This window comes from Sus scrofa, chromosome 14 (assembly GCF_000003025.6).
Source record: "Sus scrofa isolate TJ Tabasco breed Duroc chromosome 14, Sscrofa11.1, whole genome shotgun sequence".
NCBI classification, from domain to species: Eukaryota; Metazoa; Chordata; class Mammalia; order Artiodactyla; family Suidae; genus Sus; species Sus scrofa.
Genome location: NC_010456.5, coordinates 1261880 through 1333968, shown reverse-complemented (window position 1 = coordinate 1333968; position 72089 = coordinate 1261880). Strand labels below are relative to the sequence as shown.

Sequence of the window (72089 nt, the reverse complement as noted above, 5' to 3'; positions counted from 1 at the left end):
AGACATACGTTTTCAGTTATGATGTGACTCTCTGAATAATGACCATTTAGCTCATGACCTTTATCCTTAAGTATGAATGGGCTTTGTGATTTTTTTTTTTTCATCTTTTTAGGGCCACACCCGCAGCATATGGAGGTTCCCAGGCTAGGGGTCCAATCAAAGCTGTAGCCGCTGGCCTAGGCCACAGCATGGCCACAGCAGATCTGAGCTGTGTCTGCAACCTACACCACAGCTCATGGCAACACCAGATCCTTAACCCACTGAGCGAGGCCAGAGATGGAACCTGTGTCTTCATGGATACTAGTCAGATTCATTTCCACTGAGCTACAATGGGAACGCCAGGCTTCGTGGTTTTTAAAGCAAATAGTGGGCTTAAATGTCTCTGTCTTGGTCTTTCCTCTCTTACCCTGTGAAATGCGGAGTTGGCCCTGACTGCTTGCCAGGCCTTCGGCCGCTGCCTCTGCCACCTCTCCTGCTGTCTCTCACGACCGATGACAGCCTGTCCTGCAGGAAACCAGAGCAGGTCTTCCACACACCGTCCACAGGTTGATTCTAACCTTGAAAACACAACTGCAGCTTGACTGTTTGCATACAGAGCCCGGCCTGGCCAAGGGGCCCTCCTCTGCAAGTGGTCAAATCCATGGCCAGTACCTCAGTTGTCCAAAGCCACAGCTTTGCACTTTTAATTTTTCCTAGCTTTTCTGGTGGTCTGATTCACATTCATAGAGCCTGAAGAAGAAGAGGAGGAAGACTGGGGCTTGAATCTGATTCAGTTCCCTTGCAGAAGGGGCTTTTTTTTCTTTCTTTCTTTTTTTTTTTTTTTTCCTTTTTGGGGGTCACGCCCACCGCAAATGGAGCTTCCCAGGCTAGGCGTCTAATCGGAGCTACGGCTGCCAGTCTATACCACAGCCACAGCAATGCCAGATCCGAGCTGCATCTGCGACCTATGCCACAGCTCATAGCAATGCCAGATCCTTAACCCACTGAGCGGGGCCAGGGATCAAACCTGCAACCTCATGGTTCCTAGTCAGATTCCTTTCTTCTGTGCCAGAATGGGAGCTCCTTTATGTTAACAGAAATATTTAGCTCCACAAAAGTGGCTTTTGAATGCAGATGTGATTCCAGGTAAGTTCTGTGGTGCGGGCTTGGGGGGATGTGAGCACAGGGTCCATACATCCGCCCTTCCTGCCTGCAGAGATGCTGACTGGCTGGGCCACACGTCCTCTGCTATCCACGTGGCGCTAGTTTATTGATGGAGAAGCCAGTTTTCAACAGAGTAGCTTCTTACACTGAACGGCTTCTCAAGAGAGCCTGAATCAGCCAGGACTCAGGAATGGACTGTGTCCTGGAGAGGTGGCCAGCCCCTGGAAGATGCCCTAGTCTGTGGACCAGATCACAAACATAGCAATCCCTGCCCCCTTCCGCACAATAGGAACTTCTTCAGTGCCAGGCCCTGGGAAGCTTGCTTTACCTTGGAGAACCCATGTATCAGAAGGCTCTACTAGTGTTCTTATAATGCCCGTGACCAGACCAAGTGGAAAAGGTTAAGAAGAACCAGGATTTGAAGCCAGAGCTCAGGCTCCCAGCCTCTTCCCCAGATCATTTCGGGGCTGCTCTTCTGCAGACCAGCTCCGTCCCTTCTCCCCCACCCACCCCCCGGCAAACAGCTTGGACTGGGTGGGTTCTGTTTGTGAGAATTCAGACACTGAGTGAGCCCCCACCCCACCACCAAGAACCTGTATGCTCTCTTTTTGTGGGTGCTATGCAGCCGGGGGGGCCTTGGAGCAGAGGCAAGTCCCACAACAAGAGGTTTCCTCATGGGAGGGGAGGGCCAGCCAACGGGAAAGCGTCAGAGCATCAGGGGGAAGGAGCCTCTTGAGGAAGGACGCAGGCCTGGGCAGTGTGGCGGGGGATGTGATCTCTGAGAGCTAGAGGGAATGCAAGAGCAGGTTCCAGGACCTGGACTGCAGGATGCCCTGAAGATGGGAAGGAAGCCACACGTATCCTTCCTTACAGCAACTACCTTCCTTCCAAAGCAAGCGTGGCTCGGCATTGGTCCCTTGGTTCTGATGGAGTCACTCCCAGACAGCAGGATCCCAGTGGGTTGTGGGTACGGAATCTTCCTCGGGCCGTGTACCCAAGGACACCATCCATCCCCAAAGTCACTCATACCTCTGGCAACTAGCAATCACAAGCCAACAGAATGACTGGTTTCAGAAATGGGATCTTGAAATCTCATTTATCTTTGTCATCAAGCCCCAGCCTGGGCTGCATCCGTGTTCTCCTCGACCCCGCAGGTGGGGCTGCCACAAAGTGAAAGGCTTGAGGAAGTCTTTCCAGCGCCTCCCCTGCCCAACAGGACAGAGCCCTGCACAGCTACATTTTCTCACCCAATAAAAGTTGCGGCACACCTACGGCTACTCAACCCAGGCCGTCTTATACCCATGACATCAGAAGCAGAACCCAGCTGAGATTTATGAACCATCAGGTCTATCCACCCGTGTCATTTTTTTTTTTTTTTCAGGGCCACGCCTCTGGTATATGGAAGTTCCTAGGCAACAGTCAAATTGGAGCTGCAGCTGCCGGCCCATGCCACAGCCACAGCAACTCGAGATCCGAGCCATGTCTGCAACCTACACTGTAGCTCACTGCATCACCAGATCATTAACCCACTTGGCAAGGCCAGGGATTGAACCCTCATCCTCATGGATACTAGTTGGGTTCACTCAAAAGTGAAGCGTGAACACCGTATTTTTGAGATGTTTCACTTCTCAGAACTAGTCCTTGATCACTTCAAAGAGCAGAGACAGACAAACTAACTCATAGCTGAGGTTGTCACTATTAGAGCCAGATGCCCCCTTTTGCAGGGGCTAGGGGCCCGTGCACCTGTTTTCTATGTGTTGTACAATGGGCGGCTTATACACATGGCTGAAGCTTGTGCGGCCAGGTTCCTAATGCTTGAGTAGGGGCTCTGAGTGCTGCCGTTTCCTTCGTTGCTGTGTAACAAGACACCCTAAATGTAGCTGCTGGAGCTGTGGTGCGGGACCATCCCTGCTTCACGTGGGGTCAGCCAGGGCCACTCAGCTGAAGCTGGAGAACCCGGGTGGCCTCACCCACACCCTGGGCTTTGCTTCTCAACCTCAGGTGGCTTACCTCCATTCTCCTCCAGGTCGCCTCCCCGGCCACCAGGCCTGCACCCAGAAAGCAAAGATGCAGATTGTCAAGACCCCTTGAGTCTTGGCCCAGGAGCCACGTGACCTCACTTGAGCTGTGTGTGCCATCTTGCTAGGCAGAGGGACATGGGCAGGTGGCCAAGGGCCTAGAGGAGGCTACAGGTTTCTTCTGGGACAATGCACTGAGCTGCAGACTGGAGTGCTGGACCCAGAACCCACCCCTTCTCCTTAGGGCTGAGCAGGACTGGATCTCCTCCAGGTATAGAGGAAGAGACCCCTCCTCCTCCTTTTAGGACATAGATGTGCAGGTGGGATGAAGGAATTCCTGCAAAGGAGACTGAGACAGTGGCTCCAGGGAGCATGGAGGGGAGAAGTCAGGAGAGTGGAAGCAGGTAGGAGAAAGAAATGGCCTAAGGAGGCGAGAGTGACAGTGGGCAACTGGAGTGAAAGGAGTTCCCTCCCACCCCACCCCCGTAGCAATGACAAGAAAGGGATGGAGGGCGATGCCCTTGGGAGGAGATGTGGTGGAAGCAGGGAAGTGCCCACTTGTCATAACCGGCTCTGCTGGAGCTTTCTAACCTTGCACCTGGATTATGTTTTGTTCCAACGCAAGTTACCTGGGAGGCGAAATTATGAGCATTCATTTTGAGTGTCTTTTAAAGGACTCCAACAGGAGTTCCCATCATGGCTCAGCGGTTAACAAACCTGACTAGGATCCATGAGGATACAGGTTCGATCCCTGGCCTCGTTCAGTGGGTTAAGGATCCAGCATTGTCGTGAGCTATGGTGTAGATCGCAGACGCACCTCGGATCCCAAATTGCTGTGGCTATGGCATAGGCCAGCAGCTGCAGCTCCAATTTGAGCCCTAGCCTGGGAACTTCCATAAGGTGCGGCCCTAAAAAGCAAAAAAAAAAAAAAAAAAAAAAGACTCCTTAACACCAGCAGGTTCCCTTGACTCCCACGGCTCAGGTCCCTGACAGTGCCTCTGATGTGCCCCTTGTCAGTGGAAATGAGGTGTGCCAGGATCCCTGGCTTCAGAGTTTAGGCAAGGTTCTTTGCTTTTGAATGAGATTTTCTTTTCTGCTCTCTGAAACAGTTTGTGCAGTGAAGTCGCCTGTGGGTGAATTTAGGGGGAGGGAGTTTGGGCCGTTTGAACAGACAGTTCTCAAGGCTCTGATGAGCCTTTGCATTCATTTGTTTTCCAGAGTGAAGGGCACGATCCTCAGCTCGGCCTCCCCTGGAGGAGGCTGGAGGCTTCAGGGTGTCGAATCCAGGCTCCTTCCCTCAGGGACCACCCCCAGGGCGGAGCTGTCTGCGAGAGCTCCATGGAAGGGACCTGACCCCCCACCCCTCCTGTCCCCCTCAGGCCCTGCTCCCTATTCCTCCCACCCCAGCAGTGAAAGTGGGGGGCAAAGCCTGGTTCTGCACACCAGTCCTCCCCAGGCTGCAGCTACCAGCTCCCAGCTCCCACCCAGAGCCTGACAGCCACAGGCCGTGCTCCCTGTCCTCTGCCTGGGCGATGCTGGGAGCCCACCGTCTCCCCGAGGCCCCACCAAGAGAGCAATGATCTTCTCTGTCCAGGGACTCGGTGAGCCTGTCGCTTCTGCTCACCACCCCTCCACCTCAGCCAGCCCTGATGGAGACACACTTATATGTGCGCACACAAACATACACACACACAAGAGTGCATACGCTGTACACACAAGTACACACACTAGCACACAGGTACAGCGCGGGGAAATATATGCATGACACGTAGCGACACACACTTGAACCTGGCTGCCCTCCACCCCACCAGCCACAGAGAGATGGAACCTGCTCAGAACAACACCTGCTGCTGTCCTGTCACCCCCTCTGACCCCCGCCAGGGCTGGTGCTCCTGGACCAGCTGAAGGGATCCGAATTGCCCATGACCAGATTGGAGATGTCAAGTGGTTCTTGGGAAGGCTGTCCAGCCCCCCCGCTGCTCCCACCCAGCCCCTACCGGGCTCAGTTTCCCGGATGCTCTCAGAGAGGAGTCATGCCTGTTCTGTCTCTGGAAAGGATGCTGTGTCCCTGGCACCTTTCCAAATACTTGACACACCTAACTTCACTTGACCTTCACAGCAACCCTGGAGAGAGGCTGTCAACCGCACGCGATGCTGGCCTGCTCCTTGAGCAGCGCAAGTGGCCTTTGCTCCCTGGGAGCCCTGGGCATGCAAAGCCCCAGATGGAGGCCGCATGCCACGGCCAGGCTCTGGCCTTGCTGCCAGGTGGCCACCTCTGCACGTGCAGCAGGGCCGTGGACAGCTGGTCACCCCATCTTCGGCAGCTCCAGCCCTTCTACGGGGTGTGTCTTCTTGGTTCCATCCTGAGACCAAAGCAGAAAGGGACGTTACCAGCTGCTGCTGCCTACTTTCTAGGAACATTTCAGAAAACCCTTCTCATCAGCTCATGGTCCCTGCCTGAGATTTAGCCATCTTGTAGCTGCCCCCCTGTCCCAACCCTGGACTCAGTTTCAGAGGATGAAGTCTGGATCCTACCAAATTTCGACCTCCAGGAAGTCCTATTATTGGAACCTCCATGATCAAATACAGGTGTCTCTCAATTGTCCAAAGTGTCTTTTGCGCCACATTGCTTTTAAGAAAGAGGTATCTGTTTTCATGGTTCGCACCTGTTTTGCCTAACCAAAAGAAATCTGCAGAGGATTTTTGCTTTTATGGAAAAAGGCAAAATGTGAACATAGGAAATAGTGTTCAGTTTGTTTTACCGAAACCATTACAGAGGCATCACACACCCTGAAGAGCAAGAGTGGCATCGCCAACTCCTTCCCCAGGAACCACACTCAGCATCTCGGCATCAAGCCTCTGTAGCTTTGAACTGTGTCTGCGAGCATCTGTGCTTTATCTCGGTTGATTTTGTGCATGTGTTAGCAAAATGGGTCCTAAGGTAATGACTTCTTTGCTTTATGTGAGGCCATTTTAGCTTATTCACGTTCTCATGGGAACACTCTACTTTCAGGTAGCGGGGGGACCTCGCACTGAGGTACCCAGTATGCACCCTGCATTTTGAACCTGAGAACCCAGAACACTCCCAGAGCCACCGAGGCCAGCACCCACAGGTGGCTATCTCCCTGGGTGTTACCCATCCAACAGACTTCAGTGAGCAATCAATGAAAAGCTCTGCTGTCTTCATCCCCAAAGATGGAAATTTCTTAATGCATTCCTGTTGCGAAATAAAAAAATGTCAATAAGCCCTGAGTTCTTATTGCACCTGTCATTTCTGCCAAAATTTCTATTCAGTGCAAAGAATAACCATCAAAATATTCCTTGTCCCTCTAAATATTAAATCTGGATATTTTGACTAATGAACATAACCTGTAGGAGGGAAACACAGCAAGAAGAACAATACAGTCAGAAATGAAGATTCAGGAGTTCCTGTCGTGGCTCAGTGGTTAACGAATCCAACCAGGAACCATGAGGTTGCGGGTTCCATCCCTGCCCTTGCTCAGTGGGTTAAGGATCCAGCATTGCTGTGGCTGTGGTGTAAGCCAGCGGCTACAGCTCCGATTCAACCCCTAGCCTGGGAACCTCCATGTGCCACAGAAGCAGCCCTAGAAATGGCAAAAAGACAAAAAAAAAAAAAAAAAAAGACAAAAAATAGAAATGAAGGTTCACTTAAAATCCATCCTAGCTCGATTCCTCAAAAAATTAAAAATGGAATTACCCCATGACCTGACAATTCCACATATGGGTATATACACAAATGAACCAAAAAGAGGCTCACAAAGAGATATTGGGGTCCTTATTTTCAAAGCATTATTCATAACATCCAAAAGGTGGAAACCACCCAAGTGTCCATTGAGCAGGTGAAAGGATAAAGCATATGTGGTCTGTCGACAGAGTGCAATATCATTCAGCCTTAAAAAGGGAGGAAATTCTGACACCTGCCACAACATGGGTGAAGCTTGAGGACATTCTGTTAAGGGAAATAAGCCAAACACAAAACGGCAAATCCTATCTACTTTCATTTACATGAGGTACCCAGCGTAAATAAGCAAAGTCGTAGAGTCAGAAAGTAGAACGGTGGTTAGAAGAGGAAGGAGGACTGGGGAGTTAGTGTTTAATGGGGACAGTTTCAGTTTCGCAAGATGAAAAAGTCCTGGAAAATGACTGCACGGTGACCTTAAATGCCATGGAACAACTCACTTAAAAATGGCTAAGATAGTAAACTTTATGTTATGTGTATTTTACCACAATTAAATATATACATACATACATATATATATATATATATATATATATATTTTTTTTTTTTTTCCTCCAGGTAAGGAAAAAAAATTCATTATAACCAACATGTCTGCTGTAATGGCCTGACCAATGGCACTGAACTCTATGTTCTCTTTTCAAGTTTTGCCCACACGTAAAACATCTTCAGGGAGAATGGAAATCATGAGCCCAGGATCAAAAGAGAGAGGATGGGACTGAGTGCTGGTATTTCCAGTTTAGCCACCAGCACTTGGATTTTCTAACAGCCTGCAGTGAGGAAGGCAGCTAGAGATAAAGAAATGAACCATGAAGTAGAAACTGTAAATATCAACCCAACTCACCAGCATGACTCTCCAGAGCCTCAAATGGAAACAACCCAAATGTCCATCCACAGGTGAATAGGTGAGCAAATGGGGTATGGCCGTGCTATGGAATACCATTCAGCAACATAAAGCAATGATAAGAAAGAAAGAAAGAAAGAGAGAGAGAGAGAGGGAGGGAGGGAGGGAGGGAAGAAGGAGGAAGAAAACAGCGAAGCACTTACAAATGCTGAAACGTAATGAACCTTGAAAGCATTCCTAAGCGAAAGAAGTCAGATACAAAAGGCCACATATTGTATGATTCTGGTTATATGAAATATCCAGAAAAGGCAAATCTCTAGAGACAGAAAGCAGATGAATGGTTGCCTGGGGTTAGGGAAGGGGAAAAGCAGAAATTGCCTGCAAAAGGCATGAGGGGGACTTTCGGGAGTGTCAGAATGCTCTAAAACTGGACCGTGGTAATGCTTGTACAGCTCTGTAAATTTACTAAAAATCCTTGAATGGTACACTTTAAATGGGCAAACTTCATCATACGTAAATTATATCTCAATAAACCTGTTTTTCATTTTTATTTATTTATTTTTTTTAGGGTCGCAGTTGCGGTGTATGGAGGTTCCCAGGCTAGGGGTCGAATCAGAGCTGGAGCCACCGGCCTACGCCACAGCCACAGCAACGTGGGATCTGAGCTGTGTCTGAGACCTACACCACAGCTCACAGCAATGCCGGATCCTTAACCCACTGAGCAAGGCCAGGGATCAAACCCGAAAACTCATGGTTCCTAGTCGGATATGTAAACAACTGAGCCACAACGGGAACTCCAGAATCATTCATTTTTAAGATTCATTTTTTTGAGGTTAAATATTTTTATGTCTTGTGCCAAGTCCAAGCTGAAGAAATTGTTTCCTAAGTTACCTTAAGTAAACTTCGCCTAGAATTAGCATTTCCCTCTGTGAATGAAGTTCTATATTTTATTAGATAAGAGAAAAAATAGATTTACTTATTTTGATAAAAGTCAATGAATTTCTCTCCTTGCCAGGAGTTTCAAAGCTGGTTCTAACGGGGCCATTAAAGGAGGTCCAAGGAAATAGAAATTAATTCCTCTCTACTCCTCATAAGAGGATTCGTTCTGTTTTTATTGTTCTAGTGTATAGGAATTTTTAACTTTGAAAGATGCCTAATTTCTTCTGGGGTATCCCCAGTTACGACAGATATTATCCATCGCCAGGATTTTATGATGCAGACACTATCATGTCCATCAGAACACAAAAGCAGTTGTCGGAGTTCCCATTGTGGCTCAGCAGTAATGAACCCAACTAGCATCCATGAGGACGCGGCCTCGCTCAGTGGGTTAAGGATCTGGTGTTACTGTGAGCTGTGGCATGGGTCACAGACGTGGCTCGGATCCAGAGTTGCTGTGGCTGTGGCGATGGCTAGCAGCTGCAGCTCTGGTTCATATGGAACCTCCATGTGCCACAGGTACAACCCTAAAAAGCAAAAAAAAAAAAAAAAAAAAAAAAAGGGTTAGCTACGGAAACTTGGAGGAAAATAAGAGCAAGGAAAGGTGTGTCCTGAGACTTTGCTGTCCACACATCCCGACGGAGGGGAGAAGCCCTTCCTGATTACAGAAGTTTCAAACTCTTGAAAGGAATGAAAGTCATTGTACAGTAAGGTGTTCCTCTCTCTAGAAAATATAAAGGAAGTAGAGGACGAATGCACCTCTTTGCCAAGGGGAGGGTGTTTAATGGTTCTCTGCAAGATGCTAGGGTCCCCCAGGGAGGTGTCAGGTGACGGAGGGCAGGGGGCGGCTAAGTAAGAGTCCAGAAGGACTCTAGGCAGTCTGCTCAGGGCCAGCACCACCAACCACAGCAGTTCAGCAGAGCAGCCGGCTTGCATCTGCTGTGTTATGGGGCTGCAGAGTGAAATTTTGTTTGAAGAAATGGTCTGTTCATTAAAATAGAAATCCACCGTGATAAAATATTTATAATCCAACTGGGGGAAGATACAGGTCACTGAGCCCTTCCCTCTCTTCCCCTCCATCCACTGTGACTAAGCAGCCACCATTTCAGACCAGGGCAGCACTCAGGACCGTCTACTGGCTTCCTCCTGGAGAAAGCTGCCAGCATAAGTCCATTTGGTCAGATGGTGACTAAGGCAGTACCGAGGAATAGGGCCAGTCTCTGGTCAGAGAAATAGCAGTGAAAGGTATCATTTGCCAAGTGTCAAGTGAGTGTAAAGAATAAACAAGAAGAGTGTGAGAGGGGAGAAGTGGGAGCAGGTGAGAGGCTCCATGACATCTTGCCTCCAGGCAGGATATCCGAGGACATGCTATCTTTAGACTCTGCAACAGCCAACCTTGCGAGAAGAATTGTCTCCTCAGCTGTCTCTTCTGGTCCAGCATTCCTGCCTTCCCCAACATTGAGTGTGCATCCTCTGGTCCAGCATTCCTGTCTTTCCCATCATTAGTGCACATCCTCTGGTCCAGCACTCCCTCCTTCCCCAGCATTCAGTGCGCATGTCCACCTCTCCACCAAGACTACCCCTGCCCAGGGCTCCGTGTGGACGGACCCAGTCTTATGTCTCATCTTTACCCACGCTTGCCTGCTTTGACACAGGGTCAACTGTACACTGCTTCTTGAAGATTTTCTTAGACTTTAACTACACTGCCTTGATATTTTCCTCCTCCCAGTGGCCCTTCCTTCTCAACACCCACTGCAGGATGTTTGAATAACTCCTTTGAACTTCTTTAGCTCTTCACTGCTCCTAAATGATGGTGTCCCCTGGAGCCCCTTTCCTTTGCACATGGTCTCCAAGGAATTGCATTCATTCTTACCTTATAACTTGAAATACCAGCTACATACTGACCTCAAATTCATATCTTCCGACCAGACCTCGCCCCAAGCTCGGACATACAGTCAAAGGCCAACTAGACAGCTGCACTCAGGTGCCTAATTGCCAGTTCCCAAAAGTGGCCCTGAGCCATGCCCTGCCTCACTGTATCTGGGCTGAAGAAGGGAGTGGCTTTGACCAACAATGCGTATAGCAGTGAAGTTGACAGCGCCTGCCTGGGTGCTTTGGTGACCCCTGAGCTACCATGTGAGAGGTCTAATTACCTTCCTGGGGGAAACTGTGTGGACTGGCCCTGAGACTTTGTGGAAAAGGAGAGAGGCCTGGCCACCCCAGTGCCTCTGCCAAGCTGCACCTCCAGCTGTCCCCACAAGGCACCAGATGTGTGACTAAAGCCACCTTAGAGGTCCCAGCCCCAGTTGCCTGCTGACTATAGCCACATGAAAGACCTCAATAAGAATAGCCACCAAGGGAGTTCCCGTTGTAGCTCATCTGTAATGAACCCGGCTAGTATTCTTGAGGATGTGGGTTCGATCCCTGGCCTTGCTCCAGTGGGTCAGGGATCTGGCGTTTCTGCGAGCTGTGGTGTAGGTCATAGACTTGGCTCGGATCCTACGTTGCTGGGGTGTAGGCCGGTAGCTGTAACTCCGATTCGACCCCTAGCCTGGGAACTTCCATATGCTACAAGTGCGACCCTTAAAAGCAAAAACAAAACAAAACAAAACAGCAACCAAGGAAACATCCAGCTCTGCCTAGTCGATCTGCAGAACTCTTGCTATTTTAAGCCAAAATTTGGAATTGTTTTTTCTTCTCTCTTTTTTTCTTTTTAGGACCACACCTGCAGCATATGGAAGTTCCCAGGCTAGGGGTCCAATCAGAGCTGCAGCTGCAGGCCTACACCACAGCCACAGCAACACCAGACCTGAGCCACATCTGCAACCTCTGCCACAGGTAATGGCAATGCTGGATCCTTAACCTACCGAGCAAGGCCAAGGATCGAACCTGCATCCTCCTGGAGACTATGTTGTGTCCTTAACCCACTGATCCACAATGGGAACTCAGAAATATTTTTGAGGAGTTCTCGTCGTGGCGCAGTGGTTAATGAATCCAACTAGGAACCATGAGGTTGCGGGTTTGATCCCTGGCCTTGCTCAGTGGGTTAAGGATCCAGCGTTGCCGTGAGCTGTGGTGTAGGTCACAGATGCAGCTCGGATCCTGCATTGCTGTGGCTCTGGCGTAGGCCGATGGCTACGGCTCCGATTGGACCCCTAGTGTGGGAACCTCCATATGCTGAGGGAACAGCCCCAGGAATGACAAAAAAAAAAAAAAAAGAAATGTTTTTGAATGTGGCAATAAATAACCAAAATCACATCCGCAGATCTCTTGATTTTTCTTTCCCAACCTGTTCCAACTCCATCATCTCCATCTCTATAAACGAAAGTGCTGTTCTCCCAGGTGATCTCACCTTAAACCTAGACTCCTCCTCGTCTTCCTTCCTCCATCTCCCTGCCCCCCCCTCCCCAAAATATGTCTGCAAGGCCGCTGCCCAGCCCAGGTGGCTGTCCCCTCCCCTGAAACAGGGCAGGGCTTCTTAATCAGTCTCTCCCTCTTACACTTTCCTTTCCCCAGTGAATTCTCTACCTCAAAACTAGTGGTTTTCTTAAAGTGTAAATCAGATCTGTGTCTCCCCACTTGAAATCCTTCAGTGGCTTTTTCTTGGACTTCAATAAAACCCAGTCCTTGTCAGGGCCTCGACCTCCTGACACCCGGGGCTGCTCCTGGCCTTCCTTCCTCATCTTGTACCACGGGCCTCTTCCCTCACTTCTCTCCTTCAACCTCAGCTGAGCCTCCTGCTTAGGACATGCCTTCCACTCCATGTCCCCTCTGGAGAGAGGCCTCTCCTGACCCATGAAGCAAAAACAAAGTCCCCACCCCACCCCCATCATGATTCCCCCAAGCTTTGGATCAGTTCCTTCCTAATGCTTGCTAAGTTATCATTTTTGTTGGTGCTATTGTTTAATCTAACTTACCCTCTGCACAGATCTGTGAAGGGCAGCAATGTGTCTGCACAGGTGACCATAGTTGGCCCACTGTTTGCCTGGTTCCTGGGGTTCAGTAGGCGCTCAGCATTTGTTGGATGAAGGCAAAGGCCTGAGACCTTACTGGTGCTTGTGGAGAGTGGATAAAAACTCTGAAACATTGGGCTTCCTGGTGAGACACCAGAAAGGGCCTTGGCATTGACTTTGTCATACGAGGAATGCCTCATAAGTCTCTAAGAACTAGAGGGTTGTCATGTAAACTTTGGGGAGCAGCAGTAACAAGAGACATCCCCCACATCCAATTATTTCAACAGCCTCGGTCCCACATCTGGAATTCAAGGTCAGGAGCCGGGAAAGGGCCAGCGGCCAAGCCAGCAGCTGCCTGATACTAGAAATTGAACATCTCTGAGAAGCGCTGAAGAGTCGCCACAAAACAAGCACAGACTTTGGTCAAAGCACTTGACAACTTGCGCAAACACTGAAGGCTCAGTGCCTCATCTCTATAGGACAATGACAAAGTGTAAAGGGGAACTAGAATGAAAATGCATCTGTGAAGTAGGTATTCTCTTTACACAGGATCTCCTTTTCCATGAAATAGTTGCTTTCCTTACCTGACTTTTATTTAAAGAGCTATTTGTGGTCACTTCTTTTCTTTCTCTTTCTTTCTTTCCTTTTTTTTTTTTGGCCGTGCCGCCAGCATGTGGAAGTTTCCAGACCAGGGATCGAACCTGCACCACAGTCGCCATCTGAACCACAGCACAGACAACACTGGATCCTTAACCCGCTGAGCCACAAGGGAACTCATTGCAGAGTTATGAAAAACCAGAGGGAAAAACAAGTCTATAAGATGTGTCCACCTCACAAGTCCACATGTCCACAGGACATGAACCTGGTGCGGGTTGGGAGACAAACAAAGTCACCCTCCTAGAGTTATCCCCATGACGACATCAGATAACTGGGTGAGAGTCATCACCAGACGGCGTTGTGCCTGTATTTGAAATAGGGCCTCAGCTGAGACCAAACTGGGACCTGCACCCTGGTGATGAAGGACACGGCAGACAGCTCTGCATGGGCATGATGGGGTTTATTGCCAGGTAAGGAGGAATGGGGAGTTCATGACAAGTACCTGTGGGACTCACTAATGTTGTCATTTCAAGTCTCCCCAAACACTAACCTTGACTATCAAACATCACTGGTTTTCCGAACTAAACATTAACCATGTTCCTTCTAAACGCAAAGTCAAACAGTTACTACACTCGGTGTCTTACTGGTTTGTGGCATGTGTGCTTTTTAAGGCTCGAATCTATAAGAGGTTTCTCTCTGTTGAAGGGTCCAAATAGCCACCCTGTGAAATCCCACATGACAAAAGGACAAATGTGGTGGGAAAAAGTACCCCCCCCCCAATGCTGTGCCAGCCAGAATTGCTCCACATTGGGCTGCGACATACAGGGGACCCTGGACCTGAATAGTTTGCTGAGGGACACTGGGAGGCAGCAGCTGGGTCTGTAAGCTTGAGCACAAGGGACAGGAAACACGAGTGAGGGGTCCCTTCACAGCTCAGAGGTCTTCATTCACCAGGGAATTAGATAGAGAAGGCCTCATAAAATTCTGGAATTCGTGTCATGGAGACCTCTGTTGAACCAGCCTCTGAAGGGCTTGCAGATACAGGAGTTGCATAGTATTTTTATTTCGTAAGGGCAAAGAAAGTTGCTTTTGGAAAGAAAACACTCATTATTAACCTGGATCTGGGCCAATCCAAGATCAATATGTGCTAGAATATTACCCAACTCCAGATGACCTGTCAGCCTCGCAGCCTTGTTGTCACTGCCTCCGTGATAACAGAGAGCCATAAAAAGAGGTCGTCATTACCCAGTCGGTAACATATCCTTCAGCCCACAGCCCAGCACCCAGGCTCCTTTCCCCGCTCCCGGCAGGCAGCTCCCTCCACCTCTGATGCCTCTGCTCTCTCAGACCTGCCTGACCATCTCCAGCCTTGAACCCGTGTCTCCCGAACTCTTTTGGTTCTTTAGATCCTCGATGCTTGCTGTCAACATAGAATTCTCGTATGTCTATAAATTCGAGTGTGTTTAGGTGTAAACAAGATCTTGTTTCCTGAGGGACTCCATGGCAATAGAAATATTTATGGTTCCATGTCAATGATGGTTCACTTGTTGCTTTGCTACAATTTCAGTTCTATCTGTCCATCTAGCATCTGGCTCACACAGAAAGAGTCATCAAAGACACGGCTTTCAGTCTCTCCCCAAATGTCATCCTAGCATTTGGGCACAGGAAGGATAGATAATCATTGCAGTGCCACTATGAAAACACATTTCATTTGGCTTGGCTCAGAGTTGTGCTCTTTCACTACTGAGCTCTCTGATTACTTGGACGCATGGAGGGTGAGAGGAAGTCACAAAAGGGAAACACAGCCCTTGTCACCCAAACGAAGCCCCCCAGGCTGACTGCTCTAAAAGCTGGAAACCCAGGTGGGAAAGAATCAAGAATTCGACTTTTGACTAAGCACAGGCGTCAGCCTCAAATGGAAACTGACCAGGATCTTTGCAAAATCACGCATGATCTTAAGCCAGATTTCAAGGCAAATGAGTTGCAGAAAGGATCTGGAGCCAGAAAGCATCCCAGTGGGAGGTCCTCTGCACTTCTAGGTAAAGGCTAAGGGTGTCTTTTAAATGAAATCAATTCTCCAAGAAATTAGTCTAGGGCCAGAGTGTCTGGTAAATAAGTATCTCTAAGATTTCCCTGTAGCATCTTTCATTATGAAACAAAGTAGTTCAGCCTGCAATTGCTGGTGTTTTACTCACACCCACACACCCACACATGAATATTTTACTGTTACTGCTACCCCTCATTCTGATCACTTTTTTTTTGTTTAATGTCTTTTACTTGTTATGGTTGTTGTCATTTTTCTCTTTAGGGCTGCACCAGCGGCATGAACTTTTTAAAAAATTATTTGCTATGTTGTCTAAATTACTAATTTTCAGTTCATAAGACTTCCCCTAGGAGTTCCCATTGTGGCTCAGCAGGTTAAGGACCTGACATTGTCTCTGCAGGGGATGCGGGTTCCATCCCTGACCTGCTCAATCCCTGGCCTGGTTCAGTGCGTTAAGGATCCAGCATTTCTGTGGCTGTGGCATAGGCCTCCGCTGCAGCTCTGATTCCAGCCCTGGCCAGGGAACTTCCATATAACATGGGTGCAGCCATAAAAAGAAAGTAAAAAAAAAAAAAAGACTTTCCTCAGAGCTTCAATAAAGTCTGGAGGAATCTTAGAATAGTAAATACCTCAGGTGGAAAAGAGGCCGAAATTTTCCTCCATAAAAGGAAAGACAGTGGAGACAGGAGCATTTCTTGGTCTCTGCCCTCCATCTCCAGGGTTTAATCAGAGCTTGTTCTTGTCCTCAGCAGCCCTGTACAGGCAGCCTCTGCCTGCCATGCTCTCCCCCAACCCACTCCAGTCACCCCCTCACCAGCTCAGGTGCCACTCACCCATGAGGTGGCCCCACTGTCCTTCCCCATGTCTATCTCTGATTCTTGCAGGGACAGAAAACTCAAGTCTCAGCTTTGCAATGATATGCCTGATTTGATGCAATTTCATCATTTAATTAAAGATGCATTTTTATCTTGATTTTTGCAAGCTGCCCTGGGGATCATTAGCACATAAGAGCTCCATTTTAAGACTGTCTTATTGTCCCCTAAACTCAGAAACAGCTTCCTACAATCCTTCCTGTAGAATCACACACAGCCCTGGTCCACTCTGAGTATCCCAAACCAATTTGTCCACACAGTAGCTCTGCCATGAATTCCCCAGGAAGCTCTCTGGGTGCAGTGGCGGGCTGCAGGATACCACCTGAGAGGAGGTGTGTTACATATAACACCAAGTATGACTGAATTTTAGCATTTTATGGGAAATTTTATGTGGGAAAAACACTGGACCAACCCTGTGCCCTGACTTAGGAATCAAAATAAGAAATTGAGGGGTTCCCGTTGTGACTCAGTGGAAACGAATCTGACTAGCATCCATGAGGATGTAGGTTCAATCCCTGGCCTCGCTCAGTAGGTTAGGATCTGGTGTTACCATGAGCTGTGGTGTAGGTCGCAGACGTGGCTCAGATCTGGCATTGCCATGACTGTGGTGAAGGCCAGTGGCACAGCTCTGATTTGACCCCTAGCCTAGGAATCTGCATATGCCACAGGTGCAGCCCTAAAAAGACAAGAAAAAAAAAATCGGACATTGAAGGATTGTATTGAAGGCCACATCTGTGGCTGACATGCTTATCTAACCACCTCTCTCCTCCGCAGTGTGGATGACATAATGCTAGGTGTCCATCAAAACCCTTTACCGAGCACACCGCTCGACTCTAACACACAGCCTCCTTAGCAGTTAGACAGCCACGGGGCAGTTCAGCCAATGAGATGTGGGCAGAAGTTAGTGCATCACATTCAAGCCAAAACTTCCCATGGGGACCTCTACACGCCTTCGCCCTCATCTGCTTCCTGGATTAGGACATCCTTAACAAGAACAGCAAGAGCCCTCAGAGATGGCAGAGCCATACATAAGAAGGAGTGTGACTGTTGGGCACAGTATCCCTGGCTCAGCCCTCAGCCATCCCACAGGGGACATGAGCAAGAAATCCTCCATTACTGCAGAACAGGTTGAGCTTTGGGGTGAAACCGATCACACTGAGTGACACACACAGCCATCTGCCCTGAGGCTTAAAAGGCCTTAAAACACCTGCGCTGAAGGAATGAATGAATGAAGTAACGGAGAAAGTTGAGAACTGCATGCTCTCTGTCACACCTGTGGGTCCATATGAACAAATCACACAAATGAAGAGTTTCAAGTATCAGGCCCAGCTCCTTGGTCTTCAAGGAACCCAGAGGCAGTGCCCCTAGGACCAGCTTCTGTGGATGCCCATATAACGGGGACCTGGAGAAGATGCTTAGCTTTAGGCAAACTGGACTTAAGGAGCCCTGCAGGTGGTGCCCAGCTCTGGGCTCACTTCTCCAGACAGTTAAGAAGAGATGTGCAAATGAGGGCACAGACCCACCTGTTGTCCAGCCAAGGCCAGCCTCCAAGGTCCCCCAAGGTGGCTCCAAGTCCAGGCAGGGCCTCTTCAAGCTATGGACCTTAGCTTGCCCTAGTTGGCAAAACCACCAACACACGCTGTTCTCGCCTCGCCTCCAGCCCAGGGAGCCTAACCTTTAGATGGCAAACTTAGAGAGAAGTTACAGACACAGCACCCGGGCTCTGCTTGTCCAGGAGGAGGGGCAGAGGACCAGCAATCTCAGCTGATCCCTTGTAACTAACATTGGAAGAAGTGTTTTCCGGGATGGAATAGGTAGCCTCTATCACAGGGGTAAGACCAATCTTAGGCCTTGGAGGAAGCAGTTGAGCATCTATGCATGCAGGCTGTTGGGGTTTTGGGGGTTTTCGTTCAGCAGAGAAGGGACACGCACAAACAGCCCGCTGGGACGTGATGTGCCCAGGAACTCCTAGGCATGCACACCTGTATAATCAGAGCGTAGAGGAAAGAGTGCACCTAAGTCTGCCTACAGGCGATGGGGAGGCTTCCCGAGCAGGCTTGTCTTGTGCCCTTGGTGTCCTGCCCGCCTCGCCCTGGAACTCCGTGTGCTAGTACACACCGCAGGTTCCCGCCTGAGGCTCTCTGGAGCAGCCTCAGCCCATTGCCAAGACCAGCCAGAGAGCTTAGAAGTTAACTTGCCACCTGCCTGGGAAGCAGAGCTCAGCCAGGGATGGGGTCAAAGGAGAGGTCAAAGGGTAAACCCTCCACTCCCCAGCTCCCTCACCTCCTACAGGGGACACTTGCTCTGAGGTCCTCAGGGCTGAGCCCCAGACAGTCCACAGTGGTAGAGACTCCTTCCTCTCCCTGCCAGTACTTCCAAAAACAACCTCCCAAACGAAACCTGCATTCAGTCCAGGCTCCAGGAACCCAAAAGGCCCAGCAGGCAACGCCTGAAAGAGCCAGAGCATGTCAGACATGCCGTGGGACCCCTGCACAAAATATCTGCCTGTGAATAGCATCTCAGCCTTGAGAGCTGGCTCAGTCCTTTCCCACGCCTTGGCTGTGAGGTGGGAGAAGTAGGCTAAAGGATTGTCCCAAGACACAGGTGCCATGCCCTCCCAAAGACTTGTGCAAGAAGAAGCATGACAGCTTTGCACTGTTACTCATCACTGCTCCAGCTGGAAGGAGTCCAGGGGTCTGTCAGTGGGGCAACTGTGGCTTTGTCTACACCATGGAATACAAGTCAGTAATGATAGGGAACTAACTACTCTGAAGACACCCTGAAGGAAACAAGCCCGGCACAGAAGTATATACATTCCATAGATTCCATTCTATGAAGCTCTAGAAGAGGCAAGGCTAAACTATGGGGATAAAAACCAGACAGCGGTTGCCTTTGAGGTGGGAGGCAGGGATTGACTGAAAGGTGTGAGAGAACTTTCTGGGGTGACGGGAATGTTCTCTGTCTTGATAGGGTTTGGATTACAAGGGGGATCATCAAATTGTACTGCTCAGATCTGTCTGTTTTGCTAAATGTCCCCAACTCCCCCCCAAAAAACAGTGAATGGGAGTTCCCACTATGGTGTGGTGAGTTAAGAATTCCACTGCAGTGGCTGAAGTTGGTGCGGAGCTCCCAGCCCAGCATCTGAGGTTAAAGGAGCCGGCGTTGCAGCAGCTGCAGCTCAGGTCACAGCTGTGGCTCAGATTCAATCCCTAACCCAGGATTGAACAGTGAACATTTTTTAATGTGCGGCCATTAAAGAAAACAACATCAACAGTGAACAAAGATTGAACTCTCATTAAATGATGTGTGTGAAGTGTTTGCTGATATCAGAAAAGTCCTGTGCAATGCATAGAAGACGGATGAATGAGTGACTGAGGGACAGAGACGAGAGATGTGATGAAGAAAATGCAGCAAAAGCTGAATCCTGGAATCAAGATGTGGGAAGACGGGTTCTCACGGTACCATTGAATCAACTTCTCTCCATGTTTGAAAGTTGTCCCGATACAGTGTTAGGCAGGAAAGGGACCACGGTGCCCTGTTGGGTGCACAACCTGGCCCACAGTAACAGAGGCACTGAACAATCTAAGGTGGAGATGCTGATGCTGAAAAAGGTTAACAAAGAGCCAGAATGGCATTGCATAAAGTGTGTGAGAGCCTAACAAGAAGCAAACTGTTCTCGTCCAAACACACCGTGACCCGAGGAAGGTGTGTGGGGCTTTGAGACACATGGAATGCTGCAGTGCCAGGGCCTGGGGGTGAGGGAATCAGGGTGACACCTGGGTCCTGATCCCTGGTGGATATAACCCAAGCCTCTGAGTTGTATCCAGGAAAGCTCTGGGTGCCTACAGGATCAGTGGCCTGTCCCTGCATCCTCCCTGCTTTGTTAGAGGCTAACCCCTGGGAGACAAGAGGCAGGTAAGTGCAAGAACTTAAGATACCAAAGGCTGAGAGAGCCCAGCAGATGTATTTTTTCTGTACTACAGTAACAAGGAAGCACAAATCTGACTCCATGTTACATCTGTTTCTTTTATTTAACCTTTGTATTCTATTGCTTTTGCTGTAGGTTACAAAAGGGATGTTCCCTAGAAGCTTAAATTATACATAATGGCTCATCTCTGGGATCCCTGCCTCCCATGGAATGAGCGTTAAGCTAAGATACCTTTGTTTAGCTCATAGGAAACAGCCTGACCTAGGCCCACCTCTGAATGGCCGCAGGAAGGAAGAAATGAACACATCCGCTCTGGAGTCCTGCCGGAACCAGGAAATGGTGGATGTCACCCCTTCTCCTTTTAGTACAAAAGAAAACCTGAATTCTGACTGAGGGGAAGACGCTTCTTTGGGACCTCTGTCCAACCATCTTCTCTATCTGCTGCCTTTCCAAATAAAGTCGCTCTTCTTTGTCCAAACACTCCATTTATTGGCCTGTCCCTCAGCAAGTAAGAAGCGATTGGACTCAGTGATAAGATCAAGTGCAGCCTGGGAACCAGACATGGGAAGAGGGAGAGCCGTCTTAGCCTGTAGCCTAGAGCCCTTCCAGCCAGAGCCCCTCTGTAATGTCCCCGCCTCTGCCAGCAGCCCCCACATCCCCTGAGACCAGCTTCAGCTGAGCCCCCCTGCAGGGCACTTTGTCTGTCTGACTCCCTTTCTGCTGTCAGGGAGCCGGTGTGGGTGTAACGCTGTCCGTCTCAGCTGGGCCCAGGTTATTTCAGAGGCCGCAGGACACCCCACCAGCCACTCTTCACATGCACAGGAGATCCTGGCCACCTGCCCCAGGATGCACAGGCCAGCGGGTGGACAGGCTGGCATCCAAGCCCAGCTCAGTAGGAGGAAGAGGAGAGGAAAAATCAGCTTATCATGTGCAGATTAAAGTGTTCCCAGGACAACGAGGGTGGTTTCAGATGTTCTGGGCTCCTGGTGTGATGTCTCCTTTCACTGGCAAAGGGAAACAGAGCGAATTAATTCTAAAATGTGAAGAAGCATTTCCCAAAGAAGTACCTTTGGACAGAACAAAACCCACTTAGAAGACGCCAGTGTTTAAAAGCCTGCAGGTAGATTGCCCAAAGTGCTGTTTTCACTTCTTTAAAGAAAAATGCTTTTCTGGATCTGCATGCAGAGGGCATGGGCTCCTGTGACCACCGTGACATCCCAAGTGTATTGTGGTGACATGCCTCCTGGACACGGGCTGTCCCAAATGACCCATTCCTCCACGCTGGTCCTGGATAACTGAAGAGAATGTGCTAGAAGGAGCCATCAGGCCAGCACACAGAACAGTTTGAACGTGGAAACAGGGTATAGGAGGGTTTAGGAAATACTCGCCTTCAAAAGAAGAGACCAAGAGCAGTGACCCTCCCCAGGCCCCTGCAGCAGGCCCGTGGGTTCTGTCGGAACTTGGCCATAAGAGCCCACAGACATTCCCATTCTGCTCCAAAAATGCATACAGCCTAGAGCTGGGGTGCCTGGCCTCTGATGTAGGACACAGAGTCCAGAGTCAGCTGGACTCCCTTCCCAGCATTTTGTGCCTGCCTCCATTAACTCATGTGTGCGATGACAAGGCCATCACCTCCCTGGGTGGTGGTGAAGGCTCCGTGGACGTTGCACTAATAAGGTACATTGCACAGCCCTGTTCCCGGGAGCCCCCAACAAACGTGGCTTATTCCTGCTGATGGTATCACTGGGTAAGGAACATTCAGGTAATCACAAAGCCAAAAAGAATGGGCCCAAATCAAGTGTTTGGGAATATCTGAGCCCAGGACATTTCAGGGTATGTAATGGCCCAGCTAGTTCCACCACCCCCTGCTCTGCTGCCCTTAAAGGAAGTTCTGAAGCTGCTATGGTCCTTCTTGGAAGAAAAAAAAAAAGATTAATATGAATGGCTTCTATAAATAAGCAAGTGGCCACAAAACGGAGAGAACTTCGGTGCAGGTGTTGAAAGGAGTACAATTTGGGGATTTCACAAACATGACGTTGAGCTACAGAAGCCAGACCCAGGCTTTCCAAGTTCCGGGACAGACCAGCGTCAGCAAATGGTGGTGTCAGAGGTCAGGATGGTGGCTGTATGTGACTGTGGTCACTGGAGGGTGAGAGGGGGCATCTAGGGCTGGCAGTGTGGTTTCTTGAGTTAATTCCACCTGAGGGTCACCTGTGAAAGTTCGCCATGGCCATGCAAACAACTTATGCCCTTTTCTATACAGACAGTATATTTCAATAAAGAGTTCCCCAAAATGCAATGTGTTCTAACCCGGGAAAAAAAAAATCAGAGAATGAAACCAGCATGTTGCAAACAATTAAAAATAATATAATTAGGAGGCTCCATTGTGGTGCAATGGAAACAAATCAGATTAGTATCCATGAGGATACAGGTTCGATCCCTGGCCTGGCTCAGTGGGTGGGGGATCTGGCATTGCTGTGAGCTGTGGTGTAGGTCACAGACATGGCTCAGATCTGGCGTGGCTGTGGCTGTGGAGTAGGCCGGCAGCTGCAGCTCCGATTCAACTCCTAGCCTGGGAACTTCCATATGCTGTGGGTGCAGCCATAAAAAGCAAATACTACTGATACTACTACTACTAATAATAATAATATAATCAGAGTGATTACTCTGCAAGCAGGTGCTGGAACCATTCTGTGAGTTGTTAATCACCTGCATATTCTTTTCTGGTCCCCAGCCCTTCCTCTGGATACATGCTGCATTTCTCCCTCGCCACCGCTCAATCAGAGGGGTATATACCGCCACCCCCCCGACCCCTGCACAGGAAGCATCGGGCATACAGCCCCCTCAGCCCCGGTCGTCTTCCATTCCCACGTGGCTGCAGTCCCCACCTTGCTGGAGCACGCTTTGTGGGATAGATAAAACCATTAGAATCTAGGTTTTTAAAAAATAAACAAACAATACCCACTAAGCTATTAACTGTGGCCACCACCGTGGTCTGACCAGGGGAGATAAGAGAGAAATGTGGACCTCTTCAATTTAAAAAAAAAAAAAAAGATAGAAAGAAAAAGGAAGGAAAAAAAAAAAGAGGATTTGGGGGGAGAGGCGTAGGTTTTTGCTTTATTTTTCAAATTAAGGAAGAAATAAATTACTACTTTAAGTTCTACACACAGCGTGGGTACTTTTCAATACGTCTTAATATTTTAATGGTGACACAGCAGTCTAAGTGACTCAATAGCTTTGCAGACAAGGAGACTGAAACGTCTCTTTTGGATCTTGAAGATGCCACTCAAGGCCGAGAACTGGCACAGCACAATTTCATAACTAAGCTCATCTTCTATTAGTTAACGTGGCTCTTTCATTGCCTCGAAGTGCCGTGTAAATGCTTTGTCGTATTTGTTTATGGTTACGTGGTCTTCCCCTGACTTGTTGGCCAGATCTTGAGGCCACGAGATCTTGAGGTTCAGGGAGATTCCCTTTCCCAGAGGTCCTGCTCTCATATGCTCACACCCTGTGAAACCGGTTCAGAAGGACCTCCAGCAAAAGTATGCGGGATAGAGAGTCTGGACAAGGCTCTGGTCTCCATGGAAACCATCAACAGGAATATTGTGACATGGTCACAGGTTTTGCTGTTCAGGGTTGACCACTCCATGTGTGTATATGTCTGCCTATGTGTGTATCCATCCCAGATGTGCCCCGCCCACTGAGGGGGATCTTAATCCTCCACCCTTGAACTTGAGCAGTTTATGGTGCATAGTGTGGTGGAAGGGATGCTGTGTGATGATCAAGGTGAGGTCATAAGTAGCATGTGGTTTCCTCTGGCCTCTCTGAAGACTCGTTCACCCACCATGCAGTGAGGAAGCCCAACTAGCCCATGTGAGGTCCCCAGCCTGCAGCCCACATGAACTGTCAGACTTACAAGTGAGTGGCCACTCAGATTGTCCAGCCCCTAGTCTTCAAGTCCCAGGTGAAGCAGAGACAAGCTGTCCCCACTCTGCCATCTCCAAGTTCCTGATCTGCAGAACCCGTGGGTGTAACCAATGGTTTTTCCCACTAAATTTGCACGTAGTTCATCACCACCCGAATTACCAATAGTTCTTGCTCACATAAGGGAGGTGGCAGAGAGGCAGCATCATCAGACTTGAGAAGACCTCTTTGGGACATGAACTGGCCAGGCACCCCATTCCCCCCACATACACCCCCTTGGCCAGCAACACCATGAACACCATGTGGAAAGTCAGGCAAACTTCAGGCAGTTCTGAAGATGGCCAGCTCTCTGCCACAAGGTGAGGGAACTACTCTGCCCAGCTTAGTCCTCACAGCTCACTAGGAGCTGAGTACAACTCTCTCTACACAGAGGAGGATGGAGCCCAGAGGGGCCAGGCAGCCGGCCTACGGTCACCAGCCCCCAGGTGGAGGCTGGCTTCTGGCACCCACGTCAGCACAGCCTTTCTGCATGGAGCTGGCCCAGTGTCTTTCATGACCCTCTGCTGCCTTCAGCCACTCTTCCCTTTGGCTCACCAGGCTGCCAGACCAGGGACAGCTGTTTCTGGGCCATCAGCAGTAACGGTGACTCTATAAAGCACATCTGGAGCCCATCCTGCTTCCAGGCACCTCCCTCCGTACAGGTACCTACATCTGGAGCCCAGCCACCTCCACAGAGCATATAGCAGCAGGACAGGTGTTCTCTCCAAGAGCTGTGTCCCATGGGCACCTGATCCCACAGCTGGGTCAGATGACTGTGAATTGCCTGGGTCACCCTGCACACCATAGCTCTGCCCAGCCCAGACTCAGCCACACTCAGCACCCAAGGCCTGGGTGGTCATCAGGGAGCATCATGGGAAGATGGGCAGGACAGTCGGGCAGCAGGCGTTGGAAACTTACCACCTGGTCTGACTCTAGATATCCCCACTCACCTTTGACCCAGGAAATGCAACCTCACTGAGCCTCCCCTTTCTGCAAAAGGCAGGCAAATGCCCAACTGTGCCACGGAGCTGAGCCTCAGCCCCTATAAGTTTAAAGGAGACAGTTTATGTGGAGCTCAGAGCTGTGCCTGACACAGAATGGCCCCCTTTTCCCGAATGCTGGGAGATGCAGAAGTGGGTAACACAAGGCCACCCTGCCTGGGCGCAGACCCCAAGTGCAGGTGTCTCCTGGGCCCTGACCTGTGCTCCACAGACTCCTGCCCTGCACGCACTGCTCCTTCTACCCGCCCTCAGGAGGGTCCCCAGCTACCTGTTTGGGCAGAGACCTCTGATGCCTCCCGACAGGAAAGTGATTCCTGAGTCCCTCTGGACCTCCTCAGGCTATGGGAGGGGCTATGAGGTGCAGTGTCCTGGAAGCCCAGACACCTGGTCCTGACTCCAGAAGCTTTTGGAAGGCTTTGCCTCCCAGGTCATCCGTTCTGTGACTATATGTTGCCCGCATGGACTGGATAATGCCTAAGAAGCTCCCAGTGCAGAGCAGGCACCTGGACATACCTCACAGCGCACTCAGCTCTTAGGCATTCCCACCGCTGCTGGGGCTGGGGTGATAAACCTAGCATCTCTCTGCACAGGTGCAGTCGCCCCCTGGGGCCTAATGGCAAGGCTGGGCCCCGAGGCATAAGCCTGTCTCTCCAGGGACCAGGTCTCCCCATAAGGGCAGGGCCAGCCCAGGATGGGTGTCTGTGCGGGTTTTCTTAGGGGCTCGCTTTATGGGAACACACATGCGGGCCCATTGCCCTGCAGTCTGGGGTGTGTTCTGTGGCTTTCATGCATAAACGTCCAGCTGCTCACCGCTCCAGACTATAGAGGCGGCATCCAGGAGTGGGGTGGTGGCCTCGTAGAGGCCGTCAGCTCCATTCTTAGAGGACAGCGCCTCCCATCAGCAATTGAAGTCTGCACATGAGCATATGGAATGAATTTCCCTGTTTCAATTATACAGGATTTTGTAGAATTTTGATTTCCTTCCTGAAGTCTCCTTTTGCTTTTTGCAGCTTTTCTCTGTCCTCTTTCCTTTTAAAATAAGACCCTTAGGAGTTCCTGTCATGGCTCAGCAGTTAACGAATCTGACTAGCATCCATGAGGACACAGGTTTGATCCCTGGCCTTGCTCAGTGGGTTAAGGATCGGCATTGCCGTGAGCTGTGGTGTAGGTCGCAGATGCGGCTCATATTCTGGTTTTGCTGTGGCTGCGGTGTGGGCCGGCAGCTGTAGCTCCAATTCGACCCTTAGCCTGGGAACCTCCATATGCCATGGCTACGGCCCTAAAAAGCAAAAAATTAAAATAAAATAAAATAAAATAGGTCCCTTTAAACCTAGAAATCAGGGAAATGCTTCTGGTTGTCAAGACCCTTTGGCAATCGCACGCATGGGGTGCATCATGTGCCTGTGGGTGAATGTGTGCGCATCTCCCAGAACAGAGTACACAGTTTTCAGCAGGTTCTCAAAAGAGCCATGACCTTCCAGAGGCTGCCCCGCTATTCATGAGCACTGTTTACTTCGCTGATTATCACTCTCTCTGGAGCCATCCTTTCTTTTTCTTTTTCTTTTTTTTTTTTTTCTTTTCCTTTTCTATGAGAAATGGGCAGCCTGTTCCCTAAACAAAGATGCGATATCCCCCCCCCTCCTGGGCCTCCTTCCCCCACCCATGCTTTCTGGAGCCCTCCGGGGCTTCTGTCCTGGTTCAGCCCCCCTTCTGAGTGTGATGGGGTCCAGCAGGAATAAGCCAGCTGCTTTACACCCCAACATATACCCTGGAAAGCAGCTGGGTACCAACAGGTCCCTTGTATTTTCAGGACCAAGTAGTGAGTCTTGATGGAGTGACCAACTTTCTGCTACTTTCCACCTCGGGGGCCCTGACAAGGCCAGGTGCTAGCGAGGCACAGGTCCAGCCTCAGAGGGCTCTGCTCTGCGCAGAAAGCCCTCACAAGCCCTGTGGGAAAGTGGCATGACAGGTGACAGCAAATGCGCGGGGACCCAAGGACAGCCATTGCACGGGCGCTCGCTCCTGCAGTGGACTTCTGGACAACATGGCAAACCGTGTCCTCAAACTCCCCAGGGCAGTGAAGGACCAGGGTCTCCTGTTCACGTCCAATGCGCTGCTGGCCCCACTGTGAGATGCGTTGCTGGAACGATGACTGTGAGCTTTGCACGTGATCCCTACGTCATGTTGCTCTAGAAGTTTGCACTCACTCTCGAGTTCTGTATTGACCTCTTAGTGGTGCAGTAACAGTTCACAGCTCTGCACCCACCCACACACCAGGGTTTGTAGCCCCTCTGGTGCAAAACATACCCCCCACCCCAGCCCACCCTGAGAGTGAAGGAGTTGGAGGCTTTCGATCCACTCTGAGAGGCTGGATCAGTCCCAGCGCTGAGGTCCTGGGGCTGTTGACTCAGGCACTTCAGCCTGCTGGGCGCTCAAAGTGAGCAAGCTGTGGCAGTTCTATAAAAAGCCTCTGGGCATGGAGATGCCAATGCAGGCAGCTGAAGGGGCTGGATTCCACAAATAGGCAATGTCCAGGGCGTGCACAGGCCCTAGGGGGTCTGCTCCAGCAAGGAGCCCTTCCTGGGGGCTCTCCTGGGGGGCTTCAGGGAGAGGGATTACTGAGGCATTTTGGAAGAAAACCAATTCTGCAATAGGTGGAGAAGGAGGAGGGGAAATTCCAAGAGGGTTGGCATGTGCCAAGGCCAGTAGGTCCCAATGGTCAGTGACCTCCCTGTGGGATGCAGGGCCTCCGTGTGACTCTGGACCACACAAGCCCTCGTTGGCTTTTAGAGAGTGGCCAGTCAGCCCTCTGCTTCCTCCATAGCAGTCCGCTCTCTGCTGGGGGCTGGACTGCAGGTGACACTGAACATACACCCCTGACCTCCTGGGGGTTCCAGCTTGCAGAGGTGGCTGTAATTTCCCCTTCTCCTTCAAAAGGGAGGACTCTGAAAGTCCCTACCAGATGGCCAGCAGGTACTGGTCGAGGTCTAAGCCAAGGCCCAGCCTTGTCCTCTCCCTGAGTGGCCTCTTCCAGCACCTGGGGTCCCCAAGGTCCATCCCTTAACAGAACAGCTGGGAAAACGGCAAAAACACGTCGATGTTGGAAGTGGGGCCAGACATCTGATGGCACATTTTTTTTTTTTTTTCACTTTTTTTAGGGCTGCACCTGCGGCACATGGAAGTTCCCAGGCTAGGGGTCGAATCAGAGCTGCAGCTGCTGGCCTATACCACAGCCACAGCAATGTGGGATCCGAGCTACATCTGCAACCTACACCAAAGCTCTGGGCAACACCTAACCCAGTGAGTGAGGCCAGGGATCGAACACACATCCTGACGGATACTAGTTGGGTTCATTTCCGCTGAGTCGGAACGGGATCTCTTCTGATGGCACATTTAAAACCCTCTCCTGTGTGTCTTTGCAGAACCTGCACCATTCAGGCTAGACCTGGGAGGAGACGTCTGGACAGGGGTCAGTAGTAGGTAACATAGGCAGGGCCACAAACCTTCCTTACGCAGCAGGAAGACCTCACCCCACCCCAGCTCTCAGGCTTCTGAATAGGCCCTGGGATCCATTTAAGGAGACTGACATGCCTTCAAGGAACCACCCCCACCCCTGCTGGATGGCACAAAATTAGAGTTTTCCCACAAAAGGCGTCCAGGCTCTGAGGGCATGTTCCTGTCTGCCTGCCTTTCCTTTCTGGACCCAGCCAAACCTTCTCAGAGATGTGCAGAGTCTAACTGCCTCCCCCCCTTTCCTGCCTCCTCGTGTAGTGCAATTCAGATCAGGCAAATTCCAGAGCTACCCAGCCCAGCAGCTTGGCAGCAGCTAGGTTGGGACCGCATGGTTGCTAAAAATGGCTGTTTCGCCCATCCCGGCTGAAAGAGACACAGGCTGACATTCTTGTCATAGTTGGAAGTGGTCCAGGGCTGACTTTCTCCGCAGCTGCTTTCCGCGGCAGCCCCCCGGCTCCACCCAGGCCTGGGCGAATTCCTCACACCAAAATCGAGAGCAGTATCTGCGGCAGACAGGAGCAGCGGTGGGGGCCTGGGGGCTGACAGCCGTGGCAGCAGCCCCGCAGCCCACGGGGAAGGGGGTCTGGTGTGGGGTATGAATTCCACCCTCACCAAGTGACCGTCACATCACCCTGGCTGCCCAGATGGGGAGCCTGAGACCCAGAGGGTTAGTGGCCTTTGGCACCTCATTCACTCCAGTCCCTGCACGTCTGAGGCCAGGATGCAGTTTTTTCCATGTGGAAACATTTTCATCCTGAGAGAAGCACATTAGTCAATGCGATGTCTGCCCTTCCTCACTGAGGGTGGGTCCTTGTGCCTCCCTTGGAGTCTCGGCTGCTCCCTCTCCAAGCCTGTGGTGCCCTCTGAGGCTGCACACAACAGCCATGCATTGGCCACCTGGTGCACAGTTTCCTCCTCAAAAACGTTCAGGTCACCCCGGGAGAAGCTTAACTGCCCTGAGGCCACCATGCTGGGAGGAAGCTCAGAGCACTCAGAGGGGCCCCAGTCAGCAGCCCCCGGGCTGGCCCAGGCCTGGGTCTGTGAGAGAAGCACATCCGGGGGACCCAGCCCCCATCTGCCCCGTCATCCCATGGGGTGGATCTTCCCCCAGAGCCAACCTGAACTCCTGGCCTCCGAATGCATGCATGCGGTGAAATAGGGCTTGTTTTATGCCACTAATTGTCAAGTAGATGGTGATTCAGCATCAGGTCGCTGGAATTGTGAGTGTCTGGGCTCCAGCAGGCACGACACACCCTCCCACACTCTCGGCAGCTGAGCCTGAGTACGTGGTTCATAAGGAACAGCCAGGATCAAGATTCTGCACCCGCCCTGCAAAGAGGCCACAGTCAAGAAAATGGGTAAACATTAAAGTTCGAGATGCATAGCTCTTCAGAGCTACACTGTTCCCAAACCAAACTAGGGGCAGCTCGAAGTTAAGCCAATCTATTGACACCAGGTTGTGGGGAAGGAAAAAGTGAAGCATTTCTATGTCCAGGGCAGCCTGTGCTCAAAAGGCCTGAACTCCCCAATGGGTTTCAGCAAAGCATCTACCTGGAGAAAACCATAAGTCAAAAAGGTACATACACCGCAGTGTTCATTGCAGGCCTGGTACAACAGCTGAGACGTGGAAGCAACCAAGATGTCCATCATCAGAGGATTGGATAAAGAAGACGTGGTGTGTTTATACAAAGGAATACTACCCAGCCATACAAAGCTTGAAATAGTGCTACTTGCAGCAACATGGATGGACCTAGAAATTGTCATACTAAGTCAGACAGAGAAAGACAAGTATCATATGAAGTCACTAATATGTGGAACCTAATAGAAATGATACAATAGAACTTACAAAAGAGAAACAGACGGAAAGATTTTTGAAACCAAACTTATGTTTACCAAAGGGGATAAATTGGGGGGTGGGACTAATATATACACACGACTATACATGGAATAGATGGGTAATGGGTGGGGACCGGCTATACAGCGTGGGAAATTTACTCAGAACTGTGTGGCCACCTACATGGGAAAAGAATCTGAAAAGGAATGGATATATGTACATGTATAACTGATTTACTTTGCTGTATGCCACAGCATATTAACAAACTTTATAAGCCAACTATATTCCAATAAATTTTTTTTTAGAAAAGATGGGGGAGTTCCCGTTGTGGCACAGCAGAAAAGAATCCAACTAGTAACCATGAGGTTGCAGGTTCAATTCCCGGCCTCGCTCAGTGGATTAAGGATCCAGCATAGCCATGAGCTGTGGTGTAGGTGGCAGATGTGGCTCCGATCCTGCGTTTCTGTGGCTGTGGTGTAGGCCAGCAGCTGTAGCTCTGTTTTGACCCTCAGCCTGGGAACCTCCATATGCAGCAGGTGCAGCCCTAAGAAGCAAAAAAATATATATATACAAAATCAAAATCAAAAAAGATGGGGAAAAGCCCACAAATAATCTGTCACCTACCAGAACCCCTGCCTTGAGTACAATGAGAAATGCACCCTCATAACCACACTCCTGTAGCCAGCGAGGCAAGGCCTCAGGCCAGTTAGCAAGTCCACCTGCCTGAACCCCAGCCCTGCCCTGACACAGCTGAGATGGGGCCACAGATGCCATTATGCCAGAACTGGCAGCAGGCCCAGGGTAGAAGAGGGGCAGTTGGAAAATGGGGGTGCCCAGAGTACAGGCCCTCCCAGAGCTGCTATGAACATTGTGAAGCGGGAAATAATTTTCAGTTCAAACCCTGCCACCCAGGGAAAAGGACTGCAGTCAAGCTGCCTTTCCCAGGGCCATCACAATGCTGTCTGCAGGCAGCTGGGCTGTTTGCAGGCTTGGGCCTGGGCTTGGCTCCTAGGCAGATTTCAGAGGCTTATCAAGAGACCAGGCAGGGCTGTGGCCGTGCAGCCTGAGGCAGGGGCTGGGGCCCAGGGGCAGCTGGGACCCAGGGCTGCAGGCGTTCCCTCCCCCCACTGTCTCAGGCCAGGGGCGCACCTGAGCTCCACGCTTTGATGTCCTGTCTCTGCAGACAAGCCCTCCCAGCTCTCAGAGAGACTGTTAGAAGTGATTCTTATTTTGCCTTTTATCAGAGACCAGAGGAAAGAGTTGAAAGCAGGAGTCAGGGGTTTTCAAAAGAACACGCAAGACTAGGGAGGGGAGGGAAGGCAGCCTCAAGCCTTGAAAGGAAACAGACAAACAAGGACAGTCTGCCCAGCTCTAGAAGCCACGTGTTCCTGGCCCATGATGTGGGGCTTGGGGGAGTCCTCGAAAAAGCTGCTGTGTTCTCAGCTCTTGCCAGCACAGCACTGGGGGGTTTGCTTTAGGCTTGGGTTGTGGTTTCGTTTGGATCCTTTTCAAAATCTAATTATCAGAACCAAAGGGCCAGGGCCAGGTGCCCTTGGGCAAATCCCAGGGGATGGAGCCGCCCACTGTTACTCTGCGTCTTCTTTTCCTCCAGATTTCCCAGTGTGTGCAAACTTTTGGGCATCTCATGCCAGTCAGTTGCCTTCAGATGAATGAAAGCACAAAATGAGGTAGAAGGCCAGGTGTAGAACAATCCCCAGCAGAGCCTGGCCTGGTGACCAGGCAGGACTGGGGTCCCATCTCAGTGCCGTTTCTCAGGTAGAGGACACCCACCCCGCCCCCAGGCCAGGGAAACCCCATGCTCGCTGAACCAGCCACTTCTCCTGTGTTATTTGCCAAGAAGCTGCCTTTCTGCCCTGCTTTGCTAAGAAGGAGACATCTCAGCAGCCACCGGGGTCCCGGCCAGGCCCTGGGCCCACAGACACTGGCCTGCCGACGTCGACAAATGTGAGGATGACGCGGAGCTCTGGGGATGGAGCTGTGGCCTGATACCCACACGGGGGCAACAGGAAGCCAGGTTGCTGGGGAGATGGAGCAATGACCTCATCCCGCCCTGAGGGGGTCTAAAGGACACCTCTGCCAGCAGCCTAGATGCCTCATTTGACTGTGATAAAATACGCCTAACGTAACATTTACCGTCTTAACCATTTTTCGCTGGACTGTTCGGTGGCACTAGGTACATTCATTTTGTTGTGCAACCATCACCAGCATCTAGCTCCAGAACTTTTCATCTTCCCAAACCGAAACTCTGTCCCCGATAAGCACTAACCATCCCTTCTCCCCTCCCTCCAGGTCTTGGCAACCACTATTCTGCTCTCTGTGTCTATACATCTGACTGTTCTAAGGACCTCATATAGGTGGATTCACACAATATGTATCCTTTTGTGACGGGCTTATCTCACTAAACAGAATGTCCTCTAGGTTCATCCAGGTTGCAGCATGTGTCAGAACTTCCTTCCTTTTTATGGCTGAATAATATTCCATTGTGCTTTGGGGTTTGTTTTTTAGTTTTTGTTCTTTTGGTCTTTTTAGGGCTGCACCCATGGCATATGGAAGTTCCCCAGCTAGGGGTCAAATCGGAGCTGTAGCTGCTGGCCACAGACATAGCCACAGCAATGCCAGATCCGAGCTGTGTCTGTGACCTACACCACAGCTCATGGCAACGCCAGATCCTTAACCCACGAGCAGGCCCAGGGATCAAACCTGCATCCTCATGGATACTAGTCAGATTCATTTCCGCTGAGCCACGACAGGAACTCCCCATTGTACATTGCTTTAAATGTACCTGGGATATGTTCTACTCAGGTGTGGCAAGACACACAGACACGGAAATGCTTGTCATGAAGGAAGAAGTTTTTATACTCACAGATCCCTAGAAGCAGGAGGCAGAGCAGGCCATGCAGGGCCACATAGGGAAGCACCAGTGTCACTGGACACAGTGGGAAAGAATTTTTTGACTGTGATTTCTGCAAGAGGAAGCAGAAGAGGCAGAGCAAGCAGGCTTGGGACCAGCCAGGTTGAATAACTTCAGCAGACTCTGGTGCATAGGAGCTGTCTCTAGTTACCTGGTACCTGGAACCAGGGTGATTAGAGCAGGTGGATAATAACCGAGTATGTGAACCAGATAGATAGGGGGGTGAGTTGTGGGCTCCAGGTGGGTTGGTTTACCTATGACACATGGGCTCACAAGGAAGTCTTTTACTATCCTCAGGCATTGGCTAGCTCTGGGAGGGACAGTCTCTCCAGGATTAGCAAGGCCCAAGATGTCAAAGCATAAGAAATAAAACAAATAAGCATGGTTAATACCCACGTATATACCACACTTTTCTGTCCATTCATCTATTCAGAGATACTGGATTGGTTCCATCTTGGGGCTATTGTGAATAAAGCTACTGTGAACATGAGCAAACAAGTGTCTATTTGAATTCCAGGCAGCCTAGATTTTTTTTTTTTTTTTTTGTCGTCTTTTTGCCTTCTAGTGCCGCTCCTGCGGCGTATGGAGTTTCCCAGGCTAGGGGTCTAATTGGAGCTGTAGCCACTGGCCTACACCACAGCCACAGCAACACAGGATCTGAGCCGTGTCTGCAACCTACACCACAGCTCATGGCTATGCTGAAGCCTTAATCCACTGAGCGAGGCCAGGAATTGAACCCGCAACCTCATGGTTACTAGTCGGATTAGTTAACCACTGTGCCACGATGGGAGCTCCCAGCCTAGATATTTTTAAAGTGCAATCGGAACCTAATTCTTTTTTCAGAAATGAGGAGAAACGTAGCCCCAAAACCAGGAGTTGGAACACAAAACCATCCCAACTAGATGAAGAGGTTTAGAGCTAAGCCTTCACGCAGCCCATTACTTAACATCCTTGACCAAGACAAGGGTCAACATTCCTCTAACATTTATTATCTCCCAGCCGTCTTCTCTCTCCTGCAGCAGAAAATGACCTGCGTCCAGTGGCACAGCTCTGCCCAGAGCCCTTCGCCAACACATACAAGGATTCAGATTTATGGAGCGTCTGTGACCTGGATGGATGCCTGGGTCACGGTCATGACTGCAGACTGGACAGCCTCCTTCCCATCCATGCACTGGATGGGAAACATCACAGAGAGCCTTCGCTCACATCCACCGGGAGTCTTTCCTTCACACTGCAGCCCTCGCCCTTGGCAGCAAGAGGAGTAACTAAGCGGCCTGAGACCACAAAGCCCCATCCATCTCCACAGTCACATGGGAGCAGGCCCAGACACTGGAGTCCCTTTGAAGGCCAGGTTCCTGATTTGCTCTCTTCAAGACACCACTAACCATTCACTTGCCTCCAATGAAGATCGTGTCAGACACCAAGGGGGGAGCGGGAGGCAGGGGAGGAGGCCAACACCAGACTCCCAGCTCTGCCCTCCAGGGAAGCCAACTCTTTGGGAACTTCTGCAGCTCTGCACCCCTGAATATCTGGGACACTGAGAAAGGGGTTCCCTGGCCTGAAGCAGGCCCTTTGCTGTCCTTGCCTGACTCTTCCATCATTCATTTTCTCAGGACAGATGGTGACCCAAGAAGGGCCAGGGCACACACAGCATCAGTCACCTGCTGATGTGAGTCAGTTTGGGTTGGTCCTTACGAGCCATCCTATTAACCAAGTCAGCAGCATATTGTTTAACATGTCCTGAATATGTTGGGACAAAATCTATTGTGGTTCCAACTCAGGACCCTTGTCCCCAAGCATCACTCTGCTGGCTGAATAAGGTCCCATTAGAATACAGATTCCTAGCATTCCCATTGTGACTCAGCAGGTTAAGAACCCAACTAGTATCCATGAGGATGCAGGTTCAATCCCTGGCCTCGCTCAGTGGGCTAACAATCCAGTGTTGCCACAATCCTTGACACAGGTCCCAGATGTAGCTTGGATCTGGCATTGCAGTGGCTGTGGTATAGGTCAGCAGCTACAGCTCCGATTTGACCCCTAAGCTGGAAACTCCCATATGTCACTGGTATGGCCCTAAAAAGAAAAAAAAAAAAAAAAGAATACATTGTCCTTGGCATTGTAAGGTGGAGCCCAGAAAGCTGTACTGCCCAGAGTGTCCAGCAGGACTGGGAAAAGCTCCAGGTTCATTATGAAACACACGTCCTACTTGAGGGCATATAAGTTTATTAAAATGAACACCCAGAGAGTTCTCTTGTGGCACAATGGGTTAAGGATCAGGAGCTGTCACTGCAGCAGCTCAGATGGATGCTGTGGTGTGAGTTCAAGCCCTAGCTTAGGAATTTCCACATGCCACAGGTATAGCAAAAAAAAAAGAAACAGTACCCAGTAAGTGAATAGGACATTGACTGCGAGTTCATTGTATGTTAGACCTAGGGTTGGGCATGCTCCCTGCCTGTATCTTTTGAAACTGGAAGGATGCTCCAGCCCTGACAATCATGAAAGCAGATGTTTAGGCCCGTTTCTTTCCCCCAGAGACTTTCCTGTAGGATGGAGTAGGGAAGACAAGCTCCAATGACAAGTGTCATAGATTCTGCAAATCTTGTTTGAATTTAAAAATCTAAGTCACCAAAAATTTAGCCAACCAATGACAATGTAGGCAACCAGTGACCATGTTGCCATATGAAACACCTCCAGGGTTTCTGAGAGGAGTCACTGGGACAGAGGATTTCCTGAGCTGGGAGATGACAAAACATTTCACACACCAAGAAGGGGAAGAAAGCAGGAAGCTTACTAATGCCTGGTGCCTGTCAAATGGCTAGCAGTCGTGGTCATAGCAGACCTAGGGGTGTATTTCCTGCAAAAGTAGAGGAAGGGAAAGCACAAGAGGTGCTGTAAGGCCTCTGTGGCTCCACAAACTCGTTTCTTGGGCAGGAGGGAGGCCTCTGGTCGCTAGTCATGGAGAACCAGGGCTGTGGAAATCACACTGCACATGCAGAAGGCGACACCCAAAGAGCTTGCAACGAGCCCAGTACCTGAAATAAACAAATGAGAGGAGACATCACAGGAGCCTGGTCTGACCTTTTAGGCATGTCATGGAAGGGAGAATCCCCTGGGCCAGGGGCTCGACTTCAGGCAGCAAACGCTGGACAGACACAGTGCCCTGAATGGGAAGGTTGGGCATCATGGCCTTGGGCCTCTTTATGCCTCCTCATGCCAAGGAGGCCAGCTAGGGACAGCCCAGGGGACCATGGAGGGCAGCAGCAGGAAAAGGGGCCCCACTGAAGATGCCCAGGGCCTTCTGGAAGGGTGTTCCATGCCACGTCATCAGGCATCTCCCAGGCCGACCTCCTCCTAAGCATCAAGCACCCTCTGGGCCAGGCAGCACCTCCAGGTCAAAGCACATTAAGCCCAGGGCCCTCCTTCCGAGGTTGCTCTGCTGAGGGTGGAGAGGCGGGTGGCTGGTGGAACACATCCACCCGCCCATTGAGCTCTGCTCAGACCTGGCCCACTTCCCCATCAAAGGCCCTTAGAGATTCTTCTTGATGCCGAGAGCCCTGTAGCAGCCTGCTGCGAGTGAGCAGTGCCTCCGTGCTGACAGTCACGCATCCCCTGGCATCTGGCCAGAATGCAGTCCTGACGCAGGGGGCCAGAGTGCAGCCTGAGACTCTGCATTTCTAACATGCAGTGCCAGTGCTGCAGTCCAGGGACCCCGCTTGAGTAGCAGGGCCCTAGGATTGGGTGAAGGGTCAGTGGACTAGAGGCACATCTAAAAGCCCAAGTCTGTTTAGCACCCTGTGGAAGACAGCCCCCCCCCCACCCAGTACCCCTCGAACACCAGCACACAGGCTGCCTTTCTCCTAGGTCAGCATCTCCAAGGTGGACCAGCATCCCCGTGACCTTCCCGGCCCATAGAGCCATGCATGTTGCTGCATCGTCAGAGGACCAAGGACATAAACAGCCACGAGCTCTACCGAGGAAAGAAAAAGCCATCCGAGATTTTACTCTGCACTGTCTTTCAGATTGTTTGGGGGAAAGAAAAAGAGCCGACACTGACAACAGTGCACATGATGACCGTGTGCTCAGCTGAAGAGGAAAAGCCACATCTGGCTCAGAATCTGCACATCAACTGATACATGCAAATCACCGGCAGCGCAGGGCATGGGTCAGCAGGAAGTCCTTCCTCCCAGTGCCGCTTCTCAGACTGCTAACCAGGACTCGTGTGAACCTCTCCGGAGACTCAGATAAAATGAAAAAGAGAAAGGATGTGGTCGCCGCTTTAGAGATTAATGAGGAAAACAAGCGGAATGAAAGGTAAGCATTCAGTCTGTTTCCTCGAAGCCGGAAAAAGGATCTCGTGCGTGGGCGCTGGACAAGAACCCTCAACCCCACGTGGTTGGGCCACTTGCAGGGGGGAGGGCGGTCCGTGGAGCCAGATGGCTTCCTCTCCTCTCTGGCCATTTCTACATCCTCCCGGTAGCCCCTTGAAATGCCCTCTTTGCTCCTTTCTCAGGGCTTTGCCACCAAGCACAGAAAGCAGAGGAAAGAGCCCTCCTTTTCAGAGAAATGGGACTTGGCTGAGGGACGCAGGACATGCCATCATTCTCAAGCTTGTGGCCAGCTCCTTGGTGCAGACCACCTAATAGAGACACTGCAGTGTGAAACAAACTTTGTTCATCCATAAACTGGATTGCTCAGCAAATATTTATTGAGCACCTGCTGCGGGCTAAGCCCTGATCCCCGTTGTGAGGACTCATCAATAAATGAGACAGAAAAGGACTCTTCTCTCCTAAAGCTGACCTGCTTGGAAACAGGAGCACGCTGCAAGATGGATTTCCGAGAAGGATGCATACTTTGAAGAATTATAAAGAAGGGATGTGGGGGAGGGGAGCGGAGGTGGCATGTGATGTAAGTTGCAATTTTCCTGAAGGGTACCATCCACGTGGGCATCCAGGAGCTCTGAGTAGAGTTCTGAACCAGGGAGGGGCTGGGTGTAAGGAGAGCTGGCTGAGCAAAGAGAGGAGCAAGGATCCTGGAGTGGGGGCGAGGCGGGTAGACACATCGAAGGGGCCAAGTGTCCAGGGTCGAAGCAACCTACAGGACCGTGTCTGGCTGGCCAGGTCCTAAAATGAAGGCAATGGGGGAGCAGTCTGACAGGTCCACATGCATCAACCTCCCGGATACAGAGCAGAGGAATGGGCGGATCATGGCCCTGGAAAAGCCGGTACCCCAGCTCGACACAAAACAGTCTTAGGGATGAGCCCCTCCCGGAGACCAAAGGATGGAGGCTGCATCGAGGAGCACTCCCTGAGGAGCTGGCCCACTCCTGCATCCCCAGTGCCAACCCCTGCAAACACCAGGCTGCATGCTGGCCATGCCTAGAGGGACCAAGCTGGGAAGGGCAGGACTTGCTCACAGACAAGAGGAAAAATGAGCAGATTGAAGTAGGAACATGGCCACTGCATTCTCCCCCCGGCATGCAAGGTAGCTGACTCTACATCAAAGTATTTTGGAATAAGTAACAGATAGGAAGTTGTGTGCATGTCAAAAGGGGTCTATATCTTTGACTCCAAAGCCATCCTCAAAAAAAAAGAAAGAAAGCAGCCGTTTGTTTCTTTTTCTTCTCAGGCAAAGTTCAGGTTGAGAAAGATCTTTGGAATGGAACAGTTGCATAAGTGGGGGATTAGCTGTACTTACTTATAAATAAATTAATGTCCGTGAGCAGAGAAAGCCTAGTGTATATTGAACACCCACCCCTAACCCCCCCCTAAAGGCCCACCTAGAGTCCTTGGTTGTTGTTTTCTTACTTGAGGCTTCTTTGATTTTTCTCTCCTCCCACTGCAGGCAACATGGGCCCTGGGCCCAGGACCTTGGCCGACAGTGTTATCACCTGGATCCCAGTCTACCGGGGTGATGTCCGGCTTCCCCCACACAACTGAGCTTTCATCCGATCTCCATCCTCAGACTCCGAGGCCCTGAACAAGGTGCACATAAGGGCTCAAAGGAGGTTTGGTGAGCGAGTGAAAAAAAATGATAGGGCCGCGTCAGTGAGTCTGCAGGGAGGTAAAACTTACAGCCCCCCTGAATTCGGCTCCTATGATCGTTTCCACGTTTACAGAGGAGTAAGCTGTGGCCCAGGGAGCTCAGGGCTCTTTGCCAGGACACGACATCTGGTTAATGAGTGACAAAGACAGGATTTAGCCAGGTCTGCTAAATCCACAGTCCATGCCTTTGGGTCAAACAATCTCTGGTACTTTTGACCAAAACCGAAAATGAATTTCAAAAAGAACTATAAGGTCCAAAAGGAGCCTTGGGAAGCAGTTATCTGGTGTGGATGAAATCTCTGTCTTCTTTTACAGGTGACCAAGAGTCAATGATGCCAAAGTTTTTACTTGGCTGGGGAATGGTGAGACCCAAGTGTTATTCTCTGTCACTCTCAGCCCTGTGTCTTTGTCTTCATTCAGTCATTCAACAAGCACCAAGTGCCTGCGATGTAGGTCACGAACTAGGTACTGAGGTTGCACAGATGAAAAGGTGTGCCTGCCTACCTCCAAAAGCTCACTGCTTATCCAGGTGACTGGCACACAAGCCAGCAATTACAATAAAGCATGTAGGAGGCATAAGAGAATTTTGTGCAAGATCTATGCAAAGACTCAAGGGTCAAAGGGAAGAGAGGACACGTGTTCTGTGGGAAGATCAGTGGGTGGGAGACAGAAAGCTTTGCAGAGGGAAGTGTCCTTAGGCTATTTAGCAAAGCATCATGCTCATGGACTGGAAGGTTCCATGCTTGTCCAGCCCTTGAAATTTGACTCTTTTGCAGTCACGTGGGAGATGGCGCATGTTGAATCCTGGCTTTCCCAGTGGTTCCCGTGCCCACCATGCCCTAGGAAATGGAGTAGCAGCACTGCCAGCCCTGCACCCCCCAGGCCTATCTGCATGTTACCACCGCATCTGAGAGGGAGGCCAGGGTGCTGGGAGCGGACCTCCTACTCACTTTGGGTGAGTAAGGAAATGCCTGGTCCCATGGGATCTTCGCATCCCCTTCATCCGAATTCTAAATGTCTCACTTACACAAAGTAATGCAGAATGTTTGCTAAGCCACATGAGTTGGTTTGTTTTGTTTCGTTTCTGAGCACAAGCAAAAGATGTTGGCACTTCCCATTTCTCACCCAGCAAGAATCAACAGTGCTGAATGCTGGGCTCACACATGGAATCTGGGCTTGATTGTTGTTCTGAGTTGCCTGCGAAGATCACGCATGGCAGTAGCATCTCCAGTGGCAAAGAAAAGACAGGCAACTCTGAGCCTGTGTGCCTGTCTCCCCAGCACAGATGGAGTGGGTGAAACACAGTGGTCCCCACACTTGCTGGCAGCAAGGCTGCCCATCCAGAATACGTACTCTGTGGAATCCTTACCTGCTTGGTATGCCTCTTAAAAAAGTATCTGGCTCAGAAGATCACAAAAAAAAAAAAAAAAAAAAAAAAAAAAACCCGGACTAAACAGAAAATAGGAAACTAACAAAAAGTGAAATCATTGTCAATTTCTTTTCCAAAGGACTTTGCTTCCCTCAATGAAATTAACTAGTAGGTAGAACTACCTCTGCTCTTGCTGATTCCATGAAAGTTTCTGGTGTTTTGCTACTTTGCATTCTGATTATGAAAGCTAAGTATGCTCATTTGCCTAAAAAAAAAGCAAAAAAAGATTATCAATTGAATATTGATGACCGTCCCGAAAGTGACCACATCAGGAATTACTACATGCTTCACCACCACAAAAATCCAAGCTCCCCAGAAGAACTCTTAAAGCGCATTTTGGACCAGAGTTTGTCTTTCTGTCCATTGACATTATCTTTTTTTTCTTACTACTATAATTTTTTTTTAATGGCCATACCTGTGGCATAGGGAAGTTCCCAGGCTAGTGTTCGAGTGGGAGCTGCAGCTGCCGGCCTACACCAGAGCCACAGCAGTGCGGGATCCGAGCTATGTCTGCAACCCACACCATATCTCACAGCAACGCAGGATCCCCACACACTGAGGGAGGCCAGGGACGGAGCCCACATCCTCATGGATCCTAGTCGGGAACGTTAACCGCTCAGCCATGAAGGGAACTCCTCCCACGGGGTTTTGAACAATGTCTGTGCATGGATTTCTAAGGCAGGCTGACAAGACCTATAGACCCCTTCATGGAATAGTGTTTTTAAATTAATAAAATGAGGGAGTTCCCTTAATGGCACAGCAGAAACGAATCTGACTAGGAACCATGAAGTTGCGGGTTTGATTGCTGGCCTTGCTCAGTGGGTTGAGGATCTGGCATTACCGTGAGCTGAGGTGTAAGTTGCAGATGCACGTGGCTGGGATCCTGCATTGTTATCGCTGTGGTATAGGCCGGCAGCTGCAGGTCCAATTAGACCCCTAGCCTGGGAACCTCCATGTGCCAGTGAGGCCCTCAAAAGACAAAAAATTAATTAATTAATTAAATTCATAAAATGTGCAGAATTACGAAGGAAACCAATCAGAGTGAACTCGAGCTATAAAAAATAATTGTTATAATTTGAAAGGTTCTTCACAAAGATACTAAATCACGAATCAGGAGTTGCTCTATGAACTACCACATTGAGGCGTTGATAAGCATAAGGGGGAATGTTAAGGTGTCTGCAACAATTGTCCCAAAAGGAGGTGAGCTGTGATCCTGCCGATGGGTGGTCCAAGGTCCCGTCAACAGGGCAGACAGCAATGTGGAAGCGAGAGGCTAGTGAAACGGAAGCCACAGTGCATCCTCATCCACATTCGCAATCCCCACCCCGCCCCCCGAAACATTCCAGTGGCTGCCTAAAGGTCTGTGGACCCAGGATTAAGAAATCCCAATGTGACCTTTTCAACTGCCAGGCCACCGATAAGTCTTTGTGACGGCAGCGTCAGAGAGAAAATTCACAAAACTCCTGCCTCAACTTAGGCCGTAAAACAAAGACTGATATCCTGTCCCAAGTCTCTGACAGGGTTGCCAGCTCTTGACGATTAAAATCCCGGGTCCTTCTGCGAACGTACCTCCCAGCACCCCATCCTCTTTGCACGGAACCAGAGGAAGAAAACACGGACAGAGCGTGGCCCAGAGCCCGGGAATTACAGAAGTCTCTGGAAGATACTAAATCACTCTCCTTGTTCCAAAAGCCCCAAGGACAGCAGAATTATCTGGAAAACAATTTCCCACAAAAGGATTCAGGCTGCCAGGGTGGGGCGGGGGGGAGTGGGGGTTGATTTTCTTATGATGCTGCCTTCAACCTAAGCTTTCTAGACAGGTATGTACCAGCCACGTAATACACTTTCTCTGTAAATCACCACTGTTTTCAAAAGAGAAGATGGTTTTCCCTGTTGCTGCGTGCACATCTGCCAACCAGCAAGAAGAGCTGTACAGAGCAGCTGTGTGTTATTTCCTTGACCTTGCAGGCCGGGATCCTGCTCTTTTACTCGACCTCGGAGCTGCACGACACAGAGCACGGTGGCCTCCACATCTGTCTTCCAAGAACGACGGACACTGTGATTGTCCAGGACACAATGATTTTTTCAAATCAGCAGTGATGTGGGTTATGATCCGCCAAGGAAGGAAAGTCAGCCCCTCTCTCTCTCTCGCTCTCTCAAAGCAACATAGGAATGAAGAACAACAAATTACAAGCTGCTTTTGCAACGTTTCCGTAACACAGGATTCGTCAGCCTGCGTGGCTGGAGTGGCTGGTCCAGGCCCCCTGAGTCATGCCTAGGGAGGACTATTTATAGAATAGATGCTTTGTTTGTACACTCTCCTGTTTCCTGGGCCGAGGCCTTCCTCCACCTGCACGGGGAAAGTGGCTCATCCAAACAGCAGAATCAATTCTTCCTTTCCAACTTTCCCTGAAAACACAAAGAAGAGGAAAGGGCAAACACAAAAGGCGTTTTAACGAAAGGAGTCTTTCCTCTCCAACTAAAAACCCATTCAAATGTTGTTTTCTTCAGCCCCAAAAGGAAAAAAAGAAAAATTCTGGGGAGTTCCCATTGTGGCTTACCGGGTTACATACCCGACTAATATCCATAATGACAAGAGATCAATCCCTGACCTCGCTCAGTGGGTTAAGGATCTGGCATTGCCATGAGCTGTGGTGTAGGTCGCACACATAACTCAGATCCCATGTTGCTGTGGCTCTCTGGCTGTGGCTATGGCATAGGCTGACAGCTACAACTCTAATTCCACCCCTAGCCTGGAAACTTCCATATGCAGCAGGTGCAGCCCTTTAAAAAAAAAAAAAAAAATCCTGGAGCCCTTTTGTGTAATTATTAGGGGTAAAGTGCTCAAATAGCACGCCCTGTGGTCCCTAAGGCTTTGGGTTTCTCAAGCCTCCCTGGGGTGCTATGTGGGGTGTGAGAAGTAAACGGGGCCCACCACCACAGCTGGGCAGGCTCTGTCCCATCTGTTGTGCATATTGGACATTTAAAGAGATGTTTCTGCTGATACACAGGAGTTTGAAAGCCCAAGACTATAGAGTCAAGGGGGCCCTTGGGGCTCTCAGAACACACACCTCTCTCCCCTCATCCTGCATGGTGGCAGCAACAGCAAACCCCAAGGCAGTGAGCAGCCTTCAGCCGGGCCTGCCCACCAGAAGCATCAGTGTCTAGGTGAGACCTAGAGGTGGAAGGAGGCAAGGAAGAACTCCAGTCAGCCTTAAAGAGGAACAATCTCATTGGAGAGAAATAGAGACAACCCAGAGGGAGGCTGCAGGGAAGAGAGCTGTAACAGTGCTGGGCAGCGGGCAAAGTCCCCACGTTGAAGGTGGCCAAGGAGGACAAGGAGCAGACCTGCAGAGGTCAGGGCCAGGCAGGACGCCTCTCTCGTGGACCGCGGTGGACTGGATGTGCACAGGGAACAAGGCACAGGGGGCACCCAACAGCAAGAGCCATGTCGGCGAGACAACCACACACTGATGAAATGGGAGCTGGGAGCCTGAATCACTAGGTTGGGGACAATTGAGAAGCCCTTCCCATCTGAAATGAAGGCACTGGGAGAGCTGGTGGGGAGAGAAAGTAGGTTATTGCACTTTTATCCAGTTAGGCTACATGGTATATATGGTGCACTGCTAGATAGTTTAGATATAGATAGACATATGTATCATACCATATATCATAAGAAAAGAGACTATCTCATAGAAAAGACTTAAACTCGGACCCAGATGCCACAAACTCAAATATTGCACAATAAAAATTAATTTTGAAAGACCAAAGTATCTAAAGTACCAGTACCACACAGCAAAGTGAACCAGTCATACATACAGGCACATTCTTTTTCCATCATACCCAGGAGACTAGATGTTCGTTAGGAGCTCATTGCTTTTCTAAATGTAATAGTTTCATCTACTAACCCCAAACTCCCCACTCGGCGGTACAGCAAGAGCTGGCACCACGTTGTAAATCAACCATACTTTAATTTAAAAAAATAAAAAGTTAAATCAAATTTAAAAAATAAAGTACCAACATGGGAACTTTCTTAGGTAAAAGAAAGCAGCTATCAATTTGTTGTTCGGTAGATAACTAGAAATATCCTTTAAACCAAACTCGACTTGGAGTTATTGGCAAAGCCAGAGAGCAGAACCACACCAGGTGCCTGGATGCTGCCCCCGCACCAGCCCTGAGAACCGTCGCTGCACCAGGGGCTCCAGAGGCTTCCTGTAAACAGCTCCCACGGAGCCCGCAGGAGACAAATGCTCCAGTGTTGACAGAAAGGCAAGTCCTTTCTGTCTAAACAGTGTCCTGCCTGCTGACACTCACTGGGCCCCCAACCACAGAGGGCGGGTGTGACCACTGACTCCCGCTGCCTGACAAACTGCTCCCTGGACAAACAGACGGGCGCTGGGGACCGCGCCGCCCTGATCTTCTCACGAGATGCAGGAAGAGGAGCGCCCGGGTTTACTGCAATCCAACACCCCACTGAGCGTGGGATCTGGTTCTTTAACTGACTGTCCAGACTGCTTTTGTCCTCCCCACTTGTCAGGCCTGACCCAGGCTTTTGAAGCAATATGATTTCCAGAACCTCTGTACTGGGAGCACTGGTAACAAATGAAGCTCCCTGTCGCCTCCCACCATACGTAGGCACACTTACACACAACACACGTATAAACCACACACACTACACATACACCACCCACACCCACACACACCATACACATACACACCACAAACACCATACTACACACACACACTACACATACACCACACATGCACAATGCATATACACACACCACACACACACACACACGCACCACACACACAGACTACACATACACCCCCCACATACACACCACACAACATACCACACACACACAGTGCACATACACCACACATGCATACAACACATATACACACCACACACACACAGACTACACAACATACACACACGCACACGAATACACACCATAACACATACACCACGTACCACACAACATACCACACACACACAATGCATATACACACCACGCACACCACAAATACCACACCACGAACATATACACACAACATAACACATCTCGTACCACATCACACACATATGCACACAACACACCATACACATACACAATCTGTATTAAAATTGTTAGCAAGGGGTCTAGGAATGTGCATTTTAACAACCACCCCGAGATGCAAGAGTGGTCACTTCCAGATGAACCAGATTTCAAGCCTTTAAACTATTTGACTGGGGAAAAAGGCCTTCGGATCGTAAGAGAAATGCGTGTATCACCCGTCTCTGCATGGGTCAGGCCATCACTGAAGTCTCACCAAGGCCCAACCCCAGCCAGGCTGGTAACCTGGGGATCCTCCCTGCGAGCGCTCAAGCCCCCTGCAGGCGTGCAGAGCTGCAGGACCTCCTGCGGCAGATCAAGCTGCGGTTCCTAAGAGGGGGAAATGCAGCTAATCTTGGCGACTCAGGAAGCCAGGAAAACACCCTGTAGGAATGAGGTCAGGGACCTTCCCGGGGTGAGCTCACTGGGGCTGAGTGCCAGCGGAGGCTCTGCAGGCGTTATCAAGACCTTTGGGACGCACTCCCCTCTGCCCCCGACAGCCCCGCCTGGCCCCGCACTGCCCTGCCTACAGGACAAAACCCACGTCAAGGGAGAGCCTAACAGTGCGGGTGACGTAATGAAAACTCCCTGAGACAAACTCACCCTCCCCCCGACCCCTCCAATGGTCTGTTCATCACAGGAGCGTCTCAGAAGGATGGACCAAGCCTCCCCTGCAGGGAGTGAGATGACATTGCCATCCAATGCAAGGGCCGGGGCTCCTGCCTCTGCAGGCTCCCTGCCAGGGAAGTGGCTTGGCGAGAGTGGGGGCAGGGGGAAAGGGTCCGAGGAAGCAAGGAGCAGCCAGCTTTGCCCTGGTCCGTGAGCCATTGTTGGGCCGGGGGCAATGTGTCCCATTTCCCCAAAGCACTGCCAGCAGGGGCACCCTCCTGATATTCCGGAAGGAAACCCCAGCCTTCCTCTGACAGGAGCCCCACAGCTGCAAGGCACCCTCCTGCAGGCAATTTCTTCCACCTGCAAATGGGGTGCCTTGCTCACTTGGTTCAAGTCTTCTTTTAGCTCTTTCTGCAAAGGTTCTCCGTGTCCTCCATGTAGATGCGGTAGTGTGCCAGGGCTGTCGTAACAAGGTACCACAGGCTAGGTGGCTTTGCGATGGAAATGTACTCTCTGCCAGTTCTGAAGACCGGAAGTGCAAGATCAAGGGGTCAGCAGCTTGGTTCCTTCCAAGGCCACGAGGGAGCATCTGTCCCAGGCCTCTCTCCCCACCTCTGGGGGCGTGCTGGCAATGGCTGTCATTCTTTGGCTTGTAGAGCCATCACTCTGATCTCCTCCTTTGTCTTCACCTGGCCTTCTCCCCGTGTGTGTAGGTCTCCAAATTTCCTTTTTTAAAAAGCTTACCAGTCATGATGGATTAGGAGCCACCCTATCCAACACGACTTCAACTTAACCAATTGCAGCTGTAATAACTATACCTCCAAATAAGGTCACATTCTGAGGTACTGGGGGTTAGGACTTCAGCATCTGGATCTGGGGGTGGGAACCACAATTTAATTAATAACAATGGGCCTCTTTTTATGTTTATTACATGATATCATCAGTTTTAATAATAATATGAGTGGAACCTTTGCTTAAAAGATTACCATAGCCTTTTGTTGGCACTTAGAAAAATAATCATGTTTTATAAATTTATCTAGGATCCACCTACTCAATTAAATTACGTGAGTTCATATTAGTGTGATTTACTATCCTGGATTTTTATATGCAAATAATTCAAATTGTGTCTCTCCCTTTTAAATATTTATATATCTTTTTTCATTTAAATATTTCTATATTTTTTCATTTTTGCTGAGACATTATAGAAAATGTTGAATATCTATATTTTTCATAGCCATATAAGTATTTTTTCTGACAATAATGCAAATGCTTCCAAAACATCATTATTAAATATATTACTACACATCTATTTTATGTATATTTTTGTTCTGTTCAGATTTACTCTAAAGTATTTCTACCTTTGTAGAATTACATATAAAGCTTTCTCTCTTTTTTTAATCCCCTGAGAAAATATGTTAAATAATGTGGAAATGGGCCTTCCCTTTAAGCATGAGTCATTTTTTTTTTAGATTAAAAACCAGTTTATGGGAGTTCCCGTCGTGGCTCAGTGGAGATGAATCTGACTAGGAACCTCATGGCTCGGATACTGCCAGCTCGGATACTGCGTTGCTATGGCTCTGGCATAGGCCAGCAGCTACAGCTCTGATTAGACCCCTAGCCTGGGAACCTCCATATGCCATGGCTGCTGCCCTAAAAAGACCAAAAAAAAAAAAAAAAAGTTTATTTTTGTTAATTCTCAAGATAAATTTTTTGTACCTCGAATCGACACAAAAGTTCAGAAGAACAATTTTCTTTGATGTTTCTTAGGGTTGTTAGTTGACTATTTCCAGTTTGCCTTTATACCAACAGTGAAATCTTTTTTTTTTTTTTTTTGGCTTTTTGCCTTTTTGCCTTTTCTAAGGCCACTCCCTCAGCATATGGAGGTTCCCAGGCCAGGGGTCTAATCGGAGCTGTAGCTGCTGGCCTACACCAGAGACACAGCAACATGGGATCGGAGCCGCATCTGCGACCTACACCACAGCTCCCAGCAAAGCCGGATCGTTAACCCACTGAGCAAGGGCAGGGATCGAACCCGCAACCTCATGGTTCCTAGTTGGATTCATTAACCACGGAGCCACGATGGGAACTCCAACAGTGAAATCTGTATAACAGCAGATTTATAAGAAGTAACTTCCTACCTTGTGTTTTTTTTTTAATGATTTTTACTTTTTCCATTATAGTTGGTTTATAGTGTTCTGTCGATTTTCTATTGTATAGCAAAATGACCCAGTCACACACGTATATATATGTATACATTCTTTTTCTCACATTATCCTCCATCATGTTCCATCACAAGTGACTAGATACAGTTCCCAGTGCTATAGAGCAAGATCTCTTTTCTTATCCACTCCAAATGCAATGGTTTGCATTTATTAACCCTGGACTCCCAGTCCATCCCACTCCCTCTCCCAAGGGAGTCTGTTCTCCAAGTCCATGTACATGTGTCTTAAAATCTGTGTGAGTATGGTAACTTGGACTACGGTTTCCATTCATTCTATAACTTTTGGTATATTCATAATTCTGATTCAGTTCAATCGACTATGTCTTCTGAAAAAAACATCAATTCTCTCTGGATTTCCAAATGTATTGCTATTAAATTGATATATTAACCTCTCATAGTTGAGCTCATCCCACCTCTAATGCTGCATCAGCTCTCTTTCTCTTTATTTTATTTTATTTTATTTTGTTTTGTTTTATTTTTTGGCCACACTGGTGGCATGTGGAGGTTCCTGACCAGGGATCGAATCCAACCCCCGGTAGCTGCAGCCTGCACCACATTCTTACCTGATCAGATATGCAAGACATATCTATGCCTGTGTAGGTGGTGGGGACAAAGAACAGGTCTTGCATTTCACGGATCTCACCTCCTGGGTTTGTTTCTCACTTATTTAACGTTTCAAAGACAACTGCATTTGTCTTCTTTCCTTTTGTTTAGGTTTATGTTGCTGGCCTTTTTCTAGCTTCATGGGTTAGCGCTTGGTTCAGGTTCTTTCCCGCATGTGTTTGTTATTCCTTGATTATCGTTTCTGAATTTCCCTCCTGTGCCTCTCTGGCTCTATATTGTCAACTCTGCTGCAATTGTTGTACCCTTTCTGTTTACTTCTAAATATATTAAATTGGTTTTGATTTCGTCCCCTGTAGAAACCTAACTCTCTGGGGGAAAACCAAGCCTCGACTACAGCTCCTGCAGTTACTATTCTCTTGCTTAAATAAGTTTAAATCCAAACCAGGACTCACAGAGGAGGAAATCAGGACTATGACTAGACTTCAAGATGGGACCAGAGCTTGGCCATTGTCTAGGGCACCCGCGCAGCTGAGACACATCAGGCAAAGCCCAGCAACCTGACAGAGGCTCCAAGCCTTCACTCTACAGCCGATGGGCATCCGTCAGGCTGTCACAGGACAAGCAGGCTGGAAGCCCCAATGAGAGCGGTGCAAATAGAGCAGGAAGCCATGGGAGCTGGGTGTGTGGGCAACCATCTCTGCTTGACTAGCCTCTCCTCTCTGGGGGCTGGTGAGGGCTGAAAGGGAACCACACCTGGTTTTCTGGCCCCAAGGAATGCCCTCTGGTCATGATAGCATTGTCGTCATCTCTGAGCTGTTGTTTAGGGCTGCCTATCCTTCCCAGAACAGTGCCCCTGTCTGTTATCCAAATGTGTGCTGAAACACAGACCAGGAGAACCTAATTTAGGAGCTAAACAATATTTATGGGAAATGCAGTCAGACGCTTCTCGCTTTCCCACTGGTCTTTGCATCCTAACACCTCCTAAACTCCATGATTTATGACACTTCCTCGTTCATCTCTCTCGTTTACCATATAGGTCAGCCTGTGGTCTTTACTTTTGCTCTGGAAAGAAATCCTGGGTAGTTATCATATGTCTTAGCACCCAAACTGCCCTATATAGGTCTGAGAGCCACCCAGAGCATAAAATCTGTACCCAGTACCCTTACTTACCCCACCCCATCTGTCTTGCATGCCCCAGCAGCCTATCAAATTTTACGGCCAGTTTTTCACTCTGCTTAGTATCTATTGGCCCAGGTTGCTGAATAGTTTCACACAGCTGTACAGCTAGACCAGAAGGCAACAGCTTCCTATCTCTTTGCAATAAATTTGGCTTCTTTAAAGTGTTCTCTTGGGTTGTTCTACCAGGATTTCTCAAACCACCTGAGTCTGCTTACAGATTCAGCAGACAGTTTTAGGGGAGGCACAAAGCCATAGGCCCAGCAAATGCATTTGCATACATGGGCACTGGAAACGCTTACACCGACCTGGCCAGAGAAACCTGAGACTTCTTTTTCTGCAACAGGTGGGATGACAACTATGGCTGTCAGGAAACTAGTTACAGCTAATTCATGAGCTGTATCTGGTGGCACCTGGACCTCTTAAATGTGAGGACATCTGGCAGCTGTTGGGGCCAGTCTCTGCCCAGGCTGCTGAAGTGCACTTTGAGGAAGGCCAGGCCGCATGCTCCTCTGCCCTGTCAGGAAGCTGGCATGGCAGGCCACAGCCTAGACCCCACAGACAGCCAACTGCTATGGGTCCAGGGGGTCCTAAGTCTGTCCAGGAGGAAGGGGGCCACTGCCACCAAAGCATGGCACACACAAAAAAAACGCATTGCCTTTGTAAACCCATGTTCACAGCAGCACTATTCACAATAGCCAAGAGGTGAAAGCAACCCACATGTCCTCCAGTGGATGGATGAATGGACAAACAGAATGTAGTATGTACATACAGTGGAATACTATTCAGCCTTTAAAAAGGAAGGAAATTTTAACACATGCTCCAACAAGGATGAATCTTGAGCATCTTCTGCTTACTGATAAGCCAATCACAAAAGGACAACTACTATGGGATACCAATTACATGAGGCTGCTAAAAGAGTCAAATTCATAGAAACAGAAAGTAGAGTGGTGGCTAATAGCCTCGGAGTAGGGGTTAATGAGAATTTGGTGTTTAATGGGGCTGCTTCAGATTGGGGCGATGAAAAAGTTCTAGAAAGCTATTTCACAACAATGTGAACATACTAAACACTATTGAACTCTGCACATAAAAATAGTTAAGGTGGTGGCATTCTCGTCATGGCTCATTAGAAAAGAATCTGACTGGCATCCATGAGGATGCAGTTTCAATCCCTGGCCTCGCTCAGTAGGTTAAGGATCAGGCATTGCCATGAGCTGTGGTGCAGGTTGCAGTCTGTGGCTCGGATCCCATGTTGCTGTCGGCTGCAATGTAGGCCATCGGCTACAACTCCGATTTGACCCCTCGCCTGGGAACCTCCATATGCCGTGGGTACAGCCCTAAAAATACCAAAAAAAAAAAAAAAAAAAAACAGTTAAGGTGGTAAAATGTATATTATATGTTATTTACCACAATTTTAATAAAAGGAAACAAAGGCGTTACAAATTCACTGCCTATATTAAGATCTGCTTTCAACAGTGCTTGGGGTTCTTTGGGTCTTGGAATGAAACTTATGCATTCAAAGAACCTCAACTTGGTAAAAACAGGTGTAGACAGTGCAGAATTCTGCACCCCCAAACATACTTCAACTGCCCAGTCAATGTGTCTGTCCCCAAACTTTCAGATGCTGGTGGTCCCAGAGCATTGACCAGGGGGTCGGGGTTCAGACTTCACCTCTGACAGGCTGTGGGACTCAGGCACTCAGCACAGGTCTCTGCAGCAGTACCCCCAAATGACAGGGCTGGAAAAGTGAATCTCTGGCTCCATCTCAGCCCCACCTCTCACGGAGACTCAGTGGTGAATATACTTTAAGAAGCTCGAGGCTTCTAATGAGGGACACCAAAAGTAGGGGGACAACACTGTCTTCCAAGTCCAGACATTCACCTTAATGGCCCTGAGGGGTGGCGAGGTGCCCTTGGTTACCTCCTTCCTTCCAAGCACACAGCTCTAATAGCTGCCAGGGGCCTGCCAAGGCACCAGAGCCACAGTGGCTACATGGAAATCACAGGGGGAGTTCCCACTGTGGCTCAGCAGGTTAAGAACACAACTGGTATCCATGAGGATGAGGGTTCAACCCCTGGCCTCACTCTGTGGTTTAAATACATGGCATTGCTGCAAGCTATGGTATACATCGCAGATGCAGCTAGTATCTGGCGTTGCTATGGCTGCGGTGTAGGCTGGCAGCTGCAGCTCTGATTCAACCCCTAACCTGGGAACTTCCATTTGCTGCAGGTGTGGCCCTAAAAAGAAAAAGAAAAGAAAAGAAAGCACAGGAAATTACAGCGCTCATCACCATTGGCTGTTGTGGCTCCGGACTTATGAGGATGAACGGATAGAAACTAGGCAACAAGCCTAAAACAAGGAGGGGGCTCAGCTTCCTTTTTTTAAAATTTTGCTTCTTGGAAGGGGCCCTAGAGACACACAGACCTAGGTTTGAATCTCACACCTGGCACTTTGTTTATCTACGCATGGGCAACAAACCACCCAAAAACATAGTGTCTTAAATACCCTCCACATTTATTTTGCTTACAGATCTGCAACTTGGGCAGTGCTCAATGAGAATAGCTTAGGGTAGCCCAGAGGCTGCCAGCATCTGAAGGATCTCTCACTTGAACAGTTGGCAGCAGATGTTGGCTGTCAGGAGACTGGGACCTCAGGAGTTGTGGCCTTTCCTGTGGTCGCTGGGCTTCCTCCCAACATGGCAGCTAGGAGGCAAGAACAGGAGTCCTGAGAGAGAATCAGGAAGCTGTATTGCCTTCTCTGATCTAGCCTTAAAGCCAACACCCTCCTTTCCAACACGGAAGCCAGCCTGCATTCAGAAAAAGGAGCTTGAATCCATCTCTGAATGGCAAGAGTGTCTCAGAATTTGCAGACAGGTTTTTAAACCATTATTCTTAGAATATTACTCAGTGCTGACAGCAATCTATTCTCCTTGTGCCTTATTTACCTTTTGTGAAGATTATGTGGTCAATGTAGGTGAATCTTCTAGCACGCTTTTCATCAGTGGATATTTATTATTGATCATGCAACTCCATAGATAAAGGGGTTGATTAATAAGATTATCATTTTGCAAAATGGAGCACAGTGAGATTTTGAGAGTTCTCAGGTATACTAAGCTAATTAGGGAAAAGGATAAAACTAGAAAATTGTCTCTTAACCCAATTTAAGGAATTTCCTGGACTTCTCTGAAGGCAGACAGAGTTTTGTTGTTTCTGTTGAGAGAACTCTTGCCAAGAGGGATCCCAGAGAAGAGTCGCAGAAGGCGGGCCGTGAGCTGGAGGCGGATGACACCCTAGTGGAGGGTGGAGGGGAGTCAGCTGGAAGATATTGGGAGATGCAGATGGAGCTAATGAAAGTGCTCCAGAATCAACTTTTTGCAACCTAGCATATTTTGTTAATGATTTGCATACCAGACAGTGCCCCAATGCCCATGAGAATTTGGAGAGGCCAGACAGTGAGATACAGCCATTAATTGACAGACCAGGAATCTAGGGCAGAAGCAGCATCTGGCCAGCGTCCTTCAGCTCAGGTCCCATGGCTCTGTCTGCCGGTTCCAGTCTCACAATGCCATTCATTCCTTCTCACAGGCCAGTGGGAGAGCTTTTCTGGGGACCACCCAGAGAGAGCAGACTTGCTGCCTGCTAGACTCTGCAAACCTGCAACACGGCCCTGGACGTGGGAAAACACCTAGCGACAGCACAGAACGTGTTCCAGACATACCAGATGGGGAATTTCTGTCCAGCGCTCCACTGGGGGGCCTGCCTTCAGAGGGGGCGCAGTCTTGCCACCTCTGGGTGCAGTGGAGGACTCAGGAGGTTGGAATTGCCTGGTTGTGGCACCACCCAGGTGACTCATCCACCACGTCCTGCTGTCCCCTGAGGATACCTCTCTTGTCCGCCACCACCCAGTTCCCATGGCTGAAGGCCAGTCTTGGAGGAGAGTCGGCCAATAGCACTAAAGTGGAGCAAGCCTGACCAGAGGGTGACCAAGTCCTTTCTCACTTTCCTGCATGAAAAGTTTCACATGTCCCCAGAAGCATTCTGCATGGCATTTCCCTGGACCAGATCTCCTGCCTGGGGAGACCTCATGAGTCCCGGTCTCCAACCCTCCCCTTAGGCTGTTCCTGTTCCCTCTGGGAGGGACAATAAGAAATTAATGGCTCCCTTCAGGATAGGTTTAAACCATCTGGCTAATGGGGAAAAGTGGATTTGCACGAGGGTCCCAGACTCTCGTCTTACTTTGATCTTACCACCCACCTGCCCGGGGGGAACCCATGTGTCACCCCCAGACCTGGGCAGACCTCTGGGCCTGTCTCCATAGAGTTTAGCAGACACGGCCATATGTGCTTTCTGAGGTTTTCTCCTGGTTCAACTCTCCGGCACTTGATTTAAGGAGCCATCCTCCCAGCTGTCAGGAACCCCAGGACACACAGGGGGACATGGAAGAGATTCCTGGGTCATGATTATGGCCAGGTGCCTGGCTAGACCAGCACCAATGTGTTGGCCATGGGGTGTGCCATCTAGGAGCTGAAGTCCCCCAGCTGCTGCTACAGGCCCAAGTGGATTCCCTGAAGAAACAGGGGCCAAAGGAGCAGAGATTTCCTGCCCCAGAAATAGCTCCCAGTGTCTCCTATGTCCTAGGATCCCTACCCCTTCCTGTGTGTACATCTGTGTGGTCTGTGCAAGCCTGTGGGGTGGTTGAGTGTGTGTTTACATATGGATACATGTGTATTATGCATGTGCATCTTTACATGTGCATGTGCAAATATGTATTTGGGGTTTGCATGTGGGTGCACTGTGTGGGGTGCAAGTATACAGGTGTGGGGGTTTGAGTGTCTGCATGTGTGTGTTTGTAAATATGTGTGTGTGTGATTCTGCATGTGTGTTTGCATATATGTATTTGTATGTGTGAATGTATATTCCCGCGCGTGTGTGTATGTGTGTGTGCGCGTGCATGGAAGTGTGTGTGGCAGATAGACCTAATGATCTATTTCTACTTCCTTTTTTTTTTGTCCTTTGACCTTTTAGGGCCACACTCCGGGCATATGGAGGTTCCCAGGCTAGGGGTCTAATCGGAGCTGTTGCTGCCAGCCTACACCAGAGCCATAGCAATGCCAGATCCGAGCCACATCTGTGACCTACGCCACAGCTCATGGCAACGCTAGATCCTTTAACCCATTAAGTGAGGCCAGAGGTCGAACTTGCAACCTCATGTTTCCTAGTCGGATTGTTTTCTGCTGCGCCACGACGGGAACTCCTACTTCTACTTCTAAAGAATGGACTATGGCAAAGATGACACAATGCCATTTCCAAATTTAACCTACCAAGTTTTGCTCTCACCGCCCCCCCAGCCCTCCCACTTCATGCTTTGATGAAGAAAGCTGTCGTGAATGAGAACCCCACAAGGCAACGAACCGAAGCCACAGCCTGCAAGAACCAGATCCTGCCAGTAGCCCTGAGCATGAGCCTAGAGGCAGATCCTTCTCCTGCTAATCCTTAGGACAACCAGAGCCCAGCAACACCTGCCCTGCGGCCTATGAGACCCTGAAGCATGGAGCCCAGGTAAGCTGTGCCTAGATTGCTGACCAACAGAAACTGAGATAATAAATGTGATTGTTTTCAAACACAAACTTTTGGGTTAATATATTCTGTAGCAACAGATAATTAAGATAGAGTTTAGTACCAGTATGATACTGCAACAACAAATGCCTAAAAATGTGGAAGTGGGTTCAGAACTGAGCAGTGGGTGAAAGCTGGATGGCTTTTGAGAAGAATGATGCAGAAAGCCTGAACTGCCTTGAACAGACTGTTAACAGATATCTAGGCTTTGAGGATGCTTCCAGGGAGAGCTCAAAGGAACAGAGGGACACACTGCAGGAAGCTGGAGGAAAAGATCCTTGTTACTTAGTGACAAAAACTTAGCAACACTGTCATCTGCAGTTATATGGAAGGGACTTTTACCTAATGAAACATGTGGTCTGACTCAGGAGATTTTCAAGCAAAACGTTAAAGGTATTTCCTGGTTTCTTCTTGTTGCTTATAGTAAAATGTGAGAAGGGAGAGAGAAATTGAGCGAAAACTGCTTACTTAACAGAAAGAAAACAAGACTTGATGGTTTTGAAAATTCTCAGCATCTTCTGGTGGTAAAAAATGCTAAAATTAAGAAAATTTCCCTAGCAGTGTTCAAAATGATCTAGAAATAAAGCCAAAAGTGAGATTATACAATCTTGTGGTAAGATTTCAGAATCATCGAAGTATCCGAGTACTACTGAGATGCAAAAAGGACACTTTCAAGACTGTACCTCACAGTTCCTCTCAACTGAACAATAAGGTCACCAGAAAGTTGAAGAGGTTTGTCCCTCATCTGTTTCAGCAGAAGCCCAGGACAGAGACGGGCTTACCTCAAAGAGGTACCTTTTGTCTAATAGACCTTGCTCCAAGGAGAGTCACAGACGACCCAAAAAATGTTCTAGAAAATTATATCAGCAAAAACGCTTTCAGCTTGAACTGAAAAGCACAGAAACAGTAAAAAAAGAAAAGAGACTGTCAGACATCCCACCTTCAATTGTCCTGGTATGAAGCAGGCTGAGAGATGCTCAAAGGCAAACATCTTCCATTTTTGATGAAAAAGTAAGGATGACTAAGAGGATAGAACCAAGAACAAAGATAGTGCAGCCAGGAGTCGCAGAGAATTATTCCCAGGTCTTGAGTCCTAATCAAGGAATGTCTAACATTTGCCCAGATAGATATCAAAATTGCTATGGGAGTTCCTGCCGTGGTGCAGTGGTTAACAAATCTGACTAGGAACCATGAAGTTGCGGGTTCGATCCCTGCCCCTGCTAAGTAGGTTAACGATCCGGCGTTGCCTTGAGCTGTGGTGTAGGTCACAAACGCGGCTCGGATCCCATGTTGCTGTGGCTCTGGTGTAGGCCAGTGGCTACAGCTCTGATTGGACCCCTAGCCTGGGAACCTCCATAAGCCGTGGGAGCGGCCCAAGAAATGGCAAAAAGACAAAAAAAAAAAATTGCTATGGACAAGTGCCTCCCATTTTCCCCTTTTTTGGACATGTCTATACCATTTACCCCAAGATCATTTGTCCAATGTATGCGGAGTGTGTAGAGGAGGATAACTTGTCTCTTTAGTTCAAGGGTCTATCAATCCAGAGAGGCTGGACTTAAGCAACTACACTTGAGGACCTGGACCCATCCCTGGACCTCCCTTGGCTGATGAGATTCTTGACTTTTTACAGTAATGGGACAAGAGTTTTGGAGAACTTGAAGGAGGAACATGAATCAATGTGGGCTGGAGGGCCAGCTGGGGCAGGTAGCTTCTGAAATGGTCCCTGGTGGTCCCCCCCTCCACCTATTCATACTCCTGAATAATCCTCTCCCCATGTGTGGGTACTGGATCTGATGAGTTGCCTCTGATGAACAGAATACCAGATATTGCTTCCAAGACTGAGCCATAAAAGACCGTCACTTCCATCCTGCTTGAACTCACTCCCCTTGGCTTGCACGGTTTGATGAGGCAAGCTGTCATATTGAAGAAATTCACATGGCAGGAAGCCAAGGAAAACCTCTGACTAACAGCTCGCAGGGAACAGAATCCTGCCTGCGAGGACAAAGATCCTCCCCACTTCAGGGCTTACAGTCGTGACAGTTCAGCCAACACCTTGAGAGACTCTGAAGCAGGGGCTCGGCTACCTCTGCCTCGTCACTGTGTGTGCCCAGATCCTTGACCTACAGAAAGTACTCAGTAGTAAATTTTGCTGCTACATTAATGTGACACCTCTGATCTATGCCTGTACATTGTGGGTCCCCCAAATGACCACCACCATCACTGCAGATCTGGAGATCCCATGTGTGGGTTCACTGGCAGCAAGAGGTCACCCTGAGTGCACACTGGCCCCTTGACCAGGCTGAACTTACCTTATGGCTCTGCTCCCAGCAGGACTGTAGAGGTTATTGCTGGTGGGAGTGGGAGGGTTGCATCTTGCAAATACACGAGGTAGAATCTTCTCACTCCCCTGCACCCATGGCCACAAGCATTCTGAAAGCCCCTGTTTTGGGTCCTTAAAAAGGAGGAGGCAGCCATGCTTGGGATGAAGCTGTGGCTGGAGTGGCCATCACGCCAGTGTTTGTGCTCTGTCCCAGCTGTCTCCAGGCCCTTCCCTCATCCTGCTTCTTGACTTAGGCTCCCAGCAAAATGTTGTCACAGGAGCTCTAGCCTCAGGCTGTGTTTTGAAAATCAAGATAGCAACCTAAAAATGACCGGAGGAGTTTTGGGACCTTATCAGTCCCACAGACTGGGGCACCAACACTTTTCTGGAGTAAAGACTGAGGAGAAAGTCTGCCTACAGATCTCTGCCACTCCAGGCCCCCAGAAATGACTCCAGCAGGAGGCAAGGCACTTTGTTGCCCAGATGCAGTTGAAGAAACTTTCTTTCTTTTTTTTTTTTTTTTGGTCTTTTTAGGGCCACCCCCATGGCATATGGAAGTTCCCAGTTTAAGGATCGAATCGGAGCTGCAGCTGCTGGCCTACACCGCAGCCATAGCAATGCAGGATCCAAGCTGCGTCTGCAGCCTACACCAGACCTCACAGCAACTCTGGATCCTTAACCCACTGAGCAAGGCCAGGGATCCAACCTGGGTCCTCATAGATGCTAGTCAGATTCATTTCCACTGAGCCACAACAGGAACTCCCAAAGAAACTTTCTAAGTGTATGGTTAGTCCTCAAGCAACAAGCAAAAGTGGATGGCTACAGGTGGGGGGCACAGAAGGGGAACCCCAGTAACAAGAGGCAGAGGAGCTCTAGGGCACAAGGGCCCGAAGCTGAGCCCTGCAGACCCTCTGTCACACATGAGCTCATGCAGGTGACTCTCATGAATTGAGAAGGTCCAGGGCTCTGTGACACTCTTTTCTTAACACTATATGTTTCCTTAAAAGAACAGCATGGACCGTCGCCAGTATTAACTGAGCCTACATGCGAGCATTTTTGCACACAGTGTGTGCATGTGCATATAGATACAAATGTGGGTATGCACACGTGGTGTGTGTGTGTTTGCGTGTGTGCCTGCCTGTATCTATACACACATGTATGTGTTTTTTGTGGACCAGGCTATCAAATGTTTACATACAAGGCTCCCAATTGATGGAGGAGGAATTCAGTGAAGGCGAGGTCCCTCATCCAAGGCCATGGGGATGACAGTGCAGTTTGGTGGTGACCCAGTTCTGGGTTCAGATCCCTGGTCTGCCACTGCCTGACCACATGCCCTGGCAAGGTCACTTCACCCTCCACCTGTCTTTTGGCCCTCCCTCTTCTGTAATGTGGGGCTGGATGCTCACATGGAAGGGCCTGTGGCACATCCAAGGGCTCTCCTGGGGGGTGGGGCAGGGACGGCTGGCCTGAGTGTCCAGCAGCGATCAAGTGTGCAGAGAAAGTGGGGCTCCCCTTCCCTCCCGCATCATGCATGGGCATTTCATCAATGCCTTCTCTGGGCCCAGCACTGCGGACCAGGTTGGGCTTCCAGAAGCAGAGCTGAAGTGGGGGCTCCCATGCATGTGATTTCTTAAGGATGTGCTCCAAGGGGAGCAGGTAGGCAGAAGGGGGCATGAGGCATGGAGGCCAAGCCAGGGGAAAGTTCAAGTGAAGCCCCAGACTCAGCCTGCTCCCTCTCACGGAGCCCCGGAGCATCCATCACACCCAAGGTTTCAGCTCTATGGCAAGGAAACTGGGCTTGTGGACCCCAGAACCAGCCAGTCCTGGGCAGCAGACCACTGGGAGAGAGTATCTTCCAGTTGCTCCACCTGTCTGCAAAGGGACATGGGTGCGATTGCATGTTGTGGCTCACTAGAGCCTAACAGTCCACTTAGTCCCAGTCTCCAGCAGACTGAGAAGGGTTGCCTTAGAAGAAGATAGGTAAAGGAGTTCCCATTGTAGCACAGCAGAAACAAATCCAACTAGTATCCATGACGCTGCGGGTTCAATCCCTGCCCTCGCTCAGTGGGTTAAGGATCTGGCGCTGCCAAGAATTATGGTGTAGGTGGCAGACAAGGCTTGGATCCTGCATTGCTATGGCTGTGGCACAGACCAGCAGCTATAGCTCCCATTCGATCCCCTAGCCTGGGAACTTCCATATACCTTGGCTGCAGCCCTAAAAGGCAAAAAAAGAAGTAGAAGAACAAGAAGAAGAACAAGAAGAACAAGGAGATCCTGTCGTGGCGCAGTGGTTAACGAATCCAACTAGGAACCATGAGGTTGCAGGTTCAATCCTTGGCCTCACTCAGTGGGTTAAGGGTCCAGCGTTGCCGTGAGCTGTGGTGTAGGTTGCAGACATGGCTCAGATCCCATGTTGCTGTGGCTCTGGCACAGGCCAGCAGCTATGGTTCTGATTGGACCCCTGGGAACCTCCATATGCCTTGGGTGCAGCCCTAAAAAGGACAAAATACAAAAAGAAGAAGAAGAAGAAGAAGGGAAAAAGAAGACAGGTAAAGACCAGAGGAACCTGAGATTCCAAGTGACCCCAAGTGACTCCCTGCAGGCCCTGGTGGCTGCCTCTGCACTGCCCCACATAAGGGAAAGAAAGCTCTACTAGCCTAGTGAGGGTTCTTTTTGTTACAGCAGCTCAGCCTGTATCCTGACTTATACACGTGGTTAGGCAGTTTTACTAGCAGTGCGGGTAGAGAAAAAGGAAGGGATAGAGTAGAGAAAAAAAAAAAACTTTAAACAAACACTACTCTGAGCTGAATTGTGTTCCGCTAAAAAGATGTGTTAATGTTCTAATCCCCAGAACCTGTGAATTGGCCTTATTTGGAAATAGGGTTTTTGCTGATGATCAAGTTAAGATGAAGTCATTAGGTTGGCCCTAATCCCATATGACTGAGTCTTTATTTTTAACTGGACACAGAGACAGGCCTCCACGTAGGGAGACACCACGCGAATGCGAAGGCAAGACCAGGGTGATGCCATCTACAAGCCAAGGATCATGGAAGATTGTCAGCAAACCATGGAAGCTGGGAAAGGGGGCCGAAACAGATTCTCAGTCACAGTCTCAAAGCAATCAGCCCTGCCGCCACCTTGAACCAGACTTCCAGCCTCTAGAACTGAGACAATAAATTGCTGCTGTTGAAGTTCCCGTCGTGGCACAGTGGAAATGAATCTGCCTAGGAACCATGAGATTGTGGGTTCCAACTCTGGCCTCACTCAGTGGGTTAAGGATCCGGCCTTGCCATGAGCTCCGGTGTAGGCCGCAGACGTGGCTCGGATCCTGCATTGCTGTAGGCTGGCAGTTGTAGCTCTGATTGGACCCCTAGCCTGGGCACCTCCATATGCCACAGATGCAGCCCTAAAAAGAACAAAAATGAACAACAAAAAAAAATTGCTGCTGTTTAAGCTGCCCAGAGTGTGGTTATGTTGTTACAGCAGCTGCAGGATGCTCACATACCCACTAAGTAAAGACTATGCTTCAAGGAGTTCCCAATGTGGCACAGTGGTTAAAGATCTGGTGTTGTGTCTGCACAAGCTCATGTTGCTGCAGAGGCATGGGTTTGATCCCCAGCCCAGTGCAGTGGGTTAAGGATCTGACATAGCCACAGCTGTGGCATGGGTCACAGCTGGGGCTCAGATTTGATTCCTGGCCACAGGAACTTCCATAAGCTGTGGGTGTGGGCAAAAGAAAAAAAAAAAAAAAAGAATATGCTTGAAGCAGCACCTAAGCCATCATATTTGTGCAGATGCACAGAGAGCAGTGGGAAGGCATTGCCTCACATCCCCCCACCTTGGCTTCCTCCCAGTCTGGCACTCCATCTCCACAGGAAGGAGTGTGGGGAAATAATCTGTCTACACTGGGGACAACCCACTTCCAAAAGTCTCCTATCCAACACTTTTCCCCTTGATTTTTCACCCCTGGAGCATTTTATAGGAAATATAATCCACATGATATTGAGTCACTGGGCCTGAGCTCAGCACAAAGTTGTTTGCAAGAAGTATTTTATGTCCACCCTGGGCCTCTTTTCTCAGAAAAGGAAGTCATTGTCAGCCAAGAATAAACACACTTGGCACCACACAGGTTAGTGCTGCACAAATCCCTTGATGGCTTCCTAGTCCTGGCCCGGACTTCATTTCCAGATTCTTTCCTGTTGAGATGAGATAAGCTTATCTTGGACCACCTACCCACATGGCCCACTCTAGGCCCTGCTCACTTTCTCTTCCAGTCTTGTTGAGTTGGCGTACGTGGCCCAGAGCAGTAGCCCAGGATGTGTGACCCAGGTCCATTTATGCAGGGTGACGGGGTCCATGCATATAACCATAGAGGGCCCCCAATCATACGATTACAGAGCGTGATGGAGCCCAACCATAAAATAAGGTGAAGAACACAAGCTGTTAGAATCGTGGGGGTGCCACTTAGCTCTTTAACCCCGAGTCCACTTTTGTCATGTGGGACCGCCCCTGCCCCCTGACATAGTTGAGAGAATTCCCTCTGTTAGTGCATGCAGGTGTCTTGTCAAAATGCCTGGCACAGAGCACATGTTCAATAACAGGTGAGTCGTATATCTGGAATCTAACATAGGGCACAAATGAACTTTTCCACAGAAAAGAAAATCATGGACTTAGACAGCAGACTTGTAGTTGCCAAGGGGGAAGGGGAGAGAGTGGAATGGATTGGAAATTTGGGGTTAACAGATGCAAACTATTGCCTTTGGAAGGGATAAGCAAATGAGATCCTGTGTATAGCACTGGGAACTATATCTAGTCACATGTGACGGAGCATGATAATGTGAGAAAAAAGAATGTATATGTATATGTGTGACTGGGTCACCTTATGTACAGTAGAAAATTGAGAGAACACTGTAAACCAGCTGTGATGGAAAAAATAAAAATCATTATTTAAAAAAAACCAGGTAAGTAGCATTACTGCCTCGAGATGGCATGGAAATTGGCCAATCAGAGCACAAAGGTTGAGGCTTATCCATGTTTTCCGGTCCCTAAAACCTAGTGCTGTTTCTGGGATGTGGTGGGAATGATCTTCTGAATTAAAAAAAAAAGGAAAGAAAGAAAGAATGGATGAATAAGGATAAAAGAGCACTGCCCTCTAAACATCTAGCAGCAATTCCAGTTACGGATGCTTGAACTTCTCTGCTAAAATGTTATTCCTCTGACATTAATCAGATTGCGTTTAATCCCCAGGTCAAAATACAACAGGGAATTTTTCTTTTTTTCTTTTTTTTCATTCTAGCAAGAATGTCCAGGTGTGGGGACCTTGCTGTCCAGAAGCTTCCAACCCACAGGGATGGACAAGAAAATAAGTGAAAACAGAGATTTCAGGTGCGTCCGCAATGGCAGGTGGTATCTTCCAAAAATGGCTGAACAGGAGCTCACAACCCACGCCCGCTCTCCTGAGGTGCAGCCTGCAGGTCCCCAGCCAGGGGTCTGGTCCTCATCACTGGCACCTGGCCTTGGCAACGTGCTCATCCACAAGAAGCTCCAGATCTTCCAAGACAGGGTTATCAGAGGGCTTGCAGCTGCCTAGGACTCTTGGGATGCTGGCCATTGGGACTCTTGAGCCACAGCCGCCATGCTGGGTCAAAGTCAAAGACACATGGAGAGGCTACATGTGAGCATTCCAGCCAAGAGCGCATGAGAACTGACAGCAGAGCACCAACATCTTCCCAGGCTTGCAGACAAAGGCACCATCCCAACATCCCCTTCGTGGCGGCCTCAGTTGACACTAGCCTGGGCACATCTGATTGCGATCGTGTCAGAAATGCTAGGCCAGGACAACTCGGCCAGGCCCAGTCAGCATGCAAAAGAGGAATCATTTGCTTTTTTTTTTTTTTTTTTTTTTCTTTTTTTAAGGCTGCACCTGCAGCATATGGATGTTCCAAGGCTAGGGACTGAATTAGAACTGCAGCTGCCAGCCTATGGACACCACGACCACGGCAACACGAGATCCAAGCCGGACTGCAACCTATGCCGCAGCTTGCAGCAACACCCAATCCTTAACCCACTGAGCAAGGCCAGGGAGCAAACCCGCATCCTCATGGACACTATGTTGGGTTCTTAACCCAGTGAGCCACTACGGGGACTCCTCATTTGCTGTTTTAAGCCACTAAGCTTTGGGGTGTGTTTTTCAGCAGCAATAACAAGCAGAAGGGAGCTCCTGTTGTGGCCCAATGGTTAACGAATCCAACTAGGAACCATGAGGTTGCAGGTTCGATCCCTGGCCTCATTCAGTGGGTTAAGGATCTGGCGCAGCCATGAGCTGTGGTTTAGGTCACACACGCGGCTCGGATCCCACGTTGCTGTGGCTGTGGCATAAGCCGGCGGCTACAGCTCCGATTAGACCCGTAGCCTGGGAACCTCCATATGCCACAAGTGCAGCCCTAAAAAGACTGGAAAAAAAAAAAAAGCAGAAGAGTTAGGTAGGTAATTAACAGGATAAAGAGGCAGTGAGAAGGGAGAGGACTCGGGCCTGGTGGGAGGTGGGAAGGGATCCCTAAAACAGCAACAGGGGAGCTCAGATAAGGGTGACAGGAAGCTGAGCACACAGAGGGCAGAGGAAGAGTGTGGGAACTGGTGGAGGAGCCTGGCCGGTCTGCCCTGCAGGGGAGCGTGGACAGTAGAGGAGGGCGGGGAGGGCTGGTTTACTGGAAAGCAGCGTGTGAAACTCAAAGCTGTGTGGCCTGACTCTGTCCAGAAAATCATCCACTCCAGCTGGGCTGTCCAGCAGGGACAGGATCAGCACAGAGGTGGCGAAGGAAGGACACATAGGGCCAGGATGGGGGAGTGTCCCGACCTCTCTCCCTGCCCCACCACACACACACATTCCTTGAATTGGTTGCCCCGGAGCCCACGTCCCCCAGGGACAGCCTCTGGGTGGAGGGGCTGGGTCCGCACAGCCCCCGGGGGTTGGAAGCCTGCGGGCTGGGTGACCTCACCCCTAGGTGACCTTCAACAGACCTTGATAAATGCTTCCTGAGAAGAAGAACAGAAATCATGTTCCTGCCGTGACGCCCCAGCACGTGGCTCCCGCTTATTTCAGAGAAGGGAATTCTTCACCAGTGAAGCTCTTTTGTGGATGATGAAAAGGACAGACATCTCAGGGACATTCAGAGGGAGCCATCACTGCAGGCCTGACTACGAAACCACTCTGGGCCCATCACTTGAGGAGGTGTCTCACGTTTTCACTCAAGAGGAGCTTATCTCCTGAAATAATATGCTTGGGAGCCTCTTTCTAGAAGAGTGGCTTTCAGACTTCTCTCGGACCCTGGAGAGAGAGGCATGTCACCTGACACCCCTGCACACCGAGGTCAGAGGTCTCACACAGCAGGCTCCCTCTGTGGTGCTTTTCACACACACAATGTAAAGGCAGGTGACAACCCACTGGTGTCTCTCAACCTAAACTGTAGAAGCCCTGGTCCAGAATCTTCCGCCTTACACCCAGGATACAGATGAGAGAGGAGCAAGGAGCCGTCCTGCCCTCGGGATGGCAACTCAAACCTCTTCCCAGATGCAGAGCCCTGAACTGCTTGTCACCGTCTGGGGAGATGGAGTCCCCTTTGTGTGGCCCTGGGCAGAGTAAGACGATGAAGACATTCTTTCCCAGGCACACAAGCTAGTGCCATCCACCAGAAGCAGGGACTGCCCCCGGCCAGCGCCACCTCCCACTCCTGACTGCCTGTGGACCTTGGGCCACCTTCATCCCCCAAACAAGCCATGCCGCTCCCAGTTCTGCCTTTCATGATTCAATCCTTCCCTGGGGAACTTTGACATGTGAAAGGAACATTTTACCCAACACAGTCCACTGAGAAATTACAGGAGAATGCCAAAGACACATTTCCAATGTGGAAATGAGGGCTACATTTTTTTTCTGCAAAAAAAAAAAAAAAAAAAAAAAAAAAATGCTAACTGCATCTTCAATTTACAGGCAGTGCTTTCTCCCAAAATCTTCCCTGGGGACAATTCAGCAAATGCACATCAGCTGAATGTTTTCCAGATCTTCTTTGGCAATACTCAATGTTCTGTTGCTCCCAAGATTTCTTTAAAAAATAATCAAAAAGCAATGGACTTTCTTGCAGCCATATACAAGAATTTTTTTTAAAAGTTTCTAAAAAAATATATTACATCTCTCTGAAAATTCAAATTCAATTTGACAAAGAGGGAAAAATCTTTTTAGCCACAGAAGACACACATGCCTGATAAATTTCTCAAATACTTCTTTCCCAGTTTGGGGGCTTACATATTTTCCTTTATAAAACTGACCTACTTTCACAATTATTAGCATAAAAGGGTTTCAGTTCACTAATGGCTGCAGACTTTCACTAAGTTCACTATAGACATTCAAGAAAAAGGAGCCCAGAGAATCAAGACATTTGAGATGATCAGAAATCTATTTTAAAACGTACACACTGATCTCAGGTCCTCCTCCTCACCAGGGACAGAATTAAAAGTCCTTGAATAAATCCACTGTTTCCCACAGCAGGGCCTCTGAGGAGTCACCTAAGAAAGGGAGATGCAGGTGGAGAATCAGGAGACAGGGAGGTGCAGGTGGACCACGTGATGCAGCTGCAGCCCCTGAGATGCTCACCTGGACCACAGTGGGGGACCATTCTCCTCTTTGAACACAGCAGCTTCCACCCAGAGAAGAACTAGAGTTTCCATAAACTATAAATTCCACTGTGGAAGGAGGGGTACCAGCCTGCCCTGCTCAAGAACAGAGACGTCACAGTCAACCGCTATTCATGATATGAGTTAGAAACTGTCGTAACCTGCCCTGGAAGTAAGTTCTCACCAATGCTTTTGATCCAGAAAGACTTGTCCAAAAAAGCCTGATGGAAGATCACAGCAGGATTCCTGCAGGGAGCTCTTTCCAAGTCTCCGTGAACTTGACAAGATCCACAGCCCCTGCCTCTGTTCTTCCCATGAAGTTCCCACAAAGAGGCCATGCAGCCTCTTCTCACCTGTTCTGATCCTGTCCTCAACCCAAAAGGGCAGAGCTATGGAAGGCTGCTGGGCTGTGTTTGCCGAATCAGTGAGCACCTGTTCTGCCCTAGGCACCAGCAAGGGAGGGAGCAGTGGGAGCCACAGGGCCATCCATCCTGAGCCCAGAGACAGCTTGATCATGTGACCTGGGGTCCACTAACGAGAAGATGATCTCCAGAAAATAAATCAAAAAGGTGAAATGAATAATAAGAGTGGGAGTTCCCATCATGGCTCAGTGGAAACAAATCTGACTAGGATTCATGAGGATACAGGTTCAATCCCTGGCCTCACTCAGTGGGTTAAGGATCCTGCGTTGCCATGAGCTGTGATGTAGGTCACAGACACTGCTCAGATCCCGCATTGCTGTGGCTGTGGTAAAGGCCAGCAGCTACAGCTCGGATTGGACCCCTGCCTGGGAACCTCCATATACCACAGGTGCAACCCTAAAAAGACAAATAATAATAATAATAAGGGTGAAAAATGGACAGTAAGAGAAAGATTGGGTTAATTATGGTACATCAGTCTAATAACATAATGACACAATTCAAAATAAGCAGAAAGACCAGGAACTTGGAAAAGTATATTCAATAAGGCAGGTAGAAAAAAATACAAAATAATATTATTCTATTATTTCAAATTTTAATTTATCTTATTTACCAATAGGTGATAGATACAGGGTGATTGAAAATTTTAAAGACTTACAAGAATTTGTAGGATATGCAGAGAGCTTCCCCTGTTGCTTCATTTGTGCACCATGAGCATCCTGCCTGGTTTGTGCGGTACATACCAATCCACAGTGAGGACGAACCACGGAGCAGGTTCACCAAGTCACCAAATGGGGGACATTTAAGTTGTGTACAGTGTTTTCTTTACTTACAGTGATGTCATCGTGCATGAGTCTCTGTAGTAACTAGAGGTAGAGCTGCATTTGTTATTTTGATAGAGAATACCAATTTTACCTCTCAGATGCTGTACTGATCTAAATGCCCACCAGCAATATATGAGAATGTCCCTATTTCCCCACTCTGATGTTATCATATTTTTTTTTTTTGATCTCTGGAACTTGAGCATAGTTTAATGTCACCCTTTCTTTAAATTTTTATTGAAGCGTAATATGCATGCTGAAGCCTGCACAAAGTGAATGCACAGAGTCTACCCACTTGTTCTTTCCAGGCACTACTCCCACCTCACCAGGCCCAAGTTGACTCTGTCTTGCATTATAGGGTAAATGTATGCTCAGCTTTAGTAGATCCTGCCAAACAGCTCTCCCATCTGGTGGTACAAACGCATGCTCCCATCAGCATTATATGGAGTAAAGTTGCTCTATATCCTTGCCAGCATTTGGCATTATCTATGTTTTATCACTCAACCAATTTTGTATCTGTGTGTGGTCCAATTACTTACGGTTTGGAATGCCTTGGCCTGATGACTAAAGAAGTTAGGCACCTTTTCGTGTGCTTATGGACATTTTGTTAATTGAGATTTTTCTATTGAGATTTTTTCTTTTCTTATTGAATTGTAAGAGCTCTTTATGTATTTTGCATACAAGTCTTTGTCAGATCTACATATTGCAAATATCTTCTCCCATTCTGTGGACTGTCTTTGGAGAACTAGAAATGCTTCATCTTCATTGAGTCCTGTTTATCATCTTTTCCCCTCTGTGCACTTTTTGTGTCCCATTTAAGAAACATCTGCCTACTAAATGGTCATGGAGATGCTCTCCTATTTTGGTCTGATGTCTTACTGTTTCTATCTTTCACATTTAAAACTGCAGTGCATCTGCAATTCATTCTGAGTTTAAAGCCAAGAAAGCCAATATAAATTCAGATGTGTATACATATGTATTTGAGTAAGTACCACTGACATGGGAGAAACTGTTTCCCTTTGTCCTACGGTGTCTCAGTTTGCATATATATCTAAGTCACCATCCATGTCTGGTCATGGATTCTATTCTTCTGTTTTTCGGTGTCTGCCGGTTTCTGAATAGACATCACACGGTCTTAATTCTCAGCTTTCTCATAGGTCTTTCTTCCTGTTGGGGTGAGTGTTGCCATCTTATTTTTTCAAGATCACTTTGGCCTTTTGCTTGGCCCTTTGAATTCCCTGCATTTTAGAATCAGTTTGTCAATTTCCACCCTAAAAAAGAAAAACTACTTTTTAAAAATTTCAGTATAGCTCTAATTAATAGGTCTCTCATTTTCAGTTACTTGGGTGTTTATTTCCTGTGCTTAGAAACTTTGAGGGCCGATATTTTTTTTACTCCTTTTCCTTTGGGCTATTATACTTTTTCCTATTGATGTGTAAGTGCTCTTCATAAATAAGGAGAATTAGTCCCTTGTCTCCAATTAACGTTGCAAATATTTTCCCAGTGTTTCTTTTGTCTTTTGTTTCCCTTATGTTGTGTATTGCCCTCATTTTATTTTTATGTGTCAATCTTTTCGTTTATGGTTTTTAGGTTTTGTGTCTTTCCTAAGAAAGGCTTTCCTCACTCTATGATTATTATTACAACTATTTTAAAACATACATTCACATGGAGAAGAGAACAGGTCTTGCACTAGAATGATGCAACTCTATGCATTTTTTTCTATCTTGTATTTCCATTAGCAATGTTCTGTGCTATCACATATGGTGATATTATTTTTTTTTGTCTTTTTTTTTGTTGTTGTTGTTGTTGTTGTTGCTATTTCTTTGGGCCGCTCCCGCGGCATATGGAGGTTCCCAGGCTAGGGGTCGAATCGGAACTGTAGCCTCCGGCCTGCGCCAGAGCCACAGCAACGTGGGATCCGAGCCGCGTCTGCGACCTACACCACAGCTCATGGCAACACCGGATCGTTAACCCACTGAGCAAGGGCAGGGACCGAACCCGCCACCTCATGGTTCCTAGTCGGATTCGTTAACCACTGCGCCACGACGGGAAACTCCCGTGATATTATTTTAAAATGAATGTCATGGTCAAAGCACAGTACCAGTGCTTCTGAAATGTTCTGGAGCCACCTCGTTGGCTAGGATATGGACTTTCCATGACTTGCACAAGGATATGCCCCAAGACCCTTGTTCTGCCCAGGACATCCACATATTCGAGAAAATTTTGTGATAGAAAATCGTCGTGTTTTTCTTTGAATTTGACAAAGTAAGACTCTAAAGTTACACCTGCTGATTCTTCACATCCCACCCACCTACCTGGCAGGTGCCATGAGCAGTCTGTATTGTAACTTTGTACACTTTTCTCCAGTGGTCCCCAAATCATATAAACATCAGGCTTGCAAAACCTGAACTCGCTCACTTTGTCCACCTACAAAGAACCGAGTGGCAGCTTGTACAGGCACCAAACTCTCACAATAATCCACATACGTGTCACGGTTTCTAGATATCCACTAGGTCAGCCCAGAACCAAAATCACTCCCCTAGCATACAGCAAAATCAGAGAATGGACGTTTGCAGGAAAACAGGGCCCATTCTAGCCTGTATTTGGTCAGCTCATTAGGCAATGAGCTGAGTGGCCATCCCAGGGATAAACCCATGCCACCTCACTGGAAGTCCTCACTAGCCTTGACTGCCCACCAGCTGATGGGGGCTGGGGAATGAATGGGTCCTCCAAGCTGCTTAATCCAGGTGGGTGACCTCACCCACAATATATAGACAATCAGGCGTAAAGCCTGCACAAGAAGCGACCCTGTGCTTGCCCACATCTGGCACCTGGACAGCCACCACCATTGTGGGGACCTTAGGACACAGCTCCCCTCCAGCCCAGCCAGATCTGCATGGCCCCGTGGGACTGTCCCAACATTGAAGCAAGGCCTGAGAGCAGTAACATTCTTAGGGTTTTTCCAAGAAAGGTTAGTCTGCCTCCCCTGGGGGAATTACAGAGCCACCCCTAGGAGGCACTGACTTCAAACAGCTTTGCATTTTCTGCCCCGACCACTCAGCACACACCTTTTACCGCTTCCTGCTCCCTCCAGCATCACACTAAGGGCCTCTTTCAGTTCAGTGGAAAGAAAGAAAGTTAGAAACAAGCAAGAGGAGCAGCCCAGCGCTCTCAGAGGGAGCCCTCCGTTTCCAACCTCCACAGGTAAAAAGCTCTAGGGAATCTCTCAGCTGCAATTCAGAGCATATGAAAGTCAACCACTAGGAAATGCATGGCCAACAGCACAAGGTCCAAAGCTCTGGATAGAAATATACTCAGTGTCTCCTGGATGCACTGAGGGTTTGGGATGGACATGCTGTAAAATTTGGTTGTGATGATTGTTGTACACCTATAAATGTAACAAAATTCATTAAGTTAAAAAAAAATAAATTAAATTTTTTTAAAAAAGAAATATATTCAGTGTCTCCTGGATGCACTGAGGGTTTGGGATGGACATGCTGTAAAATTTGGTTGTGATGACTATTGTACACCTATAAATGTAATAAAACTCATTAAGTAAAAAAAATAATAATTTAATTTAATTTTTTTCAAAAAAGAAATATACTCAGTGCCTCCTAAGAGGGTTACCAAAGAAACTCAATAATTCTAAGGCTCCTGACTCCCTTCCAAATGACGTAAAATCTTCACACTCCCTAAAGTTAGCAAATGTGGATAGTCTGTGTAAAACGAGAATGATGAATATTGTCGCTTAGCGTGTCCCCAGTCATTCG

The 72089-nt window shown here is 49.0% G+C and overlaps 1 long non-coding RNA gene across 3 annotated transcripts; it reads left to right on the top strand.

Moving 5' to 3' along the window:
- Window positions 37462–39284, top strand: LOC110256773. 3 transcript variants are annotated; one of them, XR_002338728.1, is made up of 3 exons: window positions 37462–37646; window positions 37846–38816; window positions 39177–39284. It is a non-coding gene; the product is annotated as an uncharacterized LOC110256773 (long non-coding RNA). The 3 variants fall into 3 exon arrangements; XR_002338729.1 differs by having other exon boundaries at window positions 37846–38240; window positions 39177–39260; XR_002338727.1 differs by lacking the exon at window positions 39177–39284 and having other exon boundaries at window positions 37466–37646; window positions 37846–39058.